This window comes from Molossus molossus, unplaced genomic scaffold, assembly GCF_014108415.1.
Source record: "Molossus molossus isolate mMolMol1 unplaced genomic scaffold, mMolMol1.p scaffold_m16_p_4, whole genome shotgun sequence".
Lineage (NCBI taxonomy): Eukaryota > Metazoa > Chordata > Mammalia > Chiroptera > Molossidae > Molossus > Molossus molossus.
In genome coordinates this window covers 86,951,219-87,023,307 of record NW_023425377.1, presented here as the reverse complement: position 1 = coordinate 87,023,307, position 72,089 = coordinate 86,951,219, and the positions used below count along the sequence as shown (strand labels likewise).

Genomic DNA, 72,089 nt, shown 5'->3' with positions numbered 1-72,089 from the left:
ACACTTGTTTGTTGACTTATTGATAATAGCCATAACCATTCTAATAGGTGTGAGGTGATATCTCATTGTGGTCTTAATTGACATTTCTCTGATGATTAGTGACATTGAGCATCATGCTACCTGATATCAAACTATACTACAAGGCCATAATAATAAAAACAGCATGGTACTGGCATAAAAACAGGCATATAGATCAATGAAACATAACAGACAGCTTAGAAATAAACCCATGCCTTTATGGTCAATTAATATTTGATAAAAGAGGCAAGAACATACAATGGAGTAAAGATAGTCTAGTCAATAAGTAGTGTTGGAAAAATTGGACAGATACATGCAAAAAATAAATAAATAAGACTAGATCACCTCCTTACACCATTCTCAAGAATAAATTCAAAACAAATTAAAGACAAATGTAAGTCACAAAACCATAAAAATCCTAGTAGAAAACATAGGCAGTAAAAATCAGTAATTTCTTGTAGCAATATTTTTTCTGATATATCTCCTTTAGCAAGGAAAACAAGAGCAAAAAAAATTAAACAAATGAAACTACATCAAAATAAAAAGCTCTTGCAGAGCAAAGGAAATCAACAAAATGAAAATACAATTCACTGAATGAGAGAAGTATTTGCCCATACATCTGATAAGGGTTTAATATCCAAAATTTATAAAGAACTTATGCAACTCAACACCAAGAAAACAGACAACTCAATTTAAAAAAATAGGCAAAAGACCTGAATAGATACTTCTCTAAAGAGAACATACAGATGACCTATTGCTTTTTAAATTTCAATGATTTAACCCACGAAGATGGTATTTTATTATTTGTATTTTTATTTCTTTGACAATCGTGCCATTTAAGTGGCTTCCATTTATAACACATAAAAGTCTGAACCATCTGGAATACTCCATCAGAAGCTGCCTTACTTAAAATAAAATTTTAATTTTTTTTTAGTAGTATGAAAAAAATTGTATTGACCATTATGGTGTATAACTGTGTCTAGAAATCTGGGCCAAAACCATGTGAATTTTGGCTTATACTCTAGAATTCTGTGGCCTTGCCTTTTTATTCATTTTATGTGCAGGAGAGAACCAAACTACCTTCTAATTGCAATTCTAGCCATATTGTGAGCCCACCCTACTAAATCAATTCCATGTGGCATCAACCCTTTGTTTCCTGTTATCCTTTCTTTCCTGTGAGTGTCACCCTAATGACTGCCTTTACCCTAGAGGCAGAAGTTCTTCCTCAAAGAACAGCTGAATCCAGTTTACCGCTTCTCCAAAACTCAGAAACAACCAGCTCATCGCATCTCATGTCATCAATTTCAGTACCAGCCATCAGGAGGCTACTCTGTAGAAGTTGGTGTGCCAGCCTAGGAAACTCTTCTCCAAGCTCAGAGGAAAATGCTCCATTAGTAGGTTCTTCTTTTTGAGACAGTTCACCTTCATCAAACACTTACTTTAGGTTAAATTTTAGTAACACCAACTTTTCTTCATTTTCTCAGCCCTAAGGGTATGAGCTCTTTCCTGCTACCCCCACGGTACCTTCCAGTTCTGTTTTTAATCTTCTGTTAACTAGTTCACAACTTCATATCTAGTTAAAAATTCTATATATTAATTTTTTTTAAATAACCAGTGAGATTTCTCTTTGGACTGGACCCTGATTGATGCACTCAGAAAAAGGCAGTAGCCAAAAATATGGACATGTTCTTTCTATTGAAAATAAAGGGCCAAATGTCTACTACTAAAAAGCACTAGATAGTTAATATGTTCTAAGGTGCAGAAACCTGTAAGTTAGATTTGAATTTTAAAGTTTGAGACACGTAAAATATTATAGCATAACTCTTTTTAAAGTTGAGAAGATGAACATGGCAAAGGTAAAAATTAAGGTTTTTGATAGTGCCATGGACTGAATTGTGTCCTCTCCAACTTGATATATTGAAGCGCTAACCCCAATGTGATGGTATTGAGATGGGGCCTTTGGGAAGTAACTAGATGAAGTCATGATAGTGAGATCCGCATGAAGAGATTGGTGCCTTTTTAAGAAAAGACGCCAGAGAATTTTCCCCAGCCGCGTGAAGAGAACAGTGCGTAGGCAGCTGTCTGTAAGCCAAGAGGAGAGCTCTCACCAACAACTGACCATGCTGACACTCTGATGTCGGACTTCTCAGTCTTCAGAACTGTAAGAGAATAAATGTCTGTGGCTTATGCCACCCAGTCTATTGCATTTTGTTACAGCAGCTTAAACAAACTGTTATTATAGGACAGAACATTTCCCATTCCATTTAAAAGAAATTATTAAAATTTGATGGCATGTGAATGAAGTAATGAATGAAAACATTTGAAGGGAGAAAACCAAAGGAGAGGAAATGTTCTCCATGCTCACTGGGCAGAGGCATTCTATGGTCTGAGATGCCAGAAACCTAAATGATTCTTACAACTGACAGTCATTAATTTAAAACACAGTGATGTTCATTCACTTATAAAAATGATACCATTCACTGGCCTTCTGATCAAGTTTTCCAGGAGTGGTGTTGAATTTTCCCAGACCTATTCGCACTCTCTCGGTGACCAAGATGCTATAACTTATTGAAGAACAGAGGGAAAAGAAACTGCCCAGGTTTCGGAAATCCTCAGGATCACAGTAGCCTGAGCAGGAGGGCAGGATTCCATGGATCAGGGAGAGTATAAATAAATGTAAGAATAGAAAGGCCAGGCCTGACCACTAGCTGCTTATCTGAAGCAAGTAAGCAAAATGCATTCTACTTGCTGAAAATTTGTGTGATTATTCCTCTTAAATGAAATTATTAACTAGTTAAATCTGATCTACAAATATGTAAAGTGAGTTGTACTTCCCTATATTTATTTATTTGCTTATTTCTAGTAAAATAACACAAAAGGGTGCTTGAAAGTGAGGGGAGAAAGTACCTGTAGACTCAGGAAGTACCTATTATTATCTGTTTATTCCCTTCAGTTTGCTTTAATATATATCTACAAAATTGTAATCTTAGTAAAAACAATTTTTATTTTAATATTTTTAAAATGATTGAATAAACATCTGATGTAAATATTTAATGGTAGAACATATGCCATACTATATATTATATTATATATTATTATACATATAGTATATAAGGTATATATTGTATAATAATTAGATACTGTAATTCAAATATTTTTTTATTCAAAAATACGTTTTTCAGTTTTTTTTCTATTAGAAACTGTGCTTCTATGAATATCTTTGTTCACACACCTTTTGGGTTTAACAGTTTTTAATTGTTCCCAAAGACAGCAAATATAAAAAGAATGGAGCCTATAGCTTGGATCTCATGGATGCAGTAGTAAAATAAGCCAGTATAAATTAGCCAGGGTTGCTAATGTGTTTTTCATTAGCTGAGTTGGTGCTTTCTTTTATTTTATTTAAAAAATTTTTTTCTTTATTGATTTTTAGAGAGAGAGAAGAGGAAGAAAGAGAAACATTGATGAGAGAGAACATCAATTGGCCGTCTCCTGCATGCCCCCCCCCCCCCACCCCTGGAGATTGGGCCTACAACCTGGGTATGTGCCTTGACTGGGAACCAAACCGGTGACCTCTTGGTGCATGGGTCAAAGCTCAACCACTGAACCACACCAGCCTGGCAAGTTGGTGTTTTCTTTAATGACCTTCAGAAAATTCTAGGGAAAGAGCAGGAAGCACCTCAGAGTGGTTCTACTTCCTGACTTCAATTTCTGTCTCTGGATAGTTTCATCTTTGCCTGATTGGAGACCCCTGGTGTGAATGTGGTGGTTTACCACTGTGGAAAATGAAACGTGACCGTGGGCTCTGAAATCAGTGGGTTTTGAGGGCAGGATATGAGTGGGCTCATTGTATGAGCTAAATGACTGGGGAAGAAAAATGTAAACAAATGAAAACCAAGAAATTCCAGTAAAGGTAGAGAGAGCCTGAGGTAAAAAAAAAAACAAATTACATGCAGTTTTTCCTCAGAGACTCTTAGATTTCATGACCAGAATGGTGTTAAGGGAAGTATAAGGAAGAAGACATTATTGATTGCATTTTATCTCCAAGTGTATTCAGAGTCTGGAAAAGAAGTGTATTTTGTGAAGTCTAAGAAAAATTAATTTTGACTCAGGAAGGACTATTTAAAACAGATATTTGACTACTTTATAGTGACCTAAGATTAACAAAATCCGTTTTCGCCAGTTTATCATTAGTTCAATTTGAATCAAACTGCCCAAGTGTTATTTTAATGGATTTTATTGGTCAGCTTCAACTCTAAGTTAAATATAAACATGTAAATTTATTTAATTTTGACATATGCACATATGGCTCATGCAGATAAAAAAGTCTTCCAGTGACTAAATATATTTTTAAGATAAACTCATTGACTAGATTTTTCCAAGAAGGGTTTCCATGGATTTTTTTCAAATAAACTTAAATGTGCCCACAAAAATAGGATGTTATTAAGATATTCTTCCTGATCCTCCTCTTGACTCTTTCCAAAACAAAAATTGAAACTTAGTTTGACCTCTTGTACCATGGTGTTTGCCATGTATTCCAAACCAAATTACATTATCATCACAAATAAAGAATTCAGTGAAACAGCTGCTATGAAAAACTGATTTTCAATGGGGCATTCCAGAGTTTAATTTTATCTTTAACATCAGCATCAGATAAAACTTGAGCTCTTGTAGGGTATTTGGTATGCTAATTGGCAGTACTCTAATAACAATTTATATATGTATGTATATATGTATGTATGTGTGTGTATATATATATATATATACACACACACACACACATGTTCTATAGATATATATTAGAGTGTATACGTGATATATTACAATTTTTGTCCTGATTAAATTAGTATTATTAAATAAAAAATACTAAGTAATATCACTTTGCTGCCTAAATGGAAGTTTGACTGAAATACAGGGTGTGGAAAAAGTAGGTTTACAATTGTTCAGATGAAAAGTAATATAATCATTAATAAATAATAATCCAAGAATAAACTTTTTATTTCATGTTCTCACAACTATAAATAAACTTTTGCCCCTCCCTGTATTTTACTATTGAGAAAAACCGAATGGAAATCTTTTTATTCAACTGATGATGCAGAAAGGACATTTTAAGCCAACTCAGTGCACTCTTGCAAAATTTAACTTGATTCACACAGGAGAGCCCCTCTATTGTTCAAACATACACTTTGAGTTGAGTTTAATTTTTTCCCCATCTATTCTGCAATTGCAGACAGGAGATTGCCATTATGCCCTTGCCTACCTCTGGCATTCACAGTGCTCACCTGGTTGGGCTGAACAGTGATTTGAACACCTGTCCTCCAAGCTACTCTGCCCATGGTAAGTCAAAAGCCAGGGTGGAGCTATTCACTGTGGCAGGGTTATATGCTTTTTTTTTTTTTTCCCTTTTTAATGATGGAGTAGAATTATGAGCAAGAGTATGATTTTTAGGGAGACTTACCGGTAGTTTTTTAAATTTCTTGTATCTTCCCAGATATAATCAGGTCACTGTCTTATTAGACATCAGGTAATATTACTATAGATACTCATTTAACCTCTGAGTATCAAATTTATTCTAGGTCACTCAGTATCAACTAAGTACATTCCCTGAACCTAGATAGAGAGCATTATCACCTCTTTTTTTGTTGTTCTTAGTCCTTACCTAAGGATAAACTCATGATAAAATGCCTGTATTATTCTCCAAATAATACAGAACTGGAATTCTTATCTCTGACCTTGACCAAATAGACTTTATTGTTCATGATTGTGGAATATTCTGGTTTTTGGTTTTCCTTAACTCACCTCTTTTGAGTACTTCATTTGGCCAGGAAACATACCCCTTAACACTATGAAAATACTTTGTTCAAGATGTCATCACCTGAAAAGCCAGCTATGCAAAAACTATCAAATTAGATTTCATGGAGTCACAAGTGTGAGGTCCACGTCTTAGTGAGTTTTGTTAAGACCATCAGGGGCAATGTGGAAGGCACACTCTCTTTTGGGCTTCTCTGAAGACCTCCATATTCATCTAAGTTCTCCTTGGCAACCAGTCAGAGGAAGACAGTGAGGGGTGCACACCCTGTCCTACTGACAAAAGGGTTGCTTATATCATTTTCATTTGGGCAGGTGAGAGCATATTTTTTTCATTGTATGCGTTGTGGCATAAAAGAAGGATTCAGAGATATTCTAGTTAGAACTCAGGCTCTCTACTACTCCAATGTAGCAGGTAAAGAGGATGTAAATTTTTCTTCCTGTGTTTTGAGCCTTTTCTCCATTTGTAGTATGTGTTGTATCCTGCCAGGTACATGGCATGTATATACGTGGTTCCTTCACAGCCATGCCATAGTCAAGATTTCTCCACCCCCTTTCCCCTATCAACTAACCAATTACATAAGAGATGGAGATGGATCATTTTGAACATAATACATAAAAATTAAAATCAGAAGGATATCTTATCTGGGTGATCACTTTGTAAGTTATATACATGTCTAATCACTATGTTTTATACCTGAAATGAATATAATATTGTATGTCAGTGGTACTTTAAAAAAATCATAAGGATATCAATTTTTATTCATCTCTTTAAAAATAATGTAAAATAATTAAAGACAATTTTATTTTAAAAATTTGTCAATAAACTAAAGTATCCTAAATAAAATGTTTATTTTCACATTCATTTCATCATTTATCCATATGCAAAAATATTACATAATTATAGCCAAAATGCATATTTTCTTATTCTATAGAGTTTATAATCATTTTTCCATATGTAATATTTTACCTAATTGATGAACCATAATTTATTTGAACATTCTCATAGTGGTTAGACATGTACATTTTAAATGAGATTTCGTTCTAATGCCTACTGTTAATATTAACAGCTTTATGCATAAAGCTTTTTGGCTTCTTTAAAATCAGTTTCCAGGAGAAGGATAACTAAGTCATTGTGAAGAAAATTTTAATTTCTTTTGATACATTTTTTAAATAAATTACTTCAGTTTACTATGCTTCAAGCAGTGCGTGGATATTCTGGCTTCACCACATGATGTTTAATATTTGGATATTGCCATTTTGCAGTCATTCACTAAATATTTCTTTAGAGTCTGGGATATATCAATGAACAAAAGTAATGCAAAACATCTGGCCTATTTAGTATGGGCTAAAATAGTCCATATAATTGTTTCGAATTTACATTTTTTGAATCGCTCATGAGGACAAACATTTATCTCTGTGGTTATATACCATTTTCATTTGTGTGTGTATGAATTTTCTTCTCCTGCATTCTAGAGTCAGTCTTTGAAGCAGAGATTCCATTGCTATGTAGCCTCGTTGACCTAAATAAATGTCTCTAACATGTTAAGCAAGTCCAGATATCGACAGTCATCTCAGTTTCTCATGCTCTGATCGAGGTACCTGGTGGTGACATTTCTAGTAATACTTCCCAGCTAGTAACGCCTTCCCCAAAATAGGTGCCAAGGCAATGTGATAAGGAGGACTTGCAGCCGCAGCTATCAGTCATCCAGAAGAACCCACAGTGCCAGGCTTTCTGTCAGCCTGTGGGACTCACCACATACATGGAAGGCTATGTGGCCTTCAACGGCTTAAACATATCCAATTCTGCCTGTTTTTTTGCTACTTTTCCTACTTGTGTTGAGTTATTTAGTTGTCATATTAGACGAGCTTGAGCTATTCCTCCACGGAATCATAATCTAGTCTGGGTGTGGTTTGTAAGGAAAAGGGCAGTCAGTGCCTGAAAAGCTGCATTATGCAACACAGGATCTGCATTGACTGAAGATTGGCAACCTTTCCTTGTCACATTGTTTTGCCTCAGCTGATTTGACCGTGAGCACTTAAAGGGTAAGGAATGAGTGCCCAGGGCATAGAGCTTAAAAATGAGTACATTACATGATACATTTTTATGCCAGAAAAAAATGGAAATAACTCGAGTGGCCAATATTCAAGTCAGGGTGGATGTTGTTGCTCAACATTTCTCTCAGTCTTGAGAGCATCTCCCTAGGCTTATATGTAGCTTATGAAATAGCAAGCCCATGGGGAAAAGTCCAATGTGGCCTCTATAATCAATTTCTTGCAGAAATGCAGTGATCATCCACATGACAAATCTGTAAAGTCATGACAAGAGAGCAATATATAGAGTCTGAATCTATTTCCTTAGATTTTGAGAATTGTGTTTACACTGGATATTTTTAATTGGCAAACTGTGATCTTTTAAAATGAAAATTTGATAGTGTCTCTATCCAGCCCCATAACTTAACATTTTCTGCCTTGTATCATGTCCTGCTACTCATGATTCTCTGTTGCCACTTGTTTTCTGGGCCTTTGTCTTTCTTCTGCATGTAAAAATGCCTTTTTCTTCCTTTATTGGATAGTTCCTGGTCATTCTCAAGTTTGGGGAGGTTTTTCTTTCTTCTTCTCCCTCCACCAGCTTTACTGAGTATAATTGACATGTAACACTGTGTAAGTATATGGTATATACTGTGATGATTTGATACATGTAGGTATTGCAAAATGATGATCACAATAAGATTAGATAACACATCCATCACCTGACATGGTTACTATACTCTTGTTACCATAATTAACTGTAGTCACCATGCTGAACATTAGATCCACAGAATGTATTCATCTTACACTGGAAATTTGTACCTTTTGACCAACATTTCCCAAATTCTCTCAACCTCAGCCCCTGGTAACCACCAGTCTACTTTGCTTCTATGAGTTTGGCTTTTTTAGATTCCACGTGTAAGTGAGATCATATAGTATTTATCTTGTTCTGTCTAACTTATTTCACTTAGCATAATGCCCTTCTCTTTTTTCTCCTTCATTTAGTGCCTCTGTAATATTCCATTGTACATATATACCATATTTTCTTTATCTATTAATCCATCAAAAGACATTTAGGTTGTTTCTATGTCTTGGCTATAGTGAAAAAATCTTCAATGAACATGGGGGTGCAAATATCTATTTGAGATAGTAATTCCTTTTTTTTCCAGATATATACATAAAGTAGGATACTAGATAATATGGTAGTTCTCTTTTTATTTTTTTGAAATAGCTCTATGTTATTTTCTATAGTGTATGTACCAGTTTACATTCCCTGGAAAAGTTTTTCACATTTTTTCCTATTTTCTCTGTCCCCATCAGCTAACTGCTTTCATACGATTTATTTATACCACACTATATTTTAGAATTTTATTTCCTTGTCTTGTTCCTTCATTACAATGAGCAGCTTGAGGGAAAGTAGTTTGTTAGGTAATATTTATTTTATCAGTATGTTTCCAATAGTGCTTGGCATCTGCTATATTATTGATAAAAATTAGTTGAAGGTATACATGACAGAAAAAAAAAAAGGTAAAAACTTCCTGACAACAGGGACATTTGCACAACTGAGGGAGCAGGGTCATGTTAAGAAATAGAGAGCACAGTGTGAATGACTGGCAGCTCCTGTTTGAATCTTCTGTCTTAATTTTCTTAGGGACCTGTTTAACAAATCTACACTACCATCATTCATTAGCTGCTTTATGAATCTCTACGATTTAGCACTGTGCTTAAAATGAACTGGAGTCATATAATATTTGACTGTTTGATATTTTAATAATTGATTTGTCCATTTTTATGCAAATGAGAAATCCAAATTTGCACAGTTTGATTGTCCAAATAGCACTGTCCTGATAGGTTGGAATTTTGTGTTCTCATTGGTCATTATGTACTGCTTTGATGCTCTGATTGGTTGGTAAAGATGTAAACAAGAATATAGCTGTGTAGCTCTGACTAGATGGGGCAGTTCTCAGCCCATTGATCAAAATAGGATTTCAGGAACTCTTTTCGAAGGGTGGGCTCAGATGGGCAGGCACAGGAGCCTGGGTAGCTCAGTCTGCTGCTTTCCTCTGATATGCAGTGTGCATGAGAGGCCTCTGTAAGCAATGGTGGCTAGACTCTGATTATGAATTTGGCCCTCATTAACCAAAAGTTCTTTTGGCAAGTATAATCCTTCTTGGGGTCAACAATAGAAAATGACAACTATACTTGATCTGCTAGTAAATACACAAGTACCTATAAATTATGGTTGAGATGTTAGACTGCAGCTGATTAATAATGCAGTGCTGATGGAGTAAAAACTAATAAAAAATGATCAAGTAATATGATGAAGCACTTCAAAGGCAAAAATACAAAAGGCTGATAAACATAGAAAAATGTTCAACCACTCCATCAACAAATGTAAATTAAAACAACTTATTTTTTTTTTTTACTTTCAGATAAAAAAAAACTTACCAAGATTAATAATCTATATATTTAATTGAGTATCTTGGTGAGGATGTTGGTGAACAGGAATTCTGATATACCAATGATGAGAGTTTAAAGTGGTATTTCTGATGAACAATTTGGCAATAGCTACAAAATGAAAACGTACATTTCCTATCATCTAGCAATCTCATTATTAGCATTTTTTTCTGTGCACAAATATGGAGATATTTTCCAATACACATGTAAAAGATATTTATTGAACATAGATTGTTAAAGAAAGTAATTAAAATGATAATAGAGAAAAAAATGGCAGCAGAGTGAATGGAAGCTACACAAATCATCTCCCAGGACCAAATTGGAATTACAACTAAAATAAAGACAAATCATCAGGAAAAAGCAACAGAAAAGGAGCTTGTGAGGACCATATAACCAGGGACACTGAATTGATACTGGTATCATTGCGGAGACATAAAAGGGGGCTGGAAGCCCACAGACAGCAGTGGTTTTAGCTGTGAGGAGCGCCCTCAGGGTTAAACTCCCAAGCCTGCTCCACAGCTCAGAGAGCCCAGACAGAGCACTAAAATAGCCACAGCCACTCACCTTGGGCTCTGGCAGAGGGAGGGTGGACTGGACTGGAGTTGTGTGGGGACACTTGGGATTTGGAGGGTGCTCAGAGTTTTTGCTGAGTTGTGGCCACACAGGACGATGGCCATCTTACTCCTTCCCAGGGCTCTGGGGAGAGGTGGTGGTCTCTCCCTCAGAGATTCAGCCCCATGCAGGTGGGCCATTGAAATGCAAATTGAGGGTCATTAACAACAAGCATCTGCCCCACCCTCAGGAAATCCCCTTAATCTGAATACCTGAGGGAGTTTTTAATTCAATTGAGGACCTAAGGCTCTTCAAGAAACCTGAATAATAGCCTCCAGGCAAAAAGCTAGAGGATAACTGAACCATTCCTGGGCTTGCAACTCTACCCAAGAAAGTAAGACTTGATAGTGGTATTTAACGTGGGTCCTTCATTGCTTATCCAAACCCAGTAGAGGGAGCCACAAACAGCAGAACACCAACACTGATAGGGAAAATTTGGCAGGCTCCAAAACCCACTGAGATAGCCAAAATGGTAAAACAAAGAAATAAATCTCAAATGAAAGAACAAGAGACCTCTGCAGAAGACGAGATAAATGAAATGCAGTTAAGCAAGTTACCAGAGGTAGAATTCAGAGCCATGACCTTGAGGAAGCTGAACAGCATCAGTAAAGATATCAACACCATGAATAAAGACATAGAAACATTGAAAATCAACCAACTAGAAATGAAAAACCACAAAGAAGAAATGAAGAACGACATGGCAGAAATAAAGAACATATTGGAAGAACTAACCAGCAGAGTGGAGGAAGCTGAGGACTAGATCAGTAAATTAGATAACAGGGTAGAAAAAATCAACCAATCAGAAAACCAAAAGAAAAAACAATTAAAAAACAGGAAGACAGCTTTAGAGAACTGTGGGACAACTGGAAACGTAAAAATATTCACATCATAGGAGTCCACGAAGAAAAAAAATATGAATAAGGGTTAGAGAATATATTTGAAGAAATGGTGAGAGAAAACTTCCCTAATTTGGTGAAGGAAGAAGGCATTCAAGTCCAAGGAGCACAGAGAGTCCCAAGTAAGAAAAACCCAAACAGGCCCACACCAAGATACATAGTAATTAAAATGCCCAAAATTAAAGACAAAGAGAGAATCCTAAAGGCATCAAGACATAAGCAACAGGTTAGCTACAAAGAAAGCCCCATAAGGCTCCTCAGTTGACCTCTCAACAGAAACATTACAGGTCAGAAGAAAATGGCATAAAGTAATCAAGGTCATAAAAAACAAGAAGCTGAATCAAAAACTACTCCACCCAGCAAGTCTATCATTCAAAATAGAAGGTCAAATAAAGAGCTTTCCAGAACAACAACAACAAAAAAAGCTAAGGAAATACATTAGCATCAAAACAGCACTGCAAGAAATGTTAAAAAGACTACTGTAATTAGTAGAAGAACTAGGAAAAAAATAAAACCACACTAAACAAAAATGGCAATAAATAAGTACATATCAATAATCACTTTAAATGTAAATGGACTGAATGCTCCCATAGAAAGACACAGAGTAGCTGATTGGATAAGAAAGCATGACTCATCTATATGTTGTTTACGAGAGACCCACCTCACAACAAAAGAATCACATAGGTTGAAAGTGAAGGGATGAAAAAAACTTCCAAGCAAATGAAAAAGAAAAAAAGCTGGGGTAGCAATACTCATATCTGATAAAGTAGATTTCAAAATGAAGGCCAAAGTAGAGACAGAGAAGTCCAGTACATAATATTGAAAAGATCTATCCAACAGGAAGATATAATTTTGGTAAATATATATGCACCCAATATTGGAGCAACAAAATATATTAAAAATCTTCTGGAGGACTTCAAAGGAGAAACTGACAGCAATACAATCATAGAAGGGTACTTCAAAACCGGGCCCATATCACTGGATAGATCCTCTAAACAAAAAATTAGCAAGGAAACACAGACTCTAAATGAAGCACTAGACCATATGAATTCAATACATATCTACAGAGACTTACACGCCAAAACTATAGAACTCACATTCTTCTCAAGTGCACATGGGACATTCTCAAAGATAGACCACATGTTAGGACACAAACTAAATCTCTACAAGTTCAAGAAGATTGAAATCATATCAAGCATCCTCTCAGATCACAATGGCATGACACTAGAAGTCAATTGCAACAAGAACATGCAGAGACATTTGAATAGATGGAGGCTTAATAGCATGTTATTAAACAATAAATGGGATACTGAGGAGATCAAGGAAGAAACTAAAAACTTCCTGGAAACCAATGAAAATGAACACATAACAATAGAAAATCTATGAGATGCAGCGAAAGCAGTTCTGAAAGGGAAGTTCATAGTACTACAGGCCGACCTCAAGAAACAAGAGAAATTTCTAACAAACTATCTAACCTCACAACTGAAAGAATTAGAAAGTGAACCAAAAGAAAAATCTAGAGCAAGTAGAAGGAAGGAAATAGTAAAGATCAGAGCAGAAATAAATGACACACAGACCAAAAAGACAATTCAAAGGATCAATGAAACAAAGAGCTGGTTTTTCAAAAAGATAAACAAGATTGATGGACCCTTAGCAAGACTCACCAAGAAACAAAAGAGAGAGAACCCAAATACACAAAATCAGAAATGAAAGAGGACAAGTAACAACTGACACCACAGAAATACAAAGGATTGTTAACAAATAGTACGAACAATTATATGGCAATAAATTCAACAATCTAAGCAAAATGGACAAATTTCTACAAACACATAGTCACCCAAAACTGGACTGAGAAGAGATAGGAAACTTGAACAGACCAATAACAACTAAAAAATTGAAGATGTAATCAAGACTCTCCCAGCAAACATAGCCCAGGCTCAGATGGCTTCAGGAGGGAATTGCATTGAACATTCAAAGAAGAACTAACATCCTTTCTCCTCAAACTATTTCAAAAAATTCAAGAAGAAGGAAGACATCCAAACTTATTTTATGAGTCCAGCATAATTCTAATTTCAAAACCAGAAAAAGACACTACAAAGGAAGAAAACTACAGGCCAATATCCCTGATGAACATAGATGCCAAATTCCTTAACAAAATACGAGCAAATCGGGTCCAGCAATATATCAACAAAATTACTCACCATGACTAAGTATGATTTATCCCAGGGATGCGAGGCTGGTACAATATTCTCAAATCAATAAATGTGATACATATACAAAATAAAAGAAAAAACCAAATGATCATATCAATAGATGCCGAAAAAGCATTAGACAAAATCCAGCACCCATTCCTGATAAAAATGCTCAGCAATCTGGGAATAGAGGGATCATATATCAACATAATAAAAGCCATATATGAAAGACTTACAGCCAACATCAAACTCAATGGACAAAAACTAAAAGCATTTCCCTTAAGAACAGGAACAAGCCAGGGATGTCCACTTTCGCCACTCCTATTTAACATAGTAATGGAAGTCTTAGCCACAGCAATCAGACATGAAGAACAAATAAAAGGGATCCAAATTGGAAAGGAGGAAGTGAAACTGTCATTATTTGCAGATGACATGATACTATACGTAAAGAAACCCCAAAGACTCCATCAAAAATCTACTAGACTTGCCCTGGCCAGTTTGGCTCAGTGGTTAGAGTGTCGGCCTGCGGTCCGGAGAGACCCGGGTTCGGTTCCTGCTAAGGGCACGTACTTCGGTTACAGTTTGTCCCCGGCCCTGGTTGGTCGTGCGGGTGGCAGCCACTCGATGTGTCCCTTCACGTCGATGTTTCTCTCTCTCCTTCCTCTCTCTCCCTCCCACTCTATCTGTACAAAAAAATGGAAAAATGTCCTCGAGTGAGGATAAAAAAAATAAAAAATAAAAATCTACTAGACTTAATAATTTTGACAAAGTAGCAGGATACAAAATTTACATCAAGAAATCAATGGCATTCTTATACACCAATGATGAACTCACAGAAAGAGAAACTAAAAAAATAAACCCATTTACCATCGTGGCGAAAAAAATTAACATACCTAGGAATAAACTTAACCAAAGAAGTAAAGGACCTATTTGCAGAAAACTACAGGATATTGAAAAAAAAAAAAAATAGAGGAAGATATAAAAAGTGAAACACATACCTTGTTCATGGATTAGAAGAATTAACATCATTAAAATGTCCATATTACCCAAAGCAATCTATAAATTCAATGCAATCCCCATCAAAATACCAACAACATATCTCACAGAAATAAAACAAATACTTCAAAAGTTCATATGAAACCCAAAAATACCCCGAATAGCTACAGCAATCTTGAAAATAAAGGACAAAGTAGGTGGGATCACAATACCGAATATCAGGTTATACTACAAAGCTACTGTAATCAAAACAGCCTGGTACTGGTACAAGAACAGACATATAGACCAGTGGAACAGAATAGAGAACCCAGAAATGGACCCAAGACATTATGCTCAATTAATTTTTGACAAAGGTTGCAAGAGCATACAACGGAATAGACAGCCTCTTTAATAAATGGTGTTGGGAAAATTGGACAGCTACACGCAAAAAATAAAATAAAATGAAACTAGACCATCAACTTACACCATACACAAGAACAAACTCAAAATGGATGAAAGACTTAAATATGACTCGCGAATTAAAAAAAAATCCTAGAAGAAAATGTAGGCAACAAAATTTTGGACATCATATGCAGCAGAATTTTCACTGATATATCAACTAAGGCAACAGAAAAACAAAGGAAAAAATGAACACATGGGACTACATCAAACTCAAAAGCTTCTGCACAGCAAAAAAATCAACCATCAAAATGAAAAGGCAACCCAGTGTATGGGAGAGCATAATTGCCAAAGATACATCAGAAAAGAGGTTAATTTCCAAAATGTATAGAGTGCTCATACATCTCAACAAAAGGAAGACAAAGATCCAAATTAATAATGGGCAGAGGAGCTACACAGACACCTCTCCAAACAGGACATACAAATTGCCAAGAGACATATGAAGAAGTGCTCAACATCACTAATCATTAGAGAGATACAAATTAAAACAATGAGGTATCACCTCACACCTGTCAGAATGGCCGCCATCAACAAATCATGAAACAACAAGTGTTGGTGAGGGTGTGGAGCAAAGGGTACTCTAGTACACTGCTGGTGGGAATGCAGACTGGTGCAGCTGCTATGGAAAATACTATAGTGTTACCTCAAAAAAATTAAAAATTAAATTGCCATTTGTCCCTGTGATCTCACTTCTAGAAATATACCCTATGAAGCCTAAAATACCAATCATAAAGAATATATATACCCCCAGGTTCATAGCAGCACTATTTACTATAGCTAAGATCTGGAGACAGCCCAGTGTTCATCAGTAGACCAATGAATAAAAAAGTAGAGAAATAATCAAAATTGTTTTAAATTTAGATTACCATAAAGTGGAATCATTTGCTAATTTTTAATAAGAGAAGAAAAAATTCATCTCCTCCCTTTTTTAACCAGGTTGTAACACACATAAAACTGTGCTTTGAAGAATCTTTTTATATGGTAGTGTTAATATCCCATTTTTCTCCATTACCTTTTAATAAATGTAAATCAGAGAAATATTTTAATACTTGAGTTGTATTTTTAAAAATGATGGTTAGGTGTTTTTAACCATAACAGTGTATACATCTATTGACATGGCAGAATTATCAATTATTTATGAGGAAGTTAATATAAGACTACATTTGATGACTTTTTATACCAAATACCTGTTCAAACACTTAGAAAAAATTGACAATGTCTTAAATAAATCCTGTTAACTGACCTCTCAAAATCACATATACTTTTCCTGTGTGCGTGTGTGTGTGTATTTATTTATGGGTATGTCTACATATATATATTTTTGTGAGCTTGTCTATGATTTTCATCAGACCTTTTAACAAATTATAGAACCTCTGTTTTAGGAGAAGAAGCTGAGCAAGTTGTAAAGATTAAGAAATGTTCATAACTAATATTTAACATCTTTGATAAGGGGATGAGATGATTAATTGAAAAAAAGTAATTGATTACTCTCTTGCCTGAGAACACATGTTACTGTGAGGAGTCTAGCAGCCATCCGGGGTCCACAGCAGACCAAGCAGGGTCCAAAAGGCTAAGTTTTAATATAAAACAGAAACTCTGGACACTGGCTTTTTTTGTGGGGGAAGAGGGGTCAGAGGGCTTGATGAAGACAAGATTGGAGTTTTTCCATGGCAGGATGGGTGGAATTGGGACATTGAAGGATCAGCCTTCTATTCCCACTCAAATAAATCTTGCCAAATCACACTCTCCCATGCATGGGTCTGTGAAATGCTTTTCTCATAATCCTCTGAAAGAACATAGTTTACATCAGCAACACTTAGCGAGTCAGCTAGGAGAGAGAGAAGACATAGCTCGTGGACTACAAATTATTAGGAACTGAACATTTTTCTAAGACTATCTGTATATACCATACAGAATTTACCTCAGCACCTGATGTCATCACTAAAGATGTTCAAACTGCAGACAAAGAGGACCTGTCAGGTTGTCACTGCTTGCTTTCATTGCAGCAAAAGCCTTATATCTGGAAGTTTTCCCAACTGATAGTCTTACAAGACTTAGAAACTGGTTTATGATCTGCTGTGTTCATTAACCTTTGTGTTTTGTTTTCTTCCTTCTGTTTTTACAGAATACATGCCAACTACCATATTTATCACATTGCTTTTTGTTTTGGTTTTTTTTGTGTGTGTTTTTGTTGTTGTTGTTGTTGTTGTTTTTTTATCTTTAATGTTGAATGTATTACAGATGTTCCTCATTTTCCTCCCCACTGACCCACTCCTCCCCACTCCCACCGCCCTCCTGCCTTTTCCCACACTGTTGTCTGTGTCCATTGATTATGCATATAAGTTCTTTGGTTTATTTCTTCCCACCCCCCAAAACCCTTCTCTTTGAGGTTTGTCAGTCTAGCAACAAATTTGTTCCTCTTAATCCATTCACCTTTTTCACCTATTCCCCCAACCCCCCTCCCATTTGGCAACCAACAAAATGTTCTTTGTATCTATGAGAATGCTTCTGTTCTGCCTGTTCATTTTATTTGTAGATTCCATTGCCGATAGATATGTATTCATTGCCATTTTGTTTGTTCACGTATTTTATCTTTTTCTTCAAAAAGACCCTTCAACATTTCATATAATAACAGGTTGGTGGTGATGAACTCCTTTAACTTTTTCTTGTCTGGGAAAGTCTTTATATGGCCATCGATTCTAAATGACACCTTTGCAGGATAGAGTAATCTTGGTTGTAGGTTCTTGCTTTCCATCACTCTGAATATTTCTTGCCACTCCCTTCTGGCCTGCAAAGTTTCTTTTGAGAAATTAGCTGACAGCCTAATGGGAACTCCCTTGTAGGTAACTAACTGCTTTTCTCTTGCTGCTTTTAAGATTCTCTCTTTGTCTTGAACCTTTTGCATTTTGATGATGATGTGTCTTGGTGTGGGCCTCTTGGGGTTCATCTTGTTTGGGACTCTCTGTGCTTCCTAGACTTGTATGTCTGTTTCCTTCACCAAGTAATGGAAGTTTTCTGCCATGATTGTTTCATATAGGTTTTTGATTTCTTGTTCTCTCTCTTCTCCTTCTGACACCCCCAAGATGCGAATGTTGGCATGCTTGAAGTTGTCTCAGAGGCTCCTTACACTATCCTCATTTTTTTGGATTCTTTTTTCTGATTGGGTATTTTTTGCTTCCTTACATTCCAAATCGATGGTTACTTCTTGGCTTTACCTACTCTACTATTGAATCTGTGTAAATTATTCTTTATTTCAGTTAATGCCTCCTTCATTTCTGACTGGTCCTTTTTAATACTCATGAGGCCCTCACTAAGTTCATTGAGCATCCTTATAAGCAGTGTTTTGAACGCTGCATCTGTTAGGTTGCTTAAATCCATTTTGCTTAGTTCTTTTTTTGAAGTTTTGTTCTATTCTTTCATTTGGGACCTGTTTCTTTGTCTCCTCATTTTGGCTGCCTCTCTGTGTTTGTTTCTGTGTATTACTTAATAAGAGGTATGGGCTAATGGGGCTATCTGAGACCAGATGCTGCTTGTTTGAAAGAATTTAGGAAAACCTGAAGCAAGATCCAAGACAGGCCAATCCTATGGTTAAGCAACTGGCAACAACTTGGGTGGACCTTAAAGTTGGGTGGGGCAGGGCCTCAGGGAATCCCCAGGGCAGGGCAATGAGTGTGAGCCAGATTGCTGGAGTCCCAGATATGGCAGCTGTCTGCTGTCCCAGGGAAGGGCTCACCAAAGGAACAAGGGCCTCTGACAGCACATTTGTCCTGAAGAAAGCCCCCTCTCCAGCCCTCACTCCAGTGCCAAACAGCTCAGTTCTTCCCTGTGTCTCTGGTGCCCCTAGAGCTACCTCCCCTCCAAGCTTAGAGGCAGCAAATCCGATAAGTCTGTGCACGGGCTCTGTAAGAGGAAACTGCCTGGGGCTCCAGCTGCCTCAGCTTTCCTGAGCCTCAGTTCCCATTGTTTTTTTCAGCCAGAAGTTATGGGGACTTCTCTTCCTGGCAGTGGAACCCTGAGCAGGGCACCTGGTGTGGGATGGGGACCCCTCAGTCCTCAGGGAGGACCTTCATGGCCGAGGTGTCCTCCTGATTTTCATCCACCACACATGCGTGTGGTACCAGCCCGTCTGCCTCCGCCCCTCCTACCAGTCTCGATGCAGTTGCTTCTTTAATTCCGTAGTTGTAGGACTTCCATTCAGCTTGATTTCAGGCGATTTTGAATGATGATTGTTCTGTAGTTTAGTTGTAACTTTGAAGTGGTTGTGGGAGGATGCGATACTGCGTTTACCTACGCAGCCATCTTGACCAGAAGTCTCACATTGCATGTTTACACAGTATAGGCCTCATTTCAGAAGCCTATCTGCATTGCCATCTCCTGAAATGAGACTCATTGGTTTTGCTGGATTAACTTGTTGCCAGGACTGGTCGTTGAGTCTGTGAAGTGTGGGATGGTCTATCAGATTCACTTGAAACAGCTTTCCCTTTCCTGCTCAAATGGTTCAGACATAAGAGACCCAAAGATCTTCAGAGGACAAATCTTAGAATATTCCCCTAAGCCTGATTTGATTTAAGAATCAGGAGGGCTTCAGATAAGTGTGACACACCTCCCTCCAGGGAAGCCACTCCTCCGACTTCATCTGGGACACTATAAAGTCAGTCTTTCCCTCTGTTAATTGGTTCTTACCTCTCACCAGAAATTTAGTTGCTATAAATCTCCTTATTTTTGGACTATACCTTTTAACCCTCTTGTCAAATTTGTCATCTCTACAATACAAGGATGCCAGCTTGTCCAGCAGTGCTATCTTCTAGATGACACCATCCTCTAAACATCGAGTATGCTGCCTCCCAGAGACAGCAGACTGACTTGATGTTGCAAAATCCCTCTTCCCTGCATGGAGACTCTCCCTCCTTTCTTCCTTTGAAAGATAGGAACAACTTCTTGGCCTGGGGATAGGCAGGACTATGCTCCATGACAGTGAGAAGCAGCTACAGAAGGTGAGACCTTCATCCATTTATCCTTGTTAGATTACAAGGCCTAAGATCTTTGGGGGTTGGAGGAGATGTTAGTGTAGGTAGCTAGATATTAATAAGAAAGGAAGCAAAGGAATCAGACATTATTGGTTCACCAGGAAGTTATAGTTTCACACACTCCAGGGGATCACAACATTGCCCTGCCAAGGTTTAACATCCCCCCTCTTCCCCCTTCCCCCCTCCAGTAGTGGATTTTCAGGAGGAGCAGGAGGAGGTAGACACATGTGCAGTAAAAGTCCAAGTGGCACAGCTGGAGGTGCTTCAATGAGGCATGCACAGTAGGAGCCAAAATGGTGACCATAGAAGCCTATCAGTCTATCCTGAAATAGGGAAGTACATTGGTGGGGGGGTGGACCCATCAGAAGCACATGAAAGCTTGGGAAGTTGATTGGTTATTTTGAAAAAGTGCCTGGTTTTTCCCAAGACCAAGATAATATAACCCCAGGGGAACAAAGAAGAGCTCTCTCTCGCCCAGGAACATGTGTTATCATGAGGGTGTAGCAACAAACATGTGGGCTCCAAAGGACTAAGCTTTAATATGAAACAGAAATTTTGGACACTGGCCTTTGTTTTAGCCTTGATAAAGACAAATTGGACTTTTTTCATGGTGGGACAGACGGAGGTGGGACACTGGAGGAATAGCTTTCTATTTAAACGTGAATAAATCTTGCCACACCATACACACACCAAAGTAACTGATTAGGTGAAAGTAGACAAATAGTTTGGATATTCATTTATGATCTCCATGATTTTCTATTTTTCCTGAAAAAATAAATATTTTTTAAAAGGCACAGAATTATAAGAGAAAACCATGAAATGAGAAATTTCTAAACTTATGTGAAAAAGTCTTTCTTAGCAAATGGATTTCTGTTAAATCCAGCCACAGCAGAGATGATAAGTGAGGATGGGTGAAATTTGACAGATGTCTTTGCAATTAGAAGAAATTGCAATTTTTTTTTCTTTCAATGAATGAGATAGATACCTGGAATTACACTCACCACAACTCTAAGCAACCATTTTTGAGAAGATAATAACTCATTCCTGGGCACTGATGCAGCTATAAACTTAGCTATGAATTACATACTATAGTTTTAAATAAAAATTGGTATCAATTAACTTTTAATTTTATGTTATTAAAAATTAAAATAAACTAGATCAAAAATTAAGAATTCTATGACATATTTTCCATCTCCCAAGTAGAAGTCTACTCTGATTTTGCAGATGGTTAAAATCAGGTGGGCCTGCTTACCCACCTTTGTGCCTTTGTTTATTCTTCCTTCAAAAAACCTTTGAGTGTTAAGTATGTGCCATGCATTATGTTAGATTCTAGAGTGTAAACCCTGAGAAAGAAGATGCCTACTTAGAAGGGCTCCTTGTAGCTAATTGGACTATAAAGAAAGAAAAAACCGAGCCCAGCAGCCATTTCTACATGGGGGCCTTTCATGCCAACTATACTGCACTAAACTGTGTTTCTGCCATATGAGCCAGCCCTTATAAAGGAGTTTCTAGAATCCTATTTCCATCAATGGGACTGAGGCTTTTTAATCCAATTGGAGCACACAGCTATATACTCATAAGTTTCTTCAGTGACCAATCAGAACAATTCCTTTTGGACCAATCAGACTTTGAGGATTTGAGGTCCTCATTTATGAGAATGGATGAAATAGAAAACAGGGGTAGGACTTCTGTCTATATTCAGCTCCCCTCTGGCTCTGGGAGCTCACTTTCCCTTTTCACTGAAGACTGCATTTTTCTGTCTGGAGCTGAAACACTGAAGATGTCCCACTGGAGCAAAGCAGACCAATGAGGAGCGGACCAATGAGGAGCAGAGCAGAGTTATTTATCTGCAGAGGGGCTTGGCCCCAGGGCTACCCCATGCTGTGCTCCATCACTATTGAACTGTTCTGCACTGTGTAAAGTTTTCTTCACCACGCTCAAAATCAGGGATTTCTATTGACATTGATTTGGTTAAGAAGAGATAAAAGAGAACTGACTTCAGGGAGATCAGTCCAGGGCAGACAGAAAAGAAAACATGCAATTACAATGCATTACTGTAAGCATTAGAAGAGAAATTCAATATAACTGCAGGGAAAGATGGTGTTGGTGCAAAACTGTGAAGACTTGCCTAGTTGAGCCTGGACTTCATAGGGAAAAGAGGGTTTTATTGTAGGTACTGAATATATTATATATATACACATATATATATGCAATAAATAAGTAAATATAAAAAACAAACAAACAGAAAATCCACAAAATTATGGAAAGCAAACAAATGCCAAAGACCAATATTAAGATCTTAATATATTGGCAAAAGTAGGTTTATAGCTGTTCAAATAAAAAATAATATATATGAACATATATATATATGTTCAAATAAAAAATAATATATATATAAAATATATATATGAATTATATATATATAATTAGAGGACTATCATAACTTGCTTTGTTTTAAGAATGATAATCAGGGCTTACCTGTGATGGACAGATGAATTAGAAAGAGTGGTGACAAGAAGCCACTTAAGACGTAAGTGAACAATCAGAACAAATAATCAACCAGGCTGGATTTGGATAAAACTATGTAAGAACCAAAGATTTGTGGAGGCAGTCATTCCATTCAGCACTTTCTCCCTTCTTCCCCCTCAGGAATTACACGTATTACTTTCTGACTTCTGTGAAATGCCGATTTAAGCATTGGGAAAATCCACCCATCCCTGTCTGACAATCCAGGAAGTGAGTCATCACTCTGGCAAATCTTACAGGATAAAGCCAACATCTAAGGTGAACAGGAAATCAGCATTTGGATAACTCTGAGAACCACACACACAAAATTGAGAAAACAACTAAAATAGGCATATAGTATGAATGAACAGCAGACCAGGTAAAAACATGAAATAAAATTTGTCCCTCAAAGATATGCCAAACACTCAGACATGGAGTAGTAACGTAACCAAGCAGACAGACAGAAAGAAAGGAAAAAATAAATAAATATCAAGAAAAATAGAAAATCCACAAAATTTGGGAAAGCGAACAAGTGCATAACACCCATATTAAGATCTTAATAACTGAGATGGCTCTCTGCCCACTTCGGTCTGACTTACTCTATTTGATTATTGCTGGGATAACTGTCTGTTTCATCCATGGTTCTTGTAACGCACACACCACACACAACAATCCCCACACATACACACACACATACACCTCTATGACTTACACATAAAGGAAGTAATAAAACAACAAAATCTGTTCCAAGAAATAGACTGGGACACCTTCACCTGTTTCTCTTACTGTTATCTGTGTCCTGCAATTCTTGGCTCTGAACCAGGCATTCAATAATACTTGCTTCTCTCTGGCTCTCTACAGGCTGATGTAAGAGAAAAATGATGGACCAATTCTTTGAAAACACAGTCTGCTAAAACTCACAGAAGAAGAAATGCATAATATGAATAGGTTCACATTTGTTAAATTGACTCAATAATAAATAACCCCATGAAACAGGAATCACCAGGCTTAGATGGGTTCCCTGGTAAACTCTATCAATATTTGAGGGAAGCCCTGGCTGGTTTGGCTCAGCAGTTAGAGCGTCGGCCTGAGCTCTAGAGAGACCCGGGTTCGGTTCCCACTAAGGGCATGTACCCCAGTTGCAGTTTGTCCCCGGCCCTGGGGCCCTGGGGCCCTGGTTGGGTCGTGTGGGTGGCAACTACTCGGCGTGTCCCTTTCACGTCGATGTTTCTCTCTCTCTCTCTCTCTCTCCCTCCCTCCCTCTCTCTCTCTATCTGAACAAAATATTGAATAAATATCCTCGGATGATGATATATATATATATATATATATATATATATATATATATATATATATATTTGAGGGAAAAAATTATACCAACTTTTGTAAAATTTTATTTTATTGATTTTGAGAGAGAGAGAGAGAAAAAAAAAAACACAAAAAACATTGATCAGTTGCCTCCTGCACATGCACTGACTGAGGATTAAACTGCCAATTTCTGTTGTACCAGATGATGCTCCAATCACCTAAGCCACACCAGCTAAGGCTTTTTCAGCTTTTTATAATTCCTTTTAGAAGAGAGAAGCAGACAGACTACTTTCTAGTTTATTATATAATACAAGCATTACTTAATTCAAAACCAGACAAAGATGTGACCAGAGAAGAAAACCATAGACCAATATCTCTCATGAACCTAGATGCAAAAATCCTCAACAAGATATTAGGAAATTGAATCCAAAAATGTATAAAATAATTACATACCATTACCAAGTTGTGTGATATATCCCAAGAAAGCAAGACTGGTTTGATATTTGAAAAGTAATTAATGTGAAACATCATAGCAACAGCCTAAAGAGCAAAGTTACATACCTGTAACAATAGGTTCAGAAAAACGCTTCTTACAGAATCTGATATACATGAATAATAAAGACTATTAATAAAATAGAAAGAGAAGGCATTTCAGAAACTCGATAAAAATCTTTACAAAAATTTATAGGTAATATTACACTTAATGATGAGAAACATAAATCTTTCACTATGAGGTCAGGAACAAGGCAAAGATGTACCACTGCTTTTTAACATATTATTCTAAGATGTTGCAAGAGCTTATTAACATAATAAAATAAAAAAGGAAATAAAAGCTATACATATTAGAAATGAAGAAATAAGGCTATTTTTGTTTATAGATGACTGAATGCTCTATGTAGAAAATCTGAGAGAATCAACAATAACTCCTGAAACAAATCAACGATTATGGCAAGGTTGAAGGATATAAGTTTAATATACAAAAGTTGGCCACTTTAAACAACTGGAATTTGAAATTTAAAAAACAATATCATTTACATTAGCATCTTGAAAATGAAATTATTATGCATAAATCTCATAATATATACCATTTTTTAAGCCAAGGTAAAACATGAAAAATGATGAACTAACTAATCAATTATCATGATGAAAAGGAATCCACTTGTTAACTAAAGTTGACCAAACAAGTCCTTTTTGAGTTTAGAACTAGAGCATATAGAATGTTTCTAGGATATGAAAATTTTTATATTAAATGTCAATATTTTCATAAATTTATTCCTCCTCCCCTGTCTAATAACAAAATAAGTAAATGTTGCTATCCAGCCATTAAATTAAGCCAGGGAGATTGTCATGTTTGAACTGTGTCTGCTGAAATTCAAATGTTGAAGTCTAACTCTAAGTACCTCAGGAAATGTTTTTATTTGGGAATAGGGTCATTGCAGACATAATTAGAGTCAGGATCAGGTAATGCTATAATTGGGTGGGCCCCAAATTCAATACGACTGGTATTTTATTTTAAGTGGCCAATCTGAGCAGAAGAAGAGAACCACATGAAAATTGAATCATGCCGCATAGGGCAAGGAAGGAAGCCAGAAAAGAAGCCTAGAATAAAGCCTTCCCTAGTATCTTCAGAGAGAGTAAGTCATGTGGACACTGATTTTGGAATTCTATCCTTTAGAATTGTCATGCAATAAATCTCTGTTAAATTATTCATTTTTTTGTACTTTATTGTAGCACCTTAAAAAATTGATTAATATAATTATAGTTCTAAGTAGGTTCCTTAGAAACTAATTGAGATAAAAGCTGGAAAGAAAGTGTAAAATTCCAATAAGGGAAAAAGTGAAGATCTGGAATGGACTTACTAAACTGGAGGGGAAATAGAAAGCAGGTATCCAGCTGGCAAACATAACCAACCTCTCTGTACCACAGGTAAACTCTCAAGGATAATCAATAACTAAATTTGCTATCTTGATTTACCTCAGCCAATTTGCTAAATACAGGTCTGCCCATATTTGTGATTTTAAACTGTCAGCTAATCAATTGATAGATTAAATTTATTCCCACTCTGTATTTTACTCACCTCTCTCTTCTTCTAAATTTTATTTCCCTTTACTTACTGACAGTGATTTTCTTAACAAATGAAATATATTTATGTGCAAATATGAAATATCTCTGTGTTATTTTATTGATCTTATAAAGAAAGTTACTGATGATTACTGATGTCTAGAGTCCTTGTAAAATATTTTAAATAGGGTACACTTTTATCTGGAACTTGATATACTTTAAGTGTTCCACATTATGATTCATTGTTGAGGAAATAATCTGGGACCAAGGCAACAGATCAATCACAGTTACTGAAACTAAAGTGTTTATGCTGTATATAGAAAGCACATAGGATGGGGATAAGGAGTATGGTCAAATGTATTCATATTGAAGAGTTGTTAGAATTAAAGTTTGATGGAAATTGTGAAGTCACAAAGAGGAGGAACTTTAACCAGAGGCCATGGTCTGTAGAACTGGGAAAGTCTTGCTGCTAAGTAACTATGTCTAGAATTTAATAAATTCGGAGACAAAAAGGGAGGGTATTTGTATTTCTCTTTGTCATGTGAGGTCTCAAGTGAAAATCTGTTTTCACAGAGATGGGCAGTAAGAACCATCAATGAATATGGCTATACTTAGAAAGGACCATGGGAACCATTAATTCTTCTGCTGGTAAGTCACTCAAGAATTTCATGTAAAGAAAAGAAGCAGTAGTATTTGTATATACATACACATATCCACACACCCACAAACAAACAAAACAGGAGTATTTACCAAGTATTCTCATCTTGGGGGGATCTATGACATTTATTATTTCCTATTCCAATATATTTTACTTCATTGAGAGGTACAAAATTGTGCTTTAAGGAGTTGTTACTCATAATTGGAAAACTGTGACTTAGGCTATAAATAAGAGTGAGAAGGGAGGTGGTAATTAAGACACAGAGACTGACAAAACTATGGGGATAAAAAAGACTTTATCAGTGATCTTATACATATATTAGTATGTACCATAATGTTCAGTCAACAATAGGCAATGGTGGCACTGGAAGGGAGAAGTGCTATGGGTTAGATGGATGTTACTTAAATGTGTTTATATTTTATTATACTCTTAAGAATAAGAACATTTTTCAGCATCATGTAAAATGGAAAAAAAAAAAAAACAACTAGAAGGGTAGCAGTTGGAGATAGGAGTGTTTTGGAGACAAAATTAAATACCTTCAGAAATGAAAAGGAAACCAATAATCCCAAAAGGATGGAGGAAAGCTTTGGGGAGGGTAATATTTTCTTATGTGGCACAAATATCTGAATCCCCACAGTTTTAGAATTGCAGGGTTATTCTTGATTTCACACCTCATATAGATGTATTTATGTCATAAGCAAATATATATATATATATATATATGTATATATATGGACATATGGATATATATCTTAAATGAAAAATACAAATACAAAAATATTTGCCTCAATAATACAAACATATTAGCACATATTTTTGAAAATGAGAAATGTGGTACAAGCATCATGCCTTTCTAACAATAATGATTTGTTACTTTCTTCCTTGAATAGAATAGTAATAAAACCACATAATGTGCAGACACTGGGCTATACACTCGGGAAACATGAATAATACAGGCCTAAATAAATTAATGGTCTTGATTATGAATTTGAGCAGGGTGGTTGGGGCAAAGATACACTTTAGAAATCTATAAAAGTTCACTTAATAATTAACATATACATGCCAACTTTTATTTATAGTGTGAATATGCAGTCATCATTAGATCAATAAGTACTGAGAGTACTTAAAGTAAAAACATAAAAAACCCCTGTACAAAATGAGGAGACACAGGAAAGTGAAGTCTGCTATGAGAAATCTAAAACACACTGATCAAATTTACTTCTCACATAGGTAACATAACAATTTAAAAAATGCCTAATTAAGGACATCTCATTTCCTGGATTGTGTACTCAGTTCTACTTGTTTTTTGTTTTGTTTTTATATCTTGATTTAACGTGCATCTAGGTTCAAAAAATTTCAGCCTATACTAATCACCATTTTTTGGAACATCCAGTTTCGCATTGCATTACAATTTCTTAAGGGCAAATGAATGCAGTATTCTGAGTCATGTCTTGAGCCAAACGTCAATACACTTTAACCTGTATCTTTCTCTTCCTCCTCCACCATGGCCTGTTCATAACCTCCAACCCTGTCTCTATCCTTTTTTAATTCTCTTTCAGTGTGTTCTTCTGATGATGTGACTGCCAGAGAATAGATTCAAAGTCAGTGCTGAATATCTAGCTCAGAAGTACAGTGATGCTTCCTGCCCATCCTATTTTGCTCTCCCCAATGGCTGTGTATGGTGGCACCATAGTGGCGATGGGTGAGGCCCTGGTGCATGTGAGGAACACTCCCCTCCCACTCTGGCTGGGGGTATTTCTGTTCCAATATGGATGGCCCCTGGTTGTGCACTCCCAACGCCATGGTCCCCCAGAAGTGGTGATTCCCTTGAAGGTGGCAGGCACTGGCATTGGCATGAAGCCTCAAGGTTGGCTTTCTTACACAATGCATTTTGGGGGCCAGAAACACATTGTCCACATGAAAGTCAACAAGCTTCTCCTGTCCAAACACCTCCCAGTATTCACCTACACAGACCAGGGTGCTATCCTTATGGAACAGCCTTTTGCCCAGAATGACTGCTACTATCAAGGTTATGTAGAGGGGGATCTAGAATCCCTGGTTGCCCTCAATACCTGTTTTGGGGGCTTTCAAGGAGTCATACAGACAAACAACATGGTTTATGAAATAGAGCCCAAAAGACTTTCTACCACATTTGAACATTTTGTATATAAGATGGACAGTGAGCAGACACAACCCATGAGATGTGGGTTAACAGATGAAGAAATAGCACAACAACTGAAGCATCAAGAAAGTGTTAATTTCACTTTGACGCAGAGTGGGTATGAAGGCTGGTGGACCCACTGGCGGTTTTATGAAGTGGCAGTGGTAGTGGACCACAATCTATATCTTTATCACAAAAATAACATCTCAAGAATGCAATACCTATTAGTCAATGTTTTCAATATCGCAGATAGCCTTTTTAGACAACTGAATATTGAACTGATTTTAACGGGAATTGAGATCTGGAATGAGGGTAATCCCATAGAAATAGTCGAAATACAGATGACACTTGATTCCTTCTGCAAGTGGAAGAGGCCTAGCTATAATAAACGCGTACATCATGATGCTACAGTTCTTCTTGTGAGGAGTACATTTAAGAATGCACTTACTACGCTAGGCTCTATTTCATCAGTATGTGACCCAGATTCGAACTGTGCAGTTGTGAGTTACATGAGTGATGATTTGTTTCATTCAGCATTTCTTGTGACACATGCGACTAGTCATCCTTTGGGTATGTCTCATGATGGAGACAACTGTAAATGTTCGAGAGGACCCTGCATAATGTCTGGAATCTCAAGCCGTAATGGTCGGTTCAGCAACTGCAGTTATAATGATTTCATAAACGATATTAAACACAGAACTTGTGTGAACCTTCCACCAGATTCAAAGCACCTCATTATATATAAACGATGTGGGAACGGTGTGGTTGAAGAAGAAGAAGAGTGTGACTGTGGTACTTTAGATTTGTGTTTGCGAGATCGATGCTGTGAATTCGACTGTTCTTTGAACATTGATGCCGCTTGTGCTTTTGGGCGTTGTTGCAAAAACTGCCAGTTCTTGCCATACGGCACAGTTTGTAGACAAGAGAAAAATGAATGTGATCTCCCAGAGTGGTGCAATGGGACATCCCACATTTGCCCAGAAGATGTATATATGCAGAATGGAATGCCATGTGAGGGCGGTGGCAACTGCTATGAAAATAGGTGCAATAGCCGTGAAAAACAGTGTAGGAAAATTTTTGGCAAAGAGGCCAAGAATGCAAATCTCACTTGCTACACAAATATTAATACCCGAGGTGACCGTTTTGGTCACTGTGGTTTAACAGCCTCTGGCTACATAAAATGTAACCTCTCAGATATCTTGTGTGGGAGGATTCAGTGTGAAAACGTGATGGAAATTCCCCTTCTCAGTGATCATTCTACTGTGCATTGGACTCACTTCAATGGTGCCGTCTGCTGGAGTACAGACTACCACCATGGGACACCCATACTTGACATTGGTGATGTGAAAGATGGTACAGAGTGTGGTGCAGAACATGTTTGCATCAAAAGTAAGTGTGTCAGTAGGTCATCTCTGCTAACTAATTGTTCATCTAAGAACTGCAATATGCATGGGATCTGCAACAACAGACAAAACTGCCATTGTTACAGAGGCTGGGAGCCCCCCAAATGTGTGAAACAAGGCTTTGGAGGTAGTATTGATAGTGGCCCACCCCCTAAGATAAAAATGAAGAGAAAGGGAAAAGAGAAATCCCTGCTACTTTCGTTGATTATTTTTTTTCTTGTATTGTGCTTGTTAATTTGTTATTTTGTGGTATACAAAAGAAGAAATATGAATGTTCCACCTATTCCTGAGGAAAAAGAGGTAAATCTCGACACCTTACCTACGAAAGTAAAGCAAGATGTTCCAATTTCACTTAAGCAAAAGAAGTAAAATGTTCTCCATTTTAGAAAGAAGAACAACAATTTACAATTTCAATAAAGAAACCCAATCTTATCAAATTTCTCTTGTACTAAGTTTTAGTCTCCTGGCTATAGAAATGTTACAGAATGTATCACAGACCACTGACATAATCCCCAAGATTTTTTATTACTTGGATTATAAAACATTGGCCATTAAACAATTAGCAAAATATTCTAATTACTAGAATATTTCTACATTATATCATCTTAAGTAATGTTAGTGTTTAATTGCTCATGGAATTTGTCTCTTTGTGTTTCCTGAGCAAAGGTACAGCTAATGGATAATGTATGTTTGTGTGTTTTTAAGTTGCTGTCTCAATTCTAACTATCCTTCCAATTTTCATTCTGCTTTGTTACATAGGGAATGCAAACAATCAAATCGAATTTCTTCTTTGCCAGTCCTCTCATTTTTAGTTTTTGCAATAGTTGGCAACTAAAGGAGACTTGAAACCTGGGAAATTTATTACTATTCATGCCTCATTAACAGCTCAAGCCTTTACAAAGATAGTAACTTTCAGTCTTCACATTATTACTATAAATAATACAACAGTGGGCAAGAGTAGGTTTATAGTTGTGAGTACACAAAACAAAATTATTCTTTTATTATTTATTAATTATTGTATTATTTTCCATACAAATGACTTTAAACCTACTTTTGCCCCACTTCTGTGTATAATGTTATAATTATAATTTCATATATGTTTTAATAACTATTAGAACCAACACTACTGTCAGGCTTAGAGATACTGGCACAGCTACCAAGCATGTTACCCTCAGGGTTTAGATTGTCAGATTTTTGAATCCACCACCAAAACCCTGAGGTTTCAGTCCTAAATTGGTTAACCTTCTCCTCAGAGGTTCAAGTCTTAGATCCATGGGATTTATTCCAAAGGTATAAATTCCAATAATCTCATCTCTTTCCTTTGATCTCAAGTCCTAGGAGCAATAGCTACATCTATTTGTTAGTAATGCATGTTTATCTCAGTGGTATGGTTTCATTTTATGGCATATCTCATTATCCTAGTATAATGGAGAACATGGAAAGGTATCTGACAAAAGAAGATTTTAACTTTTTATACACCTCTGCCCTGTAACATCTTGTGGACCTGATTTACTCTTAGACAGAATTACTTCAAAATCTGGAAAAACAGAAAATACTAGCCATTCAACTCCTCTGTACATTTTCTTATAAAATGGATAAAAAAATACAATTCTCTGTAGCATATATAATCTTCACAACCATGTTTTCTCTGGTAAAAATAAATAAAAGCTAGGAAATCCAAATTACAGTTTAAGATTATATTTTAAGGGCATCAAAGAGCGGAGGATATAATGCGGAGATGAACTAAAATTTTAGGGAAGGAAAAAGTCCTGAAAAATATTCAATCTTGCCTGTCATTTTTCTGAGATCTTAGCAACAATGGATGTGAATTGAGCCTTAGCTTTGGCCCAGTTAGAGGACTTTCTCTGACAGAAAGAAAAATCCCCAATACTCTTAGTTTCTACACAGGTTTAGATCAATTCATAAATTAGATATTAAGAGGCCTCAACTTCACAACCATTTTTCCTAAGTCACAATTGCTTAACATAAGAGCTTTGTGGGAGGCTAGAGATCTACTCTGAAATTTCTCAAAGGTGTGGTTTTCTAAAATCATAGTATATTTTGGACACAAGACATAGTAAAAAGAGGCATATCTCAAGCATCTGTACTGTCTCCCCATAACACACCGATCTGATTTTTTAAATATTTTGTTTTATTGATTTTAGAGAAAGAGGGAGAGATAGAAACATCAATGAGAGAGATACATTGATTGTCTGCCTTCTGCAAGCCCCTGCTGGGGATCGAGCCTGCAACATGGGCATGTGCCCTGATTGGGAATCTAACTGGTGACCTCTTGGTGCACGGGACATCTCTCAACCAACTGAACCACACAAGCCAGACCACTTACCCGATTTTAATATTGCATGTGGCAAATGACGGGAGATCTGAATTATGAACCTCATGATGATAGAGATGAATCCCCCCATAATCTTTCAGAGCTGATAAAATAGTCTCATAAACTCACAATTAAAAGGCTCACAGGCTCACGCTTAAGCAGCACAAGAAAAGGAGAATTCACCCAACATTTGCTAAACATTCACTTACCTCATACCTAACACTATCCGTGACCTAAGGTAATCAGCTTCTCATGCAATCTTTCCAACAGAAGAGAGAAAACTCTCTAAAGAAGCCACCTGGAGCTTTTTTGTTTGTTTATATACAATTTAATGCATAAAATTAACCATTACTGTACATGCTAACAGCTAAAAGGAATGAGTTATTACTAAGAGAAGTAAAAGAAAAGGAAAGAAAAAGAGAAACTATAAGTAATATGAAGGTGATTCAAATAGGGGAGAAAGAGTACATTTAAAAAATAACTATGACTAATAATTTTAAAATAGAATAAAATACACAAAGTATGGGAAAGAATCTAGAATATCCTCAGTGAGTTGTAATATACAAAAGTATAAACTGAATATTTTAGAACTAATATAAAAATGATAAGAATTTAGTTGATGGTTTGCAGTAATTAGGGCATGGAAAAATATAAAATTACTTATCTGGAAAGCAGTACAATGAAAAAATTCCCACACTGACTGTGTATACAGAAAAATAAAAGCATAAATATTAAGTTTTAGAAATATATTAAACATATAGCCTTGGCCAGTTTGTCTCAGCAGTACAGCGTCAGCCTGTGGATTCCATTCCAGTTAAGGGAACGTACCTAGGTTGCGGTGTATCCCAGCCCTTGTCGGGGTCGTGCAGGTGGCAACCAGTCAATGTGTTCCTCTCATGTCAATGTTTCTCTCTCCCCTCCCCTCTTTCTTTATACCTGAAGACAAATGGAAAAATATCCTCAGGCGAGGATTAAAAAAAAGAAATATATGGAACATACAAATGTTCTAACATCCTTAGTAATGGAGAATTACAGAAAGCAAAAAGAGAGAAGAGAATAAAAATAATATTCAACAGATGTTTATTAGTACTATTGTAAACAACGAAATACATCAACCCATTGCTTCAGAGCATGTCGTATTTCTCAGAAGCACAAACAATCTTTCTTCTGTTTTTTTTCTGATTGGGAGATCCTTAGTAATCTGTCAAATTGGCTTTTTTTTTTTTTTTTTTCCCCTGCCTGCTGAAATCTTCTGGTGATCTCTTCTACTAAGTGTTTTGTTTTGGTTATAATATTCAGCAAGATTTTTTTATTTGGGCCTCTGTATGTATGCATGTATTTAAGATTTCATGTTTTTATTGATATTCAGAGTGGCTTTCCATAAAGGCAGTATTTGGTCAGAAGATGTGCTTAATCTCTTGAGCCAGTGAGACTTCAGTCCTTTGTTGATACATGGTGATTATGGGAATATTTTAAGTCAGCCAAATATGACACTTTCATTGTTCTTGAGTGGGTGCACCTTAGCACATGTGAATAGACTTCTAGATACACAATGATGACTGAAACCCAGGAGGGATCTAGTTGGCTGTTTCTTTCCCTGGTCTCTTTGTTCAGTTTCTGGTGGTCTTCCATTTAGCTTCTTGCTGCTAGGTTCATGGGATTGACAGCCCACTCTTAAATGCTTGGTACCAAAATCTCCATTATTTTCAAAAATACCCCATTTGAACTTCTCCATCTATATACAAAATAAAGTTAGTCTACTCAGAACTTTTTCTATAATGTAAATATCCCCAAACAGAACATTTGTGCCAACACATAAGAGAAAGACGATAGACCATGGTCCTCTGAGGTTGCCCTTCCTGGCACAGAATACTTGCTCTACAAGCAATACTGGGGACTTAGTATTCTAGACCCATCGTGCCTGTGGCATAACTTTCTCACTTTGAGTGACAGCAGCTCTCATGTAATATATAATTCCCAGAACAGGATTTAAGAAAGCAATAGGTAAGTATGTGGTCTATACTTGTTGGATGCACCACAGTGGTAGACTGGAAATTTAGAGTCGAATGAACCCCCTTTGTCTTGACCATATCAGTCCAGAATAGAGGAAGCAACACTGACCTAGGGAATTAGATTATGTAATAATCAAATGCCACACTTTCTGCTTTTACCAATTTAAAAAGATATAATTGGACAACACTTTCTCTTGTATAACCTTAGATCAATTTCCAGAGACATCAATTTTTAAAAAAATTTTACCAGTTAATTGGTTGTCCCTAAGGAGAGGGTCTGCCAGTTCCTCACACAATCAATCTAGAACTCACCTGACAGTTTGAAGAAGAAAAAAATACTATCAACATCTAGTCATATTATAAAGTTACAGAAATTTCCTGGCTGGTGTGGCTCAGTGGATTGAGTGACGTCTTATGGTCTGAGAGGTCCAGGTTCGATTCCTGGTCAGGGCACATGCTCGGTTTGTGGGCTTGATCTCCAGTAGGGAGCGTGCAGGGGACAGCCAATCAATATTTCTCTCACCTCGATGCTTCTATCTCTCACACCCTTCCTCTCTTTCTAAAAAAATCAATAAAAATTTTTAAAAATAATACAGTTACAGAAATTAAGATAGTAGAGAATCAGCAGTGACACAGAATAGAGAGGTCAAATGGACTTTTCAGTACCTTCTGTTGGTCAATTAATATCCATGTAAACGTGATGTATCTTGTGTGTATGGGTGCCTTATATCTACATTTTATTTATTTTTTGTTGTTTTGAGTATTATAGATATCCCTCATTTTTCCCTCTTTTCCACCCTGCACCTGGCTCCTGCCCCACCCCAGGCCTTCTAGAATGCTATCTCACACAGTACACTAAGACCAATTCCAGATTGATTTTAGTTTTCAGTGTCAAAGGAATATCAATAAACTACCAAATGAAAGCATGAAAAGTTAATTAATTACCATGGAGTAGACAAGTTTACTTAACTGAATCATAAAATCTGAACATAAAAAAACTAGTTGTTACATAGAACATGAAAAAAAATGTGTCTACTCCTCAAAAATACCATCAAAAAATCAAAGTTAAAACCTATTGAATATATAAAGAATATATTTGCAAAATGCACATATACAAAATAATTTGAATATAGAATATATAATACTCCTACAACACTGTGATGTTAAAGACAGCCTTAATTAAGGTAGTAAGTTGGTGAACAAATTCAGTCAATTCTCAAAAGAGGACAGCCAGAAAATATATGAAAGGGTGATCTAATTTTTAGTTATGAAAAAAAATATGAAAACTGCAATTTCCTAATATTTTATAACACCAGAATAGCTAAAATAAAAGTTGTGATTGAACATGTCATATGTAAGCAAAATTATGGACAGTTAAAACTCTAATATAGCACATCGGTGTTGGTATGTAAACTGGTAGAAATACATTGGAAAACTGCTTATACTATTTCCTATGTCTGAGCGTATCATACACTCTGAGTAACAGCAATCTGATTTATAATCTGGAAGGACATGTCTGCATATTTTAATTGAATGACATATTCTAAAATGTTCATATTAATACTAATCATAACGCCCCAAACTAAATACCTACCAGTGTCCAACAACAGTAGCCTTCTTAAATAACTTGTGGTACATTGACCTGCTAGAATGACATGGAATGCTCTAGAGTATGTATCATAACATGGATGAGTTTACAAACAAGACATTGAGTGAAACAAATGAGCTACACTAGAGTACATTACGGATGATTCCATTTGCAAGACTCACAAAACAGGTAAAACTAATCTATGCTATAAAAATTTAAGATAGGACTTATTCTTAGAGGGCACACAAAGTATGCAGTAATAGTAAAGTACACTTTTTTAAACAATATAAAGTACAGCCCTGGCCGGTTTGGCTCAGCAGTTGGAGTGTCGGCCTACAGACCAGAGAGTCCCGGGTTCAGTTCCCACTAGGGGCACATACCAAAAAAAGAAAGGAAAAAAAAAAAAAAAAATATATATATATATATATATATATATATATATATATATATATATAAAGTACAGAAAGTTTATATAGTGTAAACATGTAAGTTTTGAAAATAAGACCTTCAAATATGACTTACTAAATATGTACTCATGCCAAGATAAATGGTTAACTAGAGTTGGTGTCGCTTTTGTCCGTTTCACTTCATAGTATATTTTTAAATATATAAAACAAGAGATTTAATAATCAAAATGGAAAAACCAAATAAAATGATGAAATCATTTAGGAAAGTCATTTTACAAAATGAAAGTAAATCTAATTATGTAAATGTAATGTGATTATACTAGGGAAGAAACTGGAAATTTAAAAAGTTAAAAATTGTACTCATTTAGCAGGAGTCTTTCATTAATTAATATTTTGAAATAAAAAAGAGGTTGACTTGGGAAAGGAATTTAGCATAAAATGTAATTTCAGTAATTTCATATCATTTAAATTTTGTTGAAATATAGCCAATCATTACCTAACTCCAGCTAGTAATAAATCATGTTCACACTAAATTCAGCAATATTAACGGAAATCATTTTTTGTAGCACCTATCAGAATGATCTCTTTTCAGATAACTTAGTAACGTAGTTAGATGATAGAAGGTTTGTCAGAAGATGAGAGTAAAAAAAGGTATACTATTTGAAATAATTATAATCAAGCACATAACTGGGAAAAATAAATTTGAAGTGCACGTTTCACAATAATCTTAATATTTGACTTATGAAGGTAAGAGGCATTGCAGAGATACCTTTAAAGTGACCTAAGTCAATGAAGATACATATCATGTTCATGAATATGAAGACTATATTTTTAAGGTGACCGTTCTTCCCCAAGTAATTCACAGATTCAATGCAAGCCTAATCAAAATTCTATCAGGCTGTGTGCGTGTGTGTGTGTGTGTGTGTGTGTGTGTGGTAGGTGACAGGCTGATTTTAAAATTTAAGTGGAAATTCAAAATAACTAGAATATTCATGACAATCTTTGTAAAGAAATACAATGTTGACATTCTTACACTAGCTCTTTTCAGACTTGTCACAGTGCTTCATCATCAAGACAGGAGAGTCCTGGTATAATGTTCAATAATTAGATCAATGAACATCATGAAGACTGGTAATAGAACAATATTGATATTGTCATTCATTTTTTAATAACAATAAATGGGGGGAACAAAAGTCTTTTAAAGAAATGTTATTGGAATACATGTATGTCCAAAGGGAATAAAATGGGCCTTAATTTCTATCTTATAACATGCTAAACTCAATTATTAAGAGGGGGTGTGGACCTAATGAAAACCAAAACCCATTAAAATGTTGCAGAAAACATAGGAAAATATCTTCATGGAAGGAGCAAAGATTTTATAGACAACAAAAAACAAAACCAATTTAGAAGTGACAAGGTTCATCAGTTACTCTTGCCATCCACAGTAACTACTAAGAAAAAAAAAGAACAAGAGTGGCTAAATATTACAAATATTAGCAAAAATATGACAGCATCAGCATTTTCAAGCAGTATTACTGCAAGTGTGAAAATTCTATAATTACTATACTAAAAGTTCTATTTATTTTTAAATAACAGTCCAACAATTGTACACATCTTTTGATTCATAGCAACTGAGTTGCAACATTTGAAAATAATGTATATTTATAATATGAGAGTAAAATAAGGAAAATTAATTAGTAGTGTGAAATAGTTCTCAAAGTTCAGATATGCTTCCAATTAAAAAATACCTATAAATATTTTAAAGCTCTTTACTATATCAAACCATCTTAGAACAGATGCTAAATTATAATATTTATTAAAGGGGTCCTTGCAAGCTCATGCAGATAAAGATAGCACAACTTAATTTTCCATCAAAACTCATAACCTCAGTGTTCAGACAAGCAATATTGATATAGTACTTATAAAATGGCTTAAAAAACTTGTACTGATGTGATAAAGAAGGGAGGGAAGATGATGACCATATAGGCAGACCCTTCTTACATCTCCTCCCAGGGCCACACTGGAAATAAAACTGAAGTAGGGAACATTCACTCGGAATTGCCAACTGAAGTCCAGCTGAAGAGGAGACAGCAGGGAAGGACAGAAACCACCTGGAGTCTAGTAGGAGGGGCGAGATCACAAGAGGGTCTGGCCCACTTCCACAGAGAGCAGAGACAGAAGGGGAGACATCTCTCTCGGCTGTGGGCCTGGGAGGTTTTCTCTGAGAGGAGTGAGGCCGGGTCCCCAGCTGGATTCCTGGTCTGCAGCACCAGAGCTGAAAACAGCCACCCATATAATATCCAGCCCTGAAAGGTCATTGGGCTTCTGGCCATTGAGGAGACTGGAACTGGGTAGAGATAAAGCCACAGGTATTTTTTCTCTCCTAATTCTTTTGTTTGTTTTCATTTGTTTGTTAAAACTGCCCATCACACCCTGCATCTAGACCTTTGCAGATGAGACAGCAATAGAGGGCCAAGCCTAATGGTTTTGACAGGCTCAGGGAGCATCAGTGACTGGTGTGTGGATAGGTCCATCTGCCCCACAGACCCACTAACCTGACTGATGCTTTACCCTCTGGGAGAGCTAATAGAGACTCCCAGTTTCCAGGTGATTGCACTGGACAGCAGACAAAGATCTCTGCCCAACTGAGGGTAGGAAAATATTCCACATCACTCTCAGAGGAGCTGTAGCTCTGGGGCAGAGAAACACACATACAACTTTCCTTGAAAATGAATGGCCCCTCTCCCTCACGGAAGACCCAGAGGTTTGAAACCCCCAATTCTGCAAAAGCCCTTTCAGAAACAGACTTTTCAGTCACTAAGATCGACAGCGGGCCAGCAGGCAAAGGTGAACAGAGGTGGAGCCTGGAGAACCTGGGGAAGTTTGCTGACCAATCCTGGGCCCCAAACTGTGGACAAACCGGCTTTAGAGTACAGCTTGACACCCCTTGCACAGCCAAGTTCTGCAGAGACAAACACAAACTGTGGATGGCTTGAAGCTCCTAACAGGTTGCTGACATCCAAAGGAAGATAGTTTCTGACTGGCTAGCACCAAAGTAGAGCAGGATCCAAAGGGAGCTCCCAGGAGACACTAAAACTCTGCTGAAACCAATGCTACTTCATCTTTTAAAAATTTTTTGAGACAAATGCCACTTCATTTCTTTTTTTACATCATCTTCTTTATCTTTCTTTTTTACTAATTTGATATTATTTTAGTCTGTTTCCTTTCCCTGTTCTTATTCTAGTTTTTCTTCTTTCTCCTGCTTATGCTTCTTTTTTACTTTTCTAATATCCTGCCTTTCTGCTTTCTCTTCTATTTTTCTTTTCATAATTTTTCTTCCTCTTTTCTTTTCAACCATCTTCATTTCCCTATTCCGTGTTTTTATTTTATATTTCACCTCTGCCCTTTCATAATACCTTTTTTTTTTTTCTTTTCTTCTATTATTCTTGTTCTCTTCTCTCTTTCGTAATTCTTCTGGGTCCTTTTGTTATAGTTGTTGTGGTCTTTTGTATAGTTATGTTATGTTATGTTATGTTATGTTATGTTATGTTATGTTATGTTACGTTACGTTACGTTACGTTATGTTGTGTTTAGTTTTGTGCTGTCAACACATGAACAAGATCTTACATGATCTAGTGAGAAGAATCTAACAATCAGCCAGCCTAAGAGTAGATCCCATCCATGAATGGGACAACAACATTCAAGAAACAATTATAACAGGAGAGCCCAAATAAATTACACAAGGGTCATTTGTAGAGCGCCCAGCTCAGGAGATCTAGGATTGCACCACTGGTTCCCACAAAACACTTAGTACATAAGGCTACTCCATGACCACTGGTTAGCATAGAAGTTTGATCTAAGACATGGAAACAAATAAAAAGAGTCAGCAAAAATGGTGAGACAAAGAAATAACCCCCAAATAAAAGAAAAGGAGGCAACTCCAGAAAAAGAGCTAAACAAAAAAGAGGCAAACATTGATCAGATATAGAGTTCAAGTTAATGGTTATACAGATGCTCAAGGAAACTAGTGAGAATTTAAAGAAACTTAGTGAAAACTACAACTTCATGAAACAAGAAATATTAAACATAAATAAGAATCAGGCAGAAATGAAAAAAATAACGTATCTAATGTCAAAAAGACACTAGAAGGGCCTTGGCTGGTTTGGCTCAGCAGTTAGAACGTCAGCCCATGGACCAGAGTTGTGGGTTTGATTCCAGTCAAGGGCATGTACCTTAGTTGTGGTTCATCCCTGGCCCTAGTTGGAGTAATGCAGGAGACAACCAGTCAATGTGACCCTCTCACATTGATGTCTCTCTCCCTCCCACTCTCCCTCTCTCACTCCCTCCCACTCAATCTGAAGATAAATAGAAAAATATTTTCGGGTGAGGATTAAAAAAAAAAAAGACATTGGAAGGATTCAAAAATAGACTGAATGATGCAGAACACCAAATTAGTGATTTGGAAGACAAGGTAGAAAAAAAGCACCCAATTAGAGCAGCAAATAGAAAAAATAATTAATAAGCAGGCAGGGGAATGGTTTAAGACAAACTTGGAACAATATAAAGGGTCACAACATCTGCATCATAAGGGTACCAGAAGGAGAAGAGCTTGAACAAGGAATAGAGAACCCATTGAAAGAAATAATGATAGAAAACTTCTCTAACCTGATGAAGGAAAAAGTCACACAAGTTCAGGAAGCACTGAGAGTTCCAATTAAAATGAACCCAAAGAGATCACTCTAAAAGACATCATAATCAAAATGACAAACATTTAGACAAAGAAAGAATCTTAAAGGCAGCCAAGACAAAGAAAATTACCTACAAGGGAGCTCTCATTAGACTGTCAGCTGACTTCTCAACAGAAACACTTTATACCACAAAGGAGTGGTAGGAAATATTAAAAATAATGAAAAACAAGGACCTGAACCTAAGACTACTGTATCTAGCAAGGCAATAATTTAAAATTGAATGTGAAGTAAAGAGCTTCACAGACAAAAAAGAAACCAAGAGAGAGAGGAACATAGTTATAAAGGAAAAAATGGTGGTAAATAAGTACCTATAAATAATAACCTTAAATGTAATTGGACTAAATGCTCTAATCAAAAGACATAGGGTAGCCTGGCCACTGTGGCTCAGTGGATTGAGCATTGTCCCATAGACTGAGAGGTTCTAGTTCGATTCCTGGTCAGGGCACATGCCTGGGTTGTGTGTTCTATCCTCAGTAGGGGGCAAGGAGGAAGAGGCTGATAGATGTTTCTCTATCACATCAATGTTTCTATGTCCCTCTCCCTTCCTCTCTCTCTAAAAAAAATTAATAAAATTAATTAATAACACACATATATACACATACACACATACACACAAACATATATATGTATTTAAAGACATAGTGTAGCTGAATGGATAAAACAACATGGTCCACATATATGCTCTCTGCAAGAGACCTATCTCAAAACAAAAGATTCACACAAACTTTACAAGTTCAAGAAGATAAAAAGCATATTAAGCATCTTTTTGGATCACAATGGCATGAAATTAGAAATCAATTAGGATAAAAACACTCAAAAACATTCAAACACATGAAGACTAAATAGCATGTTACTAAACAATAAACGTATTACCAATGAGATTAAGAAAGAAATAACAAAATTTCCTGGAAAATAATAAAAATGAACATACAACAACACAAAATCTATGGACACAGTGAAAGGAATCCTGAGAGGAAAGTTCAAAGCATTACAGATCTACATCAAGAAACAAGAAAAATTTTGAATAAAACTGTTTAACTCTACCACTTAAATAATTAGAAAGAGAAAGACATAGAGACCAAAAAATAATACAAAAGATCAATAAAACCAAGAGCTGGTTCTTTGAAAAAATAAACAACGTTGATGAATCTTTAGTCAAACTCTCAAAGAAGCAAAGAGAGAGGACCCAAATTAATAAAATCGAAACAAAAGAGGTGAGGTAACAACTGACACCACAGAAATACAAAGGATTGTAAGAAAATACTATGCACTCTTACCAGACTTTCCCAGCACTCTGCTGGGCCCGCATGGAGCTGGGAGAGAACTGTGAGTGGCTGTGAGAAGGTGCCACTCACCTGTCATCTGAGGAGGTACCTGTGGCTACGCTCTCATCAGGATGCTCCAAAGTGAAACACCACAGGACATTCAGCAGCAGTGACAGTTCAGATGAGAGTCATTCCACTTCCCTTACTGGCTCAATGTATAAGAACAAGTAAAAAATTCCAAATGAACACACGAAATCTGCTGAGATATTCCAGAAGGACCTCATCAGTGCCATGAAACTTTCAGATTCTCACCCTTTAATCCTGACAGCTATTACCTGTTTACGGATACATGGAAAGAAGAATAGGAAAAGGAAGTCCAAGTACCAGCCAGTCCATTTTTACACAGCCTTCCCTTAGCTAAGAAAACAGAACCATACAGAAGTTAAGTAATTGTTCAAGAGCCATAGAAATGAGTGGCAGGGAAAAAAAAAAAAAAAACAGGCTTGTGTGAATCTGAAGGCTGTACTCTTTACCACCATTCAGTATTGCCTCTATGGCAGAAAAGAACTATCTGAAATATATCTTTGAATTGTAGCTGATAAGGTAAAGGATGTTCTGTTTATCTGCCCCCTGAAGTACATCCAATGCTGTCTCCCAGAGACCACAGAGCCTGTGTATATGAACATCAAGGAGCAAGCAGCATCTGTGTGCCACTATGACCTAGATGACACGGACATATCCTAGCTCTAAGCACTTAATGAAGACCTTGCAGGACTTCCGGTGAAGATGGCAGCCTAGGTAAATGCGGTATCGCGTCCTCCCACAACCACATCAAAGTTACAACTAAACTACAGAACAACCATCATTCAAAACCGCCTGAAATCAAGCTGAATGGAAGTCCTACAACTACGAAATTAAATCAGCAGCTACATCCAGACTGGTAGGAGGGGCGGTGGTGCGAGGGGCTGCGGTGGCGGTGGCTGCTGAGGCTGCAGTGGCAGCGGCGGCGGCGGCTACGGCGCAGCGGGCTGGTCCCACACCCAAGTGTGGCGGATAAAAATCAGGAGGCTCCCGCGGCTGGGAAGGTCTCCTTCCTGAGGACTGAGGGGTCCCCGTCCCACACCAGGTGCCCCACTCAGGGTTCCAGTGCCAGGAAGAGAATCCCCATAACTTCTGGCTGAAAAAACCAGCGGAAACTGAGGCTCAGGGAAGCTGAAGCGGCTGGACCCCAGGCAGCTCCCTAAAGGGCCCGTGCATGGACTTATCGGACTCTCTCCCTCTAAGCTCGGAGGGGAGGCAGCTCGAGGGGCGCCAGAGACATACAGGGAAGAACTGAGCTGTTTGGCACTGGAGCGAGGGCTGGAGAGGGGGACAAACGTGCTGTAAGAGGCCTCTGTTCCTTTGGTGAGCCCTTCCAGGGGCGGCAGACAGTCTCCATATCTGGGACTCCAGCAACCTGGCTCACACTGGTAGCCCCGCCCTGCTGACTCCCTGAGGCCCCGCCCCACCCCACTCAACTTTCAAGCCCACCCAAGCTGTTGCCACTTGCTTAACCATAGGATTGGCCTGTCTTGGATCCTGCTTCAGGTTTTTCCTAAATTATTTCAAACGAGCAGCATCTGGTCTCAGCGAGCCCCATACCTCTCATTAAGTAATACACTGAAACAAAAACAGGGAGGCAGCCAAAATGAGGAGACAAAGAAACAGGTCCCAAATGAAAGAACAGAACAAAACCCCAATAAAAGAACTAAGCGAAATGGAGATAAGCAACCTAACAGATACTGAGTTCAAAATACTGCTTATAAGGATGCTCGATGAACTTAGTGAGAACCTCAGTGAACTTAGGGAGGGCCTTAAGAGCATAAAAAAGGACCATTTAGAAATCATGGATACACAGTTAGAATTGAAGGAGGCATTAACTGAAATAAAGAATAATTTACACAGCTTCAATAATAGAGTATGTAAATCCAAGGAGCAAACCATCGATTTGGAATATAAGGAAGCAAAAAATCCCCAATCAGAACAGCAAAAAAGAAAAAAGAATCCAAAAAAATGAGGATAGTGTAAGGAGCCTCTGAGACAACTTCAAGCGTGCCAACATTTGCATCTTGGGGGTGCCCGAAGGAGAAGAGAGAGAACAAGAAATCGAAAACCTGTTTGAAACAATAATGGCAGAAAACTTTCCTAACTTGGTGAAGGAAACAGACATACAAGTCTAGGAAGCACAGAGAGTCCCAAACAAGGTGAACCCCAAGAGGCCCACACCAAGACACATCATCATCAAAATGCAAAAGGTTCAAGACAAAGAGAGAATCTTAAAAGCAGCAAGAGAAAGGCAGCTAGTTACCTACAAGGGAGTTCCCATTAGGCTGTCAGCTGATTTCTCAAAAGAAACTTTGCAGGCCAGAAGGAGTGGCAAGAAATATTCAGAGTGATGAAAACCAAGAACCTACAACCAAAATTACTCTATCCTGCAAAGCTGTCATTTAGAATTGATGGACATATAAAGACTTTCCCAGACAAGAAAAAGTTAAAGGAGTTCATCACTACCAAACTGTTATTATATGACATGATGAAGGGTCTTTTTGAAGAAAAAGAAAATGTATGAACAAACAAAATGGCAATGAATGCATATCTATCGACAATGGAATCTACAACAAAATGAACAGGTAGAACAGAAACATTCTCATAGATACAGAGAACATTTTGTTGGTTGCCAGTTGGGAGGGGGGTTGAGGGAATGGGTAAAAAATGTGAAGGGATTAAGAAGCACAAATTCATTGCTAGACTGACAAACCTCAAAGGGAAAGGGGTTGGGGGTGGGTGGGAAGAAATAAACCAAAGAATTTATATGCATAACCAACGGACACAGACAATAGTGTGGGAAAAGGTGGGAGGGGGACGGGAGTGGGGAGGAGGGGGTCAATGGGGGAAAAATGTGGAACATCTGTAATACATTTTACATCCAACAATAAAGATTTGGAAAAAAAAAAAAAAAGACCTTGAAGAAATAGGTTGTGAGCCAGTTGATGAGAATCTTATGGAAAAGACAGTAGAAGTCCTGGAACACCAATGCCATGAAAATATGAACCATGCTATTGAAACAGAGCAAGTGCTAGGCATAGAGTATGATGAAGATGTGATCTGTGATGTGTGCTGGTCTCCAGACAGTGAAGAAGAGAATGATATGGTGTTCTGTAATAACTGTAACATCTGTGTACACCAGGCCTGCTATATAACACCCTCAAGGTTGCAAAGAGCAGGTGGCTCTGTCACTTTTGTGTCTTGGGCATTCATCTGCAATATATGTTATGTCCAAAGAAAGGTGGAGCCATAAAGACCACCAAGACAGGGACTAAATGGGTTCATGTCAGCTGTGCCCTGTGGATTCCAAAGGTCAGCATTGGTTGTCATGAAAGGATGGAACCAGTCACAAAGATCTCACACATCCCACCCAGTTGGTGGACCTTGGTCTGCTACCTTTGCAAGGTGAAGACAGGAGCTTGCATTCAGTGCTTGGTGAAAAGCTGCATCACTGCATTCCATGTCACCTGTGCCTTTGAGCACAGCCTAGAGATGAAAACCATCCTAGATGAGGCAGATAAAGTAAAGTTTAAGTCTTTTTGCCTCAGGCACAGCTAAAACAGGCAGAAGCATGGAAAGGCTGACCATTCCCTACACAGAACTGCAGAGCCAGGCCAAAAGAAGATGACCAGCCTGCAGGCACAGAAGCTCCAGGAGCTGGAGGAGAAGTTCTATAGCCTGGTCAGTGTGGCCACAGAGCTGGGGCTGCCCAAACTAACTGTGGACTTTATCTATAACTCCTGGAAGCTGAAGCAGAAAAGTAACCTCAATAAGCCATGATTTCCTCTGAAGGAGGATAAAGACAGAGGCTTAATGCAGCAAAAAGTGGGAAGTATTCAAACTTGTGTGAGAATGTTTATGTCTCTATGGCAAGACCTAGAGCAGGTCCAAAATCTGTGCTACACAATAAGCGGGTGAGAGAGCTGAAGCTATCATACAACAAAGTACAGGAACAGATCTTCGATTTGCAAATCCAGCTTCTTAACCAGGAAATGGCTGAAGGACTTCCTTTGACAAGTGCACCAGAAAACTCATTTATCTTACCCACCACCAAGAACTACCTTAAAGTTAAAAATGCCCAGATCAGCCCTGGAAGACTGCCAAAACAGCTCTGTGGAGTTTGATCATGGACCCTGTTTCTTGATAGCAACTCCCCTGTTCACAATGTGGGAAACATGCAAGTGCCTCAGGAATTGTTAGAAATGAGAATGAAATCGTACCCGAAACATCCATTAGAGAGCAAGAAGAACTGTTTGTTGACCAATCTAGGCCTTTCTAGGAGCAAATCAAAGGATCCTAGTCCTGCTTGGAAACTCCATCTCTGGAGTTCTACCACGGGCAGTCACTGGGAAAGCCTCTGGGTCCTCAGGCTGCCCTGAATGGACAGACCAATAATAAGGAAATTGAAGCAGTAATCAATAAACTCCCTGCAAACAAAAGCTCTGGTGCAGATGGCTTCACAGGAAAGTCTGATCAAACATTCAAAGAAGACCTAACACCTATTCTCCTCAAATTATTCGAAAAAATTCAAGAGGAAGGAAGAACTCCAAGCTCTTTTTTATAAGGCCAGCATAATCCTAATTCCAAAGCCAGTACAAAGAAAGAAAATTACAAGTCAAAAACCCTGATGAACATAGATGACAAAATCCTCAACAAAATATTAGCAAACAGGATCCAGCAATATATTTTTTAATATATTCACCATGACCAAGTGGGATTTATCCCAGGGACGCAAGGCTGGTATAATATTTGCAAATCCATAAATGTGATATACCACATAAACAAAATGAAAGATAAAAATTACATGATCATATTAATAGATGCTGAAAAAGCATTTGACAAAATCTAGCACCCATTTCTGATAAAAACTCTCAGTAAAATGGGAATGGAAGAATCATACCTCAACATAATAAAGGCCATATATGACAAACCTATAGCCAGCATCATACTCAATGGGCAAAAACTAAAAACATTTCCCTTAAGAACAGGAACAAGACAAGGATGTTTAATTTCATAACTCTTATTTAACATATTACTAGACGTTTTAGCCACAGCAATCAGGCAAGAAGAAAAAATAAAAGGCATCCAAACTGGAAAGGAGGAAGTGAAACTGTCATTATTCACAGATGACATGCTGTACATAGAAATCCCTAATGACTCCATCAAAAAGCTATCATATTTGATAAATGAATTTGGCAAAGTAGCAGGATATATATTGAAATTTTTGATGAAGATAATTATTTACAAATTATAGTCCTGTCTCTTTCTTTCTTACCCTGCTACCCATTTTTTTCTTTTACTTTGTTCTCTTATCAGCACGGAACTCCAGGATAATGTTGAATTTTGTCAGTCATAGTGGGCCTTGTTGGACTGTCTTCTCTTAATGAGTGATGACAGTTATTAGTTTATAGAACATACAAAGTTGTTGTCTACCTCAGGAAATTTTTAAATACCATTTTCTCTGCCAGGAATGTTACTTTGTCTATATTCTTCACAACTGTTTTCTTCATATTATTCATGCCAAAGTTTAAATAACACCCATGAACAATTCCTGCCACTTTTATGAGTAATGGTACAGAAACCTATGACAAACTAATTTAAGCAATGTGAAGGCAATGTATTGGCCCCACACTGAAATGTGCAGAGGTGACTGTGGCTTTATTCACAATTGGATTTTATATTGAGGGTTTCGTTTCTTCCTCTTTCGTTTATTAGACAAATTCCCTCTAAGTTGTAAATGTGACTGCAGCCCATTTCTTACAAGCTTAGCAACCCCACAAGATGGGAACTTCTTCCTTGTTTAAGTATCAGATTCTGATTGTCCACATTTGGGTTATGGGTTCATCCTTACACCAGTCACTGTTATAGGGGAAAGCAACCTCAGTCTTATCTGTATGGTGGGTATAATAGACTCCTTGAACAACAGTTGGTCCAAAATTTCTCAGCATGGAGAATAAATACCTCACAAATCATTGAGAGGCAGGCTGGATGGACCAAAACATCTGAAATTCTCTAAACTTGCTCAGACACCTCATCCTTTTATTTTCTAAGTCTTTATAACCTTTATATCACTGATCTTGATGTGGTATTATATCATTTATCTATGTTTCCTGAACTAGAATATAAGCTCCATGACAGAGGGGATGCTGACTATCTTGTACACTGTTGTATCTCCAGGATATAGGATGATGTGTGCTGCATGGAGGGATTCAGTAAATATTTGGTTAAAAAAAATAAACTTAGCTAAAATCAATCATTGTGAAAGATAACATTCTGATATTATGAGGAGATGGTGATATTCAATAGTATAGTCTTAATTTTTTTTTATTTTTAAATTAAAGAGGTCATTGAACATTGGCTTTTTTGGTTCTCTCTTTTGACAAAGTTTGTTGCTAGATGGACTCTACTCACAGCTAACCAGATCTATGAATCGCATTATAAACTTAATGAATGAAATATTTGGGCTGATCTAAAGGCACAATTTTACTTTTCTTTTTCTTTTTTTTTTTTGCATTTATCTTCAGATAGAGCGGGAGGGAGAGAGGGAGGAAGAGAGAGGAGAAACATCAATGTGAGAGAGATACATCGAGTGGCTGCCACCCACACAACACCAACCAGGGCCAGGGACAAACTGCAACCGAGGTACATGCCCTTAGGGGGAATTGAACCCGGGCCTCTCTGGACCATGGGCCAACATTCTAACCGCTAAGCCAAACCGGCCAAAGCTAAAGGCACAATTTTAAATTCTCTCTTTTTATTACTACACTTTGCCTTTTACTCATATTAACTATCAACATTTTTTCATATGTTCTTGCTGTGTTATCTTAGGCATTTTAGTTAACTTCTCTAAAGGCCTTCATTTTCTTGTCTGTAATGCTGAAGTCTTAATGTCTACCTTCATACGGTATTTTAAAGATTAAATGAGATAATGTATTTTTAAAAACTAGTTCACATTCCAAAATGGCAGTGGAGTAAAAGGAAGCTACACAGACCGTCTCCCAGAACCAAACTGGAATTACAACTATAACACAGAAAAATCGACGGGAAAAACCAACAGAAAAGCAGCTTGTGAGGACCATATAACCAGGGACACTGACTCGATCCTGGTAGGATTGCGAAGGCGCGAGACGGGGGCTGGGAGGCCACAGTCAGCAGTCCAGCAGTGGCCTTAGCTGTGAGCAGGGCCCTCGGGTTACACTCCCAAGCGCCTCCACAGCGCAGAGCCGGGACAGAGGCTAAATAAGCCACAGCCACTCACCTTGGGCTCCGGCAGAGGAAGGGCAGACTGGACGGGAACTGAGTGGGGCACTCGGGATTTGAAGGGCAACCAGAGCTTTTGTTGAGTTGCTGCCACGCAGGACGGTGGCCATTTTGCTCCTTCCCAGGGCTCTGGGGAGAGGCGGCAGCCCCTCCCTCGGAGATCCAACCCCACCCTGTGGGCCATTGAAGTGCTAACTGAAGCTCATTAACAACCAGCATCTGCCCCACCCTCATGAAATCCCCTTAAGCTGAGCACCTGAGGGAGTTTTTCAATCAACTAACAACCCAAAACTCTTCAAGTAACCTCGACTGCTAGCCTCCAGGCAAAAAGCTAGAGAATAACAGTAGCTTTCCTGGGCGAGCAACTTTAACCAGGAAAGTAAGACTTGACAGTAGTGTTTAATGTGGGTCCACCCTCGCTCATCTAAACCCAGGGGAGGGAGCCACAAACAGCAGAACACCAACACCCACAGGGAAAACTTGACAGGTTCCAACGCCCACTGTGATAGCCAAAATGGTGAAACACAGAAACAGAAGCCAAATGAAAGCGCAAAAGACCTCCACTGAAAATGAGATCAATGTAGAGCAGTTAGGCATGTTAACAGACCTAGAATTCAGAGCCATGATCTTGAGGAAGCTCAACAGCATGAGTAAAGACATAGAGACGCTGAAAATAAGACAATTGGAAATTAAAAACCATCAAGAAGAGATAAAAAATGACATATCAAAAATGAAAAACACATTGGAAGGTTTAAAAGGCAGAGTAGAGGAAGCTGAGGACCAGATCAGTGAATTAGAAGACAGGGGAGAAAAAATCAACCAATCAGAAAACCAAAAGGAAAAAACAATTAAAAAACAGGAAGACAGCTTAAGAGGACTGTGGGACAACTGGAAACGGAACAATATTCACATCATAGAAGTCCCCGAAGAAGAAGAAAATGAGCAAGGGATAGAGAATATATTCAAAAAAATAGTGAGAGAAAACTTCCCTAATTTGGTGAAGGAAGAAGGCATTCAAGTTCAAGAAGCACAGAGAGTCCCAAGTAAGAAGAACCCAAACAGGCCCACACCAAGACACATAGTAATTAAAATGCCACAAATTAAAGACAAACAGAGAATCCTAATAGCAGCAAGAGATGAGCAACAGGTTACCTACAAAGGAAACCCCATAAGGCTCTCAGCTGACTTCTCACAAGAAACACTACAGGCCAGAAGGGAATGGCATGAAGTAATCAAGGACATGAAAAACAAGGATCTGAATCCAAGACTACTCTACCCAGCAAGGCTATCATTCAAAATAGAAGGTCAAATAAAGACCTTCCCAGACAAAAAAAAAGCCTAAGGAAATACATTAGCACCAAAAAAGCACTGCAAGAAATGTTAAAAGGACTGCTGTAATTAGCAGGAGAAATGGGAAGAAAAATAGAACCACACTAAACAAAAATGGCAATAAATAAGTACATATCAAGAATCACCTTAAATGTAAATGGATTGAATGCTCCCATAAAAAGACACAGAATAGCTGACTGGATAAGAAAGCATGACTCATCTATATGTTGTTTACAAGAGACCCACCTCACAACAAAAGAATCACATAGGTTGAAAGTGAATGGATCGAAAAAATATTCCAAGCAAATGAAAAGAAAAAAAAAAAGCTGGGGTAGCAATACTCATATCTGATAAAATGGATTTCAAAATGAAGGCCATACCTAGAGACAAAGAATACCACTACGTAATATTAATGGGATCTATCGAACAGGAAGATATAACCTTGATAAACATATATGCACCCAATATAGGAGCACCAAAATATATTCAAAATCTTCTGGAGGAATTCCAAGGAGAAATCGGCAGCAATACAATCATAGCAGGGGACTTCAACACCCCGTTGACAGCACTGGATAGATCCTCTAGACAAAAAAATTAGCAAGGAAACAGAGACTCTAAATGAAGCACTAGACCACATGGATTTAATAGATATCTACAGAGACTTACACCCCAAAACTACAGAATTCACATTTTTCTCAAGTGCACATGGGACATTCTCAAAGATAGACCACATGATAGGACACAAACTAAATCTTTACAAGTTCAAGAAGATTGAAATCATATCAAGCATCCTCTCAGATCACAATGGCTTGAAACTAGAAATCAATTGCAACAAGAACATGCAAAGACATTTCAACACATGGAGGCTAAAGAGCATGTTATTAAACAATGAGTGGGTTACCGAGGAGATCAAGGAAGAAATTAAAAACTTCCTGGAAAACAATGAAAATGAACACACAGCAACACAAAATCTATGGGATGCAGTGAAAGCAGTTCTGAGAGGGAAGTTCATAGCACTACAGGCCTACCTCAAGAAATAAGAAAAATTTCTAATTGACTGTCTGACCTCACAACTTAAAGAATTAGAAAGCAAACAAAAAGAAAACCCCAGAGCAAGTAGAAGGAAGGAAATAGTAAAAATCAGATCAGAAATAAATGACATAGAGACCAAAAAAACAATTCACAGGATCAATGAAACAAAGAGCTGGTTTTTCGAAAAGATAAACAAGATTGATGGACCCATAGCTAGACTCACCAAGAAACAAAGAGAGTGAACCCAAACACACAAAATCAGAAATGAAAGAGAAGTAACAACCGACACCACAGAAATACAAAAGATCGTTAACAGCTACTATGAACAACTGTATGGCAACAAATGCAACAATCTAAGCGAAATGGACAAATTTCTAGAAACACACAGTCTCCCAAAGCTGGACCAGGAAGAGAAAGAAAACTTGAACAGACCGAAAACTACTAAGGAAATTGAAGATGTAATCAAGACTCTCCCAGCAAACAAAAGCCCAGGCCCAAATGGCTTCACTGGGGAGTTTTACCGAACATTCAAAAAAGAACTAACACCCATTCTCCACAAACTATTTCAAAAATTCAAGAAGAAGGAAGACTTCCAAACACATTCTATGAGGCCAGCATAATTCTAATTCCAAAACCAGAAAAAGAGACTACAAAGAAAGAAAACTACTGGCCAATATCCCTGATGAACATAGATGCCCAAATACTAGCAATTCGGATCCACCAATACATCAGAAAAATTATTCACCATGACCAAGTGGGATTCATTCCAGGGATGCAAGCCTGGTACAATATTTGCATATCAATAAATGGGATACACCACATATACAAAATGAAGAATAAAAACCACATGATCATATCAATAGATGCTGAAAAAGCATTCTACAAAATCCAGCATCCATTTCTGATAAAAACGCTCAGCAATGTGAGAATAGAGAGATCATACTTCGACATAATAAAGGCCATATATGAAAGACCTACAGCCAACATCATACTCAATGGGCAGAAACTGAAAACATTTCCATTAAGAACAGGAACAAGACAGGGATGTCCATTTTCACCACTCTTATTTAATATAGTACTGGAAGTCTTAGCCATAGCAATCAGACATGAGGAAAAAATAAAAGGGATCCAAATTGGAAAGGAGGACGTGAAACTGTCAATATTTGCAGATGACATGATATTATACATAGAAATCCCTAAAGACTCTATCAAAAATCTACTAGACTTAATAAATGAATTTGCCAAAGTAGCTAGATACAAAATTAACATCAAGAAATTGACGGCATTCTTGTACACCAATGATGAACTCACAGAAAGAGAAACTGAATAAACAATCCCATTTACCATCGCTCCAAAAAAATAAAGATATTGAGGAATAAACTTAACCAAAGAATTAAAGGACCTATTTGCAGAAAACTACAGGACAATGAAAAAAAGAAATAGAGGAAGATATAAAAAAGTGGAAGCACATACCTTGTTCATGGATTGGAAGAATTAACATCATTAAAACGTCTATACTACTTAAAGCAATCTATAGATTCAATGCAATCCCCATCAAAATACCAACGACATATTTCACAGAACTAGAACAAATACTTCAAAAGTTCATATGGAACCAAAAAAGTCCCCGAATAGCCACAGCAATTTTGAAAAAGAAGGAAAAAGTAGGTGGGATCACAATACCAGATATCAGGTTATACTACAAAGCGACTATAACCAAAACAGCCTGGTACTGGCACAAGAATAGGCATATAGACCAGTGGAACAGAACTGATAACGCAGAAATGGACCCAAGGCAATATGCTCAATTACTATTTGACAAAGGTGGCAAGAGCATACAGTGGAGTAAAGACAGCATCTTTAATAAATGGTGTTGGGAAAATTGGACAGCTACATGCAGAAAAATGAAACTAGACCATCAACTTACACCATACACAAAAATAAACTCAAAATGATTAAAAGACTTAAATGTGACCCATGAATCCATAAAAATTCTAGTAGAAAATGTAGGCAACAAAATTCCAGACATCATACGAAGCAGAATTTTCACTGATTACATCACCTAAGGCAACAGAAACAAAGGAAAAAATGAACACATGGAACTACATCAAACTCAAAAGCTTCTGCACAGCAAAAGAAACAATCATCAAAATGGAACAGCAACCCACTGTACGGGAGAGCATCATTGCCAATGATATGTCAGATAAGGGGTTAATTTCCAATATATATAGAGTGCTCATACAACTCAACAAAAGGAAGGCAAAGAACCCAATTGAAAAATGGGCAGAGGAGTTGAATAGACACCTCTCCAAACAGGACATTCAAATGGCCAAGAGACATATGAAGAAATGCTCAACATCACTAATCATCAGAGAGATGCAAATTAAAACAACAATGAGGTATCACCTCACACCTGTCAGAATGGCAACCATCAACAAATCATCAAACAACAAGTGTTGTGAGGGTGTGGAGAAAAGGGGACTCTAATACACTGCTGGTGGGAATGTAGACTGGTGCAGCCACTATGGAAAACAATATGGTGTTACCTCAAAAAATTAAAAATTGAACTGCCATTTGACCCAGTGATCCCACTTTTAGGAATATACTCTAAGAGGCCTGAAATACCAATCAGGAAGAATATATGTACCCCCATGTTCATAGCAGCACTATTTAGAATACCTAAGATCTGGAAACAGCCCAAGTGTCCATCCGTAGACAAATGGATAAAAAAGCAGTTGTACATATACACAATGGAGTACTATGCAGCATTAAGAAAGAAAGATCTCTTATCCTTTGAGACGACATGGAGGGACCTGGAAATTATTATCCTAAGTGAAATAATCCAAGCAGAGAAAGACAAATACCACATGATGTCTCTTATATACAGAATATAATGAACATAACAGTCTGAGGAATACGGTAGACCCAGATAGATGGAAGTAGGGCGCAGACTGACATCCCTCAAAAGAGGGGGTGGGAATGGGAGGAGCTAAACCACAGAACTTATATGTATGTATGCTTGACCAATGGATATGGACAACAAAGCCGGGGACATGGTAGGGGTGGTTTGGGGAGGGGGGTGCCAGTGGGGTAAAAAAGGAGAAACAGCTGTAACAAAAAAATAAATAAATATTTTTTTTAAAAAAAACTAATACAATACTTAGCAAAACTAAGAATTAAAAAACGGTCATTGTTATTGTCATTGTTCTTACTTTTTTGTATGCCTCTTTAAGACAGAATTTATCTCAACCACAACAGTGGTGGCTCAATTCTCTTATAAGCTATGCTTTATGTAAAATTGCTTTTGACAAGTATAGTATATGTAGAAAGTTCCTAGTATGTTTCCCTATATTTAGGTTAGCAATTTCTTTTTGTTTTCTAAAAGTCACATTGCAGAGGCTGTAGTGACTAAAGTGAAAGAAGTAACAAAAATTGGGGTCATTTTTTCACAAAATATCAAGGCCCATGGCAGGTTTCTAACTGATGTTCATGTCATTGGTAAATGGCAGAAGAAAGGAACACTGGAAATTATACAGTTTTTGAGTAACCATCGTAAAGTCATTCTCTCCAGCCAGCTTGTAAAATATTTTCTAGGGTTATTACATATCAATGTATTAAATGGGCTTATCATTAAAGACATTGGCTTACCTATAAAGTAGTCTAAAATATATGAAGTAAAAATGTATAAACAATTATTTAGAGTAGGAGAGATAGTCTAAGCTATCCAGATCTGCTTAATTGAAGCTTTCCTTTCGGCAGGTCCACTCCTTCACCTGAGCCAGGTGCTCCCGTATTCTTGCTCCCAGAATCATGACTTAGATTTGCTGTACTAGAACTTTCAAAGTGAAGATATTAGAAGCAGAAGCAGAATGGAAGTGAGAGCTCAGCCAGTGGAAGACTCTGAGAACTCTCTCTTTTTAAAATTACAGATGACGTACAATACTATATTAGCTTCGGGTAGACTGGATTGATCAAGGTGTTCATTTTGTGAGTGATAGAAATGTGGGAACTCTCTTTTGCATGGAGAACCTCATGGGATGTCAATGCCCAGAAAGGTGAAAGATAACTGGTACCCTAGAGAGAGAAGCAAGCATTATTGTGTGTCTGGATTCAGAGCCAAGAATTGCAGGACAAAGATAACAGTAAGAGAAACAGGTTAAGGTGTCCCAGTCTATGTCTTGGAATAGATTTTGTTGTTTTACTACTTCCTTTTATGTGTAAGTCATAGTGGTGTATTTGTGGGGGGTGTTGTATGTGTGGGTGTGGCATTACAAGAACCATGGATGAGACAGACAGTTATCCCAGCAATAACCAAATAGAGTAAGTCAGACTGAAGTGGACAGAGAGCCACCTCAGTTATTAAGATCTTAATATGGATGTTATGCACTTGTTTGCTTTCCCAAATTTTGTGGATTTTCTATTTTTCTTGATATTTGTTTATTTTTTCCTTTCTTTCTGTCTGTCTGCTTGGTTACATTACTACTCCATGTCTGAGTGTTTGGCATATCTTTCAGGGACAAATTTCATTTCATGTTTTTATCTGGTCTGCTCTTCATTCATACTATATGCCTATTTTTTAGTTTAGTTGTTTTCTCAATTTTTTGTGTGTGTTTCTCAGATTTATCCAAATGCTGACTTCCTGTTCACCTTAGATGTTGGTTTCAGCCTGTAAAGTTTGCCTGAGTGATGACTTACTTCCTAGATTGTGAGACAGGGATGGGTGGATTTTCCAAACTCTTCAGTGGGCTTCCCACAGGAGTCAAGTAGTAGTACATGTAATTCCTGAGGGGGAAGAAGGAAGAAAGTGCTGAATGGAATGACTGCTTCCACATATCTTTGGTTCTTACATAGTTTTATCCAAATCCAGCCTGGCTGATTATTTGTTCTGATTGTGCACTTATGGTCTTAAGTGGCTCCTTGTCACCACTCTTTCTAATTCATCTATCCATCACAAGTAAGCCCTGACTATCTTGCTCAAAACAAAGCAAGTTCTAGTATTCATCTTATTATATATATGAAAATGGTGCTCATATATAAACATGTACAGGGTGGAGGAAAAAATAGGTTTACAGTTGTTAATATGAGAAACAGTATATTCTTATATTGTTATCTATTATTATATTATTTTTCATTTGAACAATTGTAAACCTGCTTTTGCCCATGTATATGTATACTCATTACCTATACAAAACCCTCTTATCCCTATGAAGTCCAGGCTTGAATAGGTGGATCTTCACAGTTTTGCATCAATACCATCTTTCAAACCTGACTGCCCACTGTCCATCACTCTTCTTTTTATCTCATGGACCTATATTCCATTCTAGCAGAATTTTCTCAATTGTGTGTGTGTGTTACTTTATGATTTTACAACATTACATTTATCCCCTTGGCCTGGGAAATTTTCTTTCATTCTTCGCCTCATCTATTAAAACTAACTTTCATTATGTGTGTATAAGAATTCCATCAATTTCTGGATGTTAATTTTGTACACTGCTACTTTGCAAATTCATTTATTAAATCTAGTAGATTTTTGATGAAGTCTTTAGGGTTTTCTACATACAATATTATGTCATCTGCGAATAATGACAGTTTCACTTCCTCCTTTTCAATTTAGATACTTTTTATTTTTTCTTCTTGTCTAATTGATATGGCTACGACTTTCATTATTATGGTAAATAAAAGTGGCAAAAGTAAGCATCCTGTCTTGTTCCTGGAAAACAGTATTATGTTTCCTCAAAAAATTAAAAATGGAACTGCCACTTCACCCAGTGATCCCACTTCTAGGAATATATCCTAAGAAGCCTGACACACCAATCAGAAAGAACACATGCACCCCTATGTTCATAACAGCACTATTTACAATAGCTAAGATCTGGAAACAGTTCAAGTGTCCATCAGTAGATGAGTGGATTAAAAAAGTGTGGTATGTTTACACAATGGAATACTATGCAGCTGTAAGAAAGAAAGATCTCTTACCCTTGGAGACAGCATGGAGGAACCTTAAGAGTATTAAGCTGAGCAACATAAGCTGGTTAGAGAAAGACAAGTACCCCATTATCTCACATATTTATGGAATATAATGAACAAAATAAGCTGTTAATCAAAATAGATTCAGAGTCATGGAAGTAGGGAACAGATTAACAAACCTCAGAGAGATGAAAGGGGGGGTGTGGGAAGAGTAGGAGAGATAAACCAAAGAACGTATATGCATATATGCATAACCAATGGACACAGATATTAGGTTGTAGGATGGGGGTGGGAGAGGGAGGGGGGTGGGAGTGGGAAGGAAAGGGTCAATGGGGGAAAACAGGAAGACATCTGTAATACTTTCTACAGTAAATAAATAAATAAAATTCACTTTCAAATATTATCTCTTCTTCCCAGGCAATTTGTAATGTTCATTCATTTTTAATGCATTTCTAAAAATATCTTCTTTAATTGTTGTTCTCATTCTTCTTTTCCTTTCCCTTCTTTCAACAAATATTTTTGGAGTGTAGACTCTGTGCCAGATAGTGTGTTAAAAGAAAATATATGGTCTGTGTGCTCAAGAACTCACAGTTGTAGTGCAATCTAATTATTTGTGACCTTTGCCCCACTTGGGGGCAAGAACTGTCTTGTCATCAAATTTTCAGTAATACGTGACATAGTAGAGGGCATAGAAAAGGCTCCCAGAAATGTTTTGTTTTGTTTTTAAAGAATGAACAAATAAGTTAATAAAATTTTTAAGTAAAAAAAATTTTTTCTATCTATTATATATATTTAGTTTGTCTCTATAATCTACCTGCTAAAATGAACGAACAAAAACAACACTTGGACACTGGACTAAGCTCAGTATGTATATAATCTCATTTATACTTTACAACCCTATTTTATGGTTGAGGAAACTAAAGCATGAAGTGCTCAGTCACAGAGCTACTAACTAAAGGGTGCAGCTGGGACTTATATCAATCTTGGTGGACTTTAGCACTTGAGTTTTTTATCATTTGCTTTTTCAACTGTCTCCAGTTGCAGTCTTCTGGTCTCTCTTTGTAACTATTGAATTATAATAAACTGAATTTTTTAAATATTTATACATTCAAATTAAAATGGCCTAATCTTCATTCACTGTATTATGACTTTATGGAAAAAAAAACTGTTTTATCTCAAAATCAAAAAAGTAACATGGAATGTTACGGTAGTGAACATACATATTTAATTTTAAGTATTAAAAACAAGAGTGTTGCAAGTTCCTCTAAGGTATGAATAAGAGTTTGCTAAAGGCTTTCTTAACTTGGTACAAAAGGTTTCTATTTTAAATTTCAAACAGCATCACAATTAATTTCACAATTATCTGTCAACATACTTAAAGCAATGAGCTTGTGGAGGCTTACACCCAACTAGGAGTGTCTTAATGACAACAAAAACCAATGAAAGTAAAATAAACATGTACCAATAGAGGCTGGGTGTTGTGGAGGCACCATCACTGGGAGATTGGTTTTATAATTCATTCTATTATTATATTCTCTTTAAATTTAGTTTTTATTCTGTTAGAAAGATAAACAAAAGCCACATTGTAGCCTGCTTAATGATTTTAAATGTTAAGTCAAATAAAAGTACAAAGCACATAGTTTAAAACATATGGAAATTTATATATATTATATATATATATGTGTGTGTGTGTGTGTGTGTATCAGAATATTATGGAATACTATTAATCATTAGTTTATATGTTAGTCATCTGTGTACAGAAATTTTAAAAAATGATTTCAAAGAACTCACAGTAAATTTGGGAAGACAGTAAAAAAACAAACAAACAAAAAACAAACACCAATATCAAAGGGAATAGCTATTATGATAGATGTATACAAAAAAATATTTTAGGAGGAAAAAGAGCCCAGAAGAAAAGCCTGCATTTACTATATTTACTATGTCTCTGTACTTTGTCTGATAATATTTTCCAAGGGGAATAAAGTATTGTAAAGATGATATATGATTTAATTACATGTATTAGTCAGAGAGAATCCTGTGTACAAAGGTCCCTTGAAATAAGGTAATGTTTAAAAATTTGTAAGTAATTTAATATATTTGGAGCAAAATATATTAATAGGTCCCAGGTAAGAGAAAGGGGTAGAATAGTAGGATTTTCAGACAATAGAAGATAATAGAATAGTTATTTTAGAACTAACCCTTTGGAATAATACCAACTCACCAGTGTGGTGACTAAAATCTGCAGTATGGAAACAGCTTGGAATACACATGAAAAAAATTCAAGATTGTTTTCCCCAATCATACAATTTGATTGGAGTTGCTGGTTGTGCTTCTTGTAGAGTTCAGCTCTGTTTCTCTTCATGAAACACCTGACTGAGAACAATAACTATGTTGGAAGCCGTAAATTAATTTGTGCCAGTCATATTTTTCTGATTTTTAAAATTTTTTTGTGCCAAGATATATTTTCTTACTTGACTTTAGCATGCTGTTTTCATGTAAACTTTTATTTTCTCAGTCAATGTCCCATATACTTAGAATCGTCCTTCATTTATTTATTCTGCTTTTTCTGATTTTGGACATTATTCCTGAGCAGATACATGAAACATCTCTCTCACAGAAAACAGTCTTTGTAGTCACCATATCATGAACAGCATGGCAAGAAAGGGCAAGGAGATTACAAACAAATGAAAAGATTGAATCCCAAAATCTTAAATTGTAAAGTACATAAATACGTTAAAGCCTGAATTAACCTGTAACCAAGTAATAAGAAGCCTTGATTAATGGGGTGCAAATGGGTTTACCTTTTGGATTTAACATTCAAGATAAAAAGTATATTAACCATTTATATTTGCTACCTGTATACTTCTGCATCTCTATTTTCACACAATAAAAACCGTATTTAGAATGATTGCCCTTTTGCATTTAAATTTGTATCTAGTTAAACAACATAATTTTATACTCTTACTAGATTATACTTATAAGAGAAAGTACCAAGTTCTTTTTTGAAATTTTTTTTTCTTTATTGATTTTAGAGAGAGAGAAAGGGAAAGGGAGGGAGGCACAGAGAAATAGAAACATTGAGAACATCAATTGGCCCCCTCCTGCATGCCCCCCACTGGGGACTAGGCCCACAACCTGGGCATGTGCTCTGACTGGGAACCGAACTGGCAACCTGTTGGTGCATGGGTTGACGCTCAACCACTGAACCACACCTGTCAGGCAGAAAGTACTGTTTTAAAAAAACATTTTAATAGCAGGACTCAAACTAAATAGGTTCTTATGTTGGTATTCAGTTTAAAAAAGAACTCCCATTCTCTATGCATATAGGTTGATGGCGCTTTATATCATGTTTATAAAGCACCTGCTTAGTAAATTGGATAGTAATTTTAATACATATCAATAATATGTTACTACCTTAGAATGGCCAAACTAACTTATTATATTTACAGCATGGACAATGCTTAGTACATCCCAAGGATTCAGTACATATGTTTTAAAATAGTTAAATATATTACAATTTTTTAATTTGACTGATGATGCAGATATGACTCCTTTAATCCCAAAGAATTTGAGAAGCATGATGCCTGGATTGTTTCCAAATTAAAGTTGGGAACACATGTGCAATCCACAATATATTGCATTGTATTTTTATCAACTAAAAGGCTCTGTTTAACAAGGAAAATGAAATAAGATAATTCTCAAAAATATGAGGTGAAGCCCTGGCCGGTTTGGCTCAGCGGTTAGAGCATCGGCCTGCGGTCTGGAGAGACCCGGGTTTGGTTCCCGCTAAGGGCGCGTACCTCGGTTGCAGTTTGTCCCCGGCCCTGGTCGGTTGTGTGGGTGGCAGCCACTCGATGTGTTCCTTTCACATCGATGTTTCTCTCTCTCTCTGTTCCTCTCTCTCCCTCCCACTCTACCTGAACAAAAAAATGGAAAAATGTCCTCGGGTGAGGATAAAAAAAAAAAAAATAGGTGAAGAATCAACTATTGTTGCAGATTTTAACTCTTGAACATGTTATACCCATATTGAATGCTTTTCTGAGATAAGTGTTTAGTTTTGAGTCTTGTTAACTGAATTGATTATTTTAGCCCAAATTGTTGAACCACATTTGCTTGTAGCTAGCATTTTTACCTATCTCTTTTTGCCTGGAAAAGTGCTCTCTGCACAATGCGGTCTCTGCAATTTTATTTATTGTATTTCTATATGTCATTAAAAAAATCAACAAGAGTTGTTATATTCATGCAATTAAATATTATTCTACCATAAAGAGTAAGATATTTATTGGTGCCACAATATGAACCTTAAGTATGATGAGTGAAAGAAGCCAGACACCAAAGCCACATATTGTAGGATCTAATTTATATGAAATGTTCAGAATAGACAGATCCATAGAAACAGAATGTAAATCAGTGGTGCCAATGGGTAGGTGTATGTGAGAGGAAATGGAGGAGTAACTGGTAATGAATGGATGTGAGGTTTCTTTTAACCATGAAAAAATGTTCTGGAATTAGATAGTGATGATTGTTACATAACTGTGAATATTAAAAACAAATTGACATTTTAATTATGATATATAAATGATACCTCAACTAAAGATATTATCAAAATTATCTAGAGCTATCAGTCTTCACCTTTTGACTATTAAACATTGATTAATTTAAAGTATATCTTAAAGTGTTTTTCTTAAAGGTGAATAGGTGAGGTGATGTGTTAACTAACTTGACTGTGGGAATCCCCTCATAATACATACATATAGCAAATCATCACATTGTATATTTTAAGTTTATTACAATTTTATTTGTCAATTATACCTCAATAATAACTGAGGGGGGAAAAGAATCTAGTAAGACAAAAGGAAAATGAGAGGCTTAGAAAACAGATGAATGACTAGTAAACAGCCTATTGAAAAGTAATATGAAGGATATATGAAGGTTATTTTGGGATTTCCTCTATGCTTCTAAAATATCATCTTAGTTATTAGAACACAGACATCTTTTCTCTGTTTTTTTTTGAATCCTCACCCGAGGACATTTTTTCAATTTTTTGTTCAGATAGAGTGGGAAGGAGAGAGAGGAAGAGAGAGAGAAACATCAGTGTGAAAGGGACACATTGAGTGGTTGCTACCCCCACGACCCAACCAGGGCCAGGGACAAACTGCAACCGAGTTATATGCACTTAGCGGGAACCTAACCCCGGTCTCTCCAGACCGCAGGCTAACGCTCTAACCGCTGAGCCAAACCGGCCAGGGAAAAAATCTTTTTTTTTTTTTAATCCTCACCCGAGGACATTTTTCCATTTTTTGTTCAGATAGAGTGGGAAGGAGAGAGAGGGAGAGAGAGAGAGGGAGAGAGAGAGAGAGAGAGAGAGAGAGAGAGAGAGAGAAACATCAATGTGAAAGGGACACATCGAGTGACATCTTTTCTCATATTAGAATTTATCTGCTCAAAAAAGAAATATCCAGGGCACATTTAAAAATGTGTTTTTCTTGTGCTGGTCATTGTACTAAACTAGTATGAATAGAAAACCCTTTAAACAGGTTATAATTATGGTAGTTTGAGGGAAAAAATGAATTTTAGATACATCCTAGGAATGACACTAGTGGCTGTCTTAAGTCATAATGACCTGTTTCAATAAATGCTAATAATGATGTGATGGATGGTTTGATAATGTATGTGCATGTGCAAAATAAGATAGAAGTGCCATATTTAAGTGAATGAAGGAGGAGTTCTAACAGACTAATGTACACCATAGTGGGACTTAGTGCGTGTTCCACATCTGTGGAAATACAGTTCCACATTCTGCAATTGGCTCTGCTTGAAGGACCTGCATTTGTACAAGAATGGATCAGCAAAGGGATAGGCAACCCCTGACATCCAATGGTACTTCCATAAGTTTTACCTGATCCCATTTTATTTTGGTGACAGATTGGTGAATAATGGGATAAGTCCTCCTAGATAGATGTTTCATCCCTCTTACAACTACCCCTGGTTGTTGAACTATTTATAAACAATCTTTATATATATAAGTATTTGCATCTCACTATTGACATTGTTTATTATTTAGTATACTTCGGGGTTTTCCCCCTTTCCCTAATGATACCATAACTTTTTTTTAAATTTGTCTTAGATAGGACAAGAAAAATTTTTGCTATTTATATAGTCCCTTTCTAGGAAACCTATAAATTAATGCTATTCTTACACTCTTTTTGAAATTTTCTTACTCACAGATTACATGATCTATTTAAACTGTCTCTATACTAGAGGACTCTCTTATCTTGGCCACAGCTAATGAAAATGAGGAGTGGTTACCTAAACCAAACTAGGCCAATTTATGAAGTAGTTAACAGATTAAAAGGTAACCAAGATGCACAACTTTGCCCAATAGAAGCAAGCTATATTAGAATATGACTGGCTGAGCCAATTAAATTATGGATTTTGGGGTATTGATGAGGGGACCTACTGAGGAGGTTAGTAGTTAGTAATGGAAGCAGAAGCTGAAAGACTACAAAGAAATGTCAAGTCCAGAGAAGGCATTATACATAGAGAAAAAACTAGGGAACACTCATTAGTTATTCACAGTAGCAGTTGGAGTAAAGACAGAGTATGTTTGAGGTCTATAGCCTTGAAAGAGTGAACCATAGAGAGAAAGCAGTGCATGCCTACTGTGAGGGCATGACCAGGTAGTCATTTATTGCTCAAGTCATGATGCATATTTTGAATGACTTCCCAGTGTTTAGTAATACTGGCTTTGCAGTGCTTTACTCACCACTCATTCCACAAATACTTATCAAGTGCCTGTGTGCCAAGTGTATTATCTAAGTAGAGGATTTGTTAATGAATAGAAGAGCTCTTACCCTTGTGGAATTTATATTCCAGTGGCCAAGATTTTCTTTGTAATTTTCTCCATAGCTTTATAATAAAGCTTTATCACCTAAATGAATACAAGTGTGCCTTTGTTTCTTGCAGTCTGAGAGTCTAGTAAAAATGCTGATTCTATTTCATTTCACCGGTATTATTTTATATTTTTTTCTTTTTCACAAGTATCAATTTACTAATTTTTATGAAAATTCTAAAAGTAGCTATTGATTAGAGAGAGAGAGAGAAACATTGATTTGTTGTTCCATTTATTTATGTATTCATTGGTTGATTCTTGTATGTACTCTGACTAGGGATTGATCAAACCTTGGAGTTTTGGGAAAACACTCTAACCAACTGAGCTACCCTGCCAGGCCAAAGTATCAAAATTTAACAGAAAAAGAAATGAAAGCAAAGATTTAAAATTTTTTTCTAAAATAGATGGTGCCAGTGGTACCATCTACTACTAGTAGATGGTGCAACCATGTTTTTAATTCAGGTAGTCTGCTCCTAAGTTAGTGTTTTTCACCACTCTTCTATGTTGCCTTTTGAGACACTTGCAGAATTTCCTTTGTGTAATTACTAGTACTCATCTTGCATCTCCTAATTAATTTTACTTCTCTCAAGAGTAGTGTTTCTATTCAGTCTTTAATATATATCATCGCCAGTATCAACAGCTAAAGAACTATAAACGTAATGGGACGATGAAGTGATAGTGCTGCTGGTTACTTTGGTCACCAATTATATCTAAAGGTAATAACTGTCCTTCCTGAATATCCTCAATCAATCGTTATAGAATCATGCATTACTGTATGCAGTAACATCATGGTGACTCACAGTAATTCTCAGAGGAATATTACATATTTACATGTGTTTTTATATGCCATAAGCTCTAAGTCACAGGGGTAAATTGACATAACAATATTAGCCTTCAGGTACTACCGTAATTCTTCTGAAAGATGACTTATGTTGTTTGTTATATAACATAATTAAGAAAGTTTCTCATATTAATTTTACTTTTGCTACATGGTAAATTTCTTTGGGTTTAGGTGCAATTTTTTTTGCATCTTCTTTATGTTATTTTATTATGTGGATTTCTACAAAATGGTTGAAAATCTGTAGATACTTAAAATTCACATACAACATCCAGCTGACCTCACTCTATCCCCTTGATTTACAACAGTGGTAGAGACTGAATACAAAGTATTATGTTCACACTAAATTACTTACAAACATATTTTGAACATGATTTATCTTCTGAATTTTGCTTCAACATATTGAATTTTAAGTAATTTATCAAGGTCCCAAAATCTAGAATAGATGGTGTTGATATTAACCCAGTAGTCTCACTCGAGAAATGTTTGCTAAAAAATCTAAATCGAGTATATCCCAATGAATTTCTAGTGCAAAAGAATTAAAATGTTCAAAATGTTTCAGGGGCTGGTTAAATGCATTCTTTGAGGTACCAAGAAAACAGTTTTCAAATGTTAATAAATCTCCCACTTGCTTTTTTTTTTTTAATCCTCACTCGAGGATATTTTTTCATTTATCTTCAGACAGAGTGGGAGGGAGGGAGAGAGAGAAATGTTGATGTGAGAGACACACATTGATTGGCTGCCTCCTGCATGACCCCGACCAGGGCCTGGACGAACTGCAACAGAGGTACATGCCTTTGACCGGAACTGAACCCACAACTCTTTGGTCCTAGGGCCAATGCTCTAACCACAGAGACAAACCAGCCAGGGCTCCCATGTGCTTATCATGTCCCTAGAGTCTGTGTGTGCACTGAGCCCATTTTGCAGAGTGCTGCTGGCAGCTTCTATGGCTGTTATATTTATACATAAATACATTAGAGTCTCACAAAGAAAGAAGTAGAATTGTCTAGGAGAAAATTCTTCTGATTTTCTTTTCAGTGAGAAAGCCTAAGTGAAGATAACATTGATTAAAAAAGAAACCGTCAACAAAATAAAAAGGCAACCCACTGCATAGAACATATTCACCAATGATACATCTGATAAGGGGTTAATTTCCAAAATATACAAAAAACTTATACTACTCCACACCAGGAAGACAAACAGCCCAATTAAAAAAATGAGCAAAGGACCTGAATAGACACTTCTCCAAAGAAAACATACAGATGGCCAATAGATGTACGAAAAGATGCTCAATATCACTTATCAGAGAAATGCAAACTAAAACCACAATGAGATACCACCTCGAACCTGTCAGAATGTCTGTCATCAATAAATCCCAACCAAGTCTTGATGAGGATGCAAAGAAAAGGGAACTCTCATTTACTGTTGGTGGAAATGCTGATCAGTGCAGCCACTGTGGAAAGCAGTATGGAGTTTCTTCAAAAAATAAAAATGGAACTGCTTTTTGACCTGGCGATCCCACTTCTGGGAATATATTAAAAGAAACCTGAAACACTAATTGAAAGAATATATCCACCCATATGTTCATTGCAGTGTTATTTACAATAGCCAAGATCTGGAAACAGCTCAAGTGCCCATCAGTAGAAGAGTGGATAAAAAAGTTGTGGTACATTTACATAATGGAATACTACTCAGCTGTAAACAAAAGGAAATCTTACCTTTTTCGACAGCGGATGGACCAAGAGATTAATATGCTGAGTAAAATAAACCAGTTAGAGAAAGACACATACCACATAATCTCACTTATATGTGGAATCTAATGAACAAAATAGAAACAGAGGCATGGACACAGGGAAAAGACTAATAACTGTCAGAGGGGAAGGGGTTTGGGGGTCTGGATGAAAAAAAGTGAAGATATTAAGAAAAAATATATATCTATCTCACACATAGACACAGACAACAGAGTGGTGATCGCCAGAGGGAAAGGGGGGGTGAAGGTAAGTGGAGGTGGGTAGAGCATGGGGAAAATGGGTAGAAAGAGACTTTGGGTTGGTGGGTGCACAATGAAGTGTGTAGATGATGTTTTATTAAGTAGTACACTTGAAACCTGTATGGTTTTGCTAACAAATGTCACCCCAATAAATTTAATTTAAAAAATTAACAGTTTTACCAATTTAAAAAATCTGGAGTGATGGGGTTGGAGGGAATTTGGAGAATGGTAACAATATTTAGACTAAATTGTAATAACTAATCAGAATAATTGCAAATTTGAGTTGATAATTTTGAGATTAACAGATTAAAGATTAGATTTAAAGTTTGCCTTATAATATTACTATTTTCTGGGACAAATAAAGGGACATCTTATATTTTCAAATGATCTTTTTAACCTCATTAAGTGTTTACTATAAAAAGTATTACACTGTGATCCAGACTCTCTTCTACCCTCAACTTCAAGGCATGTATGGGGTCTTAAATTATGAATGTAAGAGGTAACTGGTACACTAAAATGTGTTATTTATATATTTAAAAAAGGTAATCTAACCCCATCTAATATAGAGAAACATAAACATAAAACAGATTAATATGCCGTAAACTGGATTACTGCTTATGTGCAATCAGAATATTTATATACAACTTCCTTTTTTAAAAACTTATTTTTATTGTTGAATGTATTACAGGTGTCCCTCCTTTTTTCCCCCATTGACCTCTTCCTCCCCACTCTCACCGCCCTCCTGCCTTCCCTGCATTATTGTCTGTATTTGTTGGTTATGCATATATGCATATGCATATAAGTTATTTGGTTTCTCTCTTCCCGCCCCCTCTTCTCCCCTTCCCTTAGAGGTTCATCAGTCTAACAACCAATTTGCACTTCTTAATCTCTTCATTTTTTCACCCAACCCCCCTCCCATCTGGCAGTCAACAAAAAGTTCTTTGTATCTATGAGTCTGTTTCTGTTCTGCTTGCTTATTTTGTTTGTAGATTCAATTATTAATAGATATGTATTTATTGTCATTTTATTATTTATATTTTTGTTCTTCTTCTTCAAGAAGACCCATCAACATTATACTGGTTTGGTGGTGATGAACACCTTTAGCTTTTTCTTGTCTGGGAAACTCTTTATATGACCATCAATTCTACATGATAGCTTTGCAGGGTAGAGTAATCTTGGTTGTAGGTCCTTGCTTTTCATCACTTTATTTTTTGCCACTCCCTTCTGGCCTGCAAAGTTTCTTTTGAGAAATTGGCTGACAGCCTTATGGAAGCTCCACTGTAGGTAACTGACTGCTTTTCTCTTGCTGCTTTTAATATTCTCTCTTTGTCTTGAACCTTTTGCATTTTGATGATGATGTGTCTTGGTGTGGACCTCTTTGGGTTCATTTTGTTTGGAACTCTTTGTGCTTCCTGGACTTGTATGTCTGTTTCCTTCACCTTGTTAGGAAAGTTTTCTGTCATTATTTTTTCAAATAGGTTTTCAATTTCTTGCCTTCTCTCCTCCTCTTTTGGCACTCCTGTGATGCAAGTGGTGGTATACTTGAAGTTGTCCCACAGGCTCCTTATACTATCCTGATATTTTTTGAATTCTTTTTTCTTTTTGCTGTTCGGGTTGGGTGTTTTTTGCTTTCTTATATTCCAAATCGATGGTTTGCTTCTTGGCTTCTTTCTCTACTATTGATTCCCTGTAAAGTATTCTTTATTTTAGTTAGTGCATCCTTCTTCTCTGACTGGTCCTTTTTTATGCTCATGAGGTCCTCACTAAGTTCCTTGGAGTTCTCACTAAGTTTCTTGAAATTCTCACTAAGGTCATTGAACATCCTTGTAAGCAGTGTTTTGAATTCTACAACTGTTAGATTGCTTATCTACATTTGGTTTAGTTCTTTTTCTGAAATTTTGTTCTGTTCTTTCATTTGGGACCTGTTTCTTTGTCTCCTCATTTTGGCTGCCTCCCTGTGTTTGTTTCTATGTGTTAGGTAGAGTTGCTATGTCTCCTATGCTTCATAGGATGGCCTATTGTTGTAGGTGTCCTGTAGGATCCAGTGGCACAGCCTCCCTAATCACCCAGCTAGCCCTCAAGGTGCATCCCTTGTGTGGACTTTACACCCTTCTGTTATAAGTTAATCTTGATTGCTGTTGGCAAGTCAATGGGAGGGTATTACTCAGCCTGATCAGCTGCAAGCACTGGGTGTGCCCACTGACCGCCGACCTCTGACTACCTTGGATGATCAGCTGTGCAGGGGCAAGACTTACTTCAGCAGGGTTCTGCTGCCCACTGAGTCTATTCCTTAAGTGTGTCACTTGTGGACGTAGTTGGGTGGTGGTGCTTCGATGTGGTCTGAAGCTGTCCACTGAGTGTGCTTTTTCTGGGTCAAGGTCAGCCACTGCCTGTGTTCTACCCAGGGCCACCCGACATAAGCTACAAAGCGATCTGCAAACGTTTGCTTCTTTTGCTGGGCTTGGAGGTGCCAGGCAAAGCCAAGTTGTGATCCAAGGCTGGCTGCTTCTAGTGCCAGGCCTGGGGCCACTTATTGAGAGGTATGGGGCTTATTGTGGTCAGATGCTGCTTGTTTGAGAGAATTTAGGAAAATCTGAAGCAGGAGCCAAAACAGGCCAATCCTATGGTAAAGCCACTGAAAACAGCTTTAGTGGGCCTGAAAGTTGGATGGGGCAGGGCCTCGAGGAATCATCAGGGTGGGGCAAAAGTGTGAGCCAGTTTGCTGGAGTCCCAGATGTGGCGGCTGTCTGCTGCCCCAGGGAAGGGCTTACCAAAGGAACAATGTCCTCAGACAACAAGTCTGTCCAGGACGAAGCTGCTTCTCCAGTTCTTGGCCCTAATGCCAAACAAGTTGGTTCTTCTCCATATGTCTCTGGTGCATTTCAAGCTGCCTCCCTTCCATGCTGGAGCCTGGAAGATGTGAGTCTGAACTGCTTGGGCCTCCAGAAACCTCAGCCTCCCTCAGCGTCAGTTGGTTTTTATAGTCAGAAGTTATGGGGACTTCTCTTCCTGGCACTTGAACCCTAAGCTGGGCACCTGGTGTGTGATGGGACCCTTCACTCCTCAGGGAGGACCTTCACAGCTGAGGTATTCTCCTGACTTTTATCCACCACATGTGGTTGTAGGACCATCCTGTCTGCACCTCCACCCCTCCTATCAAGGTCGATGTGGCTTCTTCCTTAATTTTGTAGTTGTAGGACTTCCATTCAGCTCAATTTCAGGTGGTTCCAATGGATGGTTGTTCTGTAGTTTAGTTGCAATTTTGATGTGATTGTGGGAAGAAGCAAGTGCTGCTTTTACCTACGTCGCTGTCTTGACCAAATTCCTCAATGTTCAGTTTTCTAAAGAAATTTTTTAGTTACATTTGATATTCAATTCTATTAGTTTCAGGTGTACAGTGTAGTAGTTAGAGATTATGTAACTTATGAGTGATCTCCCTGGTAAGTCTAGTACCCACCTGGCAGCATACATAGTTATATTACAGTAGTAGGGTGTTATTGACTAGATTCCCTATGCTGTACTTTACATCCCCTATTTTGTACTGCCAAATTGTACTTTTCAAATTTATTTATTTTATACAGAGGGGGTAAGGAAGAGAAGTAGAGAGAGAAAGATTTGTTGTTCCACTTATTTATTGATTCATTGGGTACTTCTTTTTTTAATTTTTTTTTTTAATCCTCACCCAAGGACATGTTTGCATTTCAGATAGAGCAGGAGGGGGAGAGGGAGAAAGAGAGAGGGAAACATCAATGTGAGAGAAACACATGGACTGGC

The 72,089-nt window shown here is 37.1% G+C and overlaps 1 protein-coding gene and 1 pseudogene across 1 annotated transcript; both read left to right on the top strand.

Annotated features, from left to right (window-relative positions):
• The first annotated feature begins 28,672 nt into the window (after positions 1 to 28,672).
• On the top strand, positions 28,673 to 30,937 carry LOC118643946 (disintegrin and metalloproteinase domain-containing protein 20-like). The gene has a single exon (XM_036282267.1). It carries the CDS (start codon positions 28,673 to 28,675, stop codon positions 30,935 to 30,937), a length of 2,265 nt encoding a protein of 754 aa, XP_036138160.1.
• An 8,702-nt stretch (positions 30,938 to 39,639) lies between these two features.
• On the top strand, positions 39,640 to 57,300 carry LOC118643945 (annotated as a pseudogene).
• Positions 57,301 to 72,089: the final 14,789 nt, after the last annotated feature.

Bases quoted from the DNA above. Each gene is read 5' to 3' on its own strand.
- LOC118643946 (XM_036282267.1), top strand. From the start codon at position 28,673: ATGGCTGTGTATGGTGGCACCATAGTGGCGATGGGTGAGGCCCTGGTG.